Raw genomic sequence first — 52,398 nt, forward strand, 5'->3', positions numbered from 1 at the left:
AACTGTAAGTGAATCACACTGTAATTAGAAAAACAAATTTAAATGAAATCAAGTGAAATTTAAGGTGTTGTTTTTTGTTTTTTTTTTTTAAGCTATTTGGTAACTGGAGTGAAAGGGCAAAGAAACACAATGAAAAGCCAGAGACTGAAACTTATCAACACCAATATTGTAAGGAACTTTTAAGTTTATTTTGAAGAAAAATTTAAACCAGCAAAATGATATATGGCTTTTTTTTTTTTTTTAAAGAAAAGATATGTGAGTATGTATACTATTGGAAGGACAAAGGGGAAAAATACTAAAAGAATATTAGTTTTGTGGTTTAAAGGAACTCTCAACTAAAAAAGACCACATATTAACACTCAGTGTAATTTCACAGACTAGGTAGAGATCTCTAGTAGCATCTGTTTCTGTTCTGTTTATCTGAGCTGTCACACCTTCTGGAAGGTGAAAGTGAGACTTTGCCCTTTGGCAGCCAAGATTGCCCACAGGCTGAATGGACCATAGGCTGGAGGGACTGGCATTCATCACCTGGCCTCAAAGAACTGCTGATGATCTTAGTGTGATTGTCCCAACCTGGCTTCACCCCCCCAGAATAAATTCTATAGACTAAAGTTGACTCCTCTCCCTAGTCATCCTCATAGGAGATTGAAGTATATTAACCAGAAGCTAATATATTCATTTACAAGGGGGTACAGTCCTTTCCAATGACCAGAAAGCTTAGATGACTTACTGAGGGCACATTCTTACTAATTTTGGAATTATTGGGAACCTGGAAGTATAACGGTAAGTTGCGTGATGAATAAGGGATCTGAAAAAAGAGGAGTGTGGTCATTGTTTTTGTTTACTGTTATTTTGGAAGATATTTGAAACTAGCCTATTTTTATAAACTGAGTATGAAATCTGCATTTCATATGGAAAAAAATGAAAAAAATTATGTTAGTTATTATTGCATATGTTTATGGCTCAGTTGCTAGTTGTGTCTGACTCTTTGCAGCCCCATGGATTGTAACCTGTCAGGCTCCTTTGTCCATGGAACTTTCCAGGCAAGAATACTGGGGTGGGTTGCCATTTCCTGCTTCAATGGAACCTGCGTCTCTTAGGTCTCCATTGACAGGTGGGTTCTTTACCATCAGCGCCACCTGGGAAGCCCCTATTAGTGCATATCACCCCCAAATTTGGCAGATTAAAATAAAAGACATTGTTTAATCTCATAACTTCTGTGGGTCAGGAGTCTGGACATAGCTTTGATTCCCAAAGCTGTCGTTTGATTCACAAGGCTGCAATCAGTGTTGGCCAGGGCTAGGGTCTCATCTGAAGGTTCAATGGATGTAGAATCTTGCTTCCAAGCTCATGTGATCTTGGAATTCAGTTCATTAAGGGCCTGAGGTTTGAGAGACATCATTATTTACTTTTCATCATGAACCCTATAGCTTTTGTGAAATAAGTAAGCATGGTCTTTATTCCATTGAAGTGACAAAATCCAGAATTCACTATGGGCTTTTGGCCTGTTGATTCTGCGCACAAGAAGTAGAAATAATCTGAACTATTATCCAAGGCTACCTAGTGGAGGTGCAGGTGTCATCATTTCTAGTCTGCTGACTTGATTGGGTTTAGGGCTGTAAAGCGCTTGACATTATTTTCCTCTCAGGAAAGGGGCACTGAGGCACAGCAGGATTGAACTGGGCTCTGCTGGACCTCAGGAAATTTTCCCTGCTCAAATATTTACCCTCCTGCAGAGTCAAAATAGTGCAAAGCCAGAGCATATTGTCAAACTGCAGCCTAACCCTCAGCCCAGGAGCAGTGTCACAATCGGTAAATTAGTTCTATCACTTTGACCCTAAGGCTTGCTTTAAGAAAGAATTCAGCTGATTTGCCTCCTAGTCATTTCCAGAATCCAGCTGGGTATTTCTCTGCAACCCAGAACAGTTTCTGAGTCACAACCATCATCTATCTGTCTTGTAAGCTGAATCTGATATGGACACCAAGCTGCCTACAGACTTACAGAGTCCTTTAAGCTCCACGTGTCCTCCAGTCATGTAGTTTGGGGGCCTCAAATGTGCCTGCTCTGATCAGGGCCATTCCAGCCTACACCAGGCCTTTTTCAGTGGTGTGCTAAAAACCCACTCTCTGGCCGGGGAGGGAAATGCCTGATTTCTGTGGTGTCGATACTCCCATCATTACTGATTAAAAGCTGCCCATCTGATGTCATTCAGCATGCAGTTAGGTTAGACGCACACCACTGGCTTTCCTCTAGGGCCAGCAGTACGCCAGCTGCAGCACACAGCTGTTCTGCACGTTTTAGAAAAGGTACCCTCCGGGTGAAGAAATTAAGAAAAGCTCCTCTCCAGGCAGACCCACACCACCTGTATGCCCTGGTGAGCAATGGCAGGTACCCTTTCCTGCACACGTGGCTTATCGAAGGGAAGGTGATTTTAGGCCCATCACTTCCTCAACTGTGTGCCCTTGTGCAGTCCACATTCTGTAGCAGTCCTGGCTTCGATTCACGATACTCTGTGATTAAGTAAAGTGGATGGAATAAGGGAAAAATGAACCAGGTTACCTAGCAGCCTGAAAACCTGCTCTATGCAGATGTTACTGCCGGGTGGAACATTAATTGTTCCTTAGTCTAATCAGTTTAGTCGCTCAGTGGTGTCCAACTCTTTGCAACCCCATGGACTGCAGCACTCCATGAAGGCTATTATTGCTAAAAAGAGCCTCCAGCTACACCATTCCAGGGATAGACATAATGATATAACTAAAAAGGCTTCAGAAACATAATACCTACAACACTACATATTTAGATTCTAGTCCATTAAATGTTTATCTTTAACGAATGACATTTTAACAACAGTCAAACCCAGGCACACTTAATGTAGTTCTTTACTAAAGAAGCAGTTTCTCATAACTCTATTTAGCCTATCAAATTAACTCTGGAAAATCATCCTTCCCCTTTTTTACAGATGAGGAAACAGTCTGAGAGATTAAATAATTCAAGGTGACTCAGAAAATGGATTCAAGACCAGTTCTGCCTAAATCTCTTTTTACTCTGCTTATACAGATACACCCCAGTACTATGAAACAGACAACCTGAGATAGCTGTGGTGAAGATATTTTATTTTTCATAAAAATATAATTGTACAATGCTCTTCAGAAAAAGAAGGATTCCTTCAATGCCCCCAAATACCATGTGGTTTAGAATTAAATTTCCTCTCTTTTAAAACTAAAAATGTAATTGATAATATGCAACTGATTTTCTGATATATCACATTTATGTTTTTCATTTTTATTAGCCTTTAACTAAAGGTGAGCCCAGTTTAAATCTATACTTTTTATAATGAGTCAAATCAAGCCTATTACAATTCAAAGATGATAAAATGCTAAATGGTGATGCTCATAAATACTGTCAATTAGCTGGTAAAGAGTGATATGAATTTGCTGCAGCAAGATAAGATTCTGATTCAGATATATTAGAAAGATTTTAGATAAAATAGAAAAAAATTTAAGAATGTCAACTATATGCTAAAATTTGACCTAGTCAAACTTATTCCATGTTATACTCAGTTGCTCTAATACACAGCAAGTCTGTGCTAAATTAATGACAGAATATGACTGGCCTAAATACATAAATATATCTCCCTCCTTACCTTCCTTTGGGAAAAAGGAAAAGTGCTCTGTCTACTCAGAGAGGCCTGAGTTCACTGACTCCCCCCTCTTTTGTTCTCTTTCTGTGTGTCTGTTGTCCTTACAGGTAAGTAAGAGATGCCAGGATTTCAGCTTGCTGCCCCCTAACTGGAATGGGGCGAGAAATGCTCCAGCTGTCTTCATCAGCGACGTTTATTAACGTGCTTCAGGGGGCCCAGGTGTGCAGCCTGCACAGAACCCAAAGCAATTGGAGCTTTCTTATTTAAGACCAATGAACTTTCTCTTGGTTTGATCTACTGCAAGATACCAAATAGACCGGTTTCAGAATAAACTCAAATAAATTATAATTTACTTTCACCCAAAATTACACATCCTCTACCTGAGGACAAAGTCAGTGCTCTTTCTTGTAAAGGGCAGCAGGGGAACAGCTTAAAGGAGCCAGTGATTTAAAATCACAACCAGAGAAGAAACACTTGGAGCACAATGGAGACATTCCATAGAAGAGCCACATTCATTTGGAATGTTTGCTTTGAAAACAACTCTTCTGGGGAATTCAAAAGGTACTGAACAAAGCAACAGAGTTAAATCTTGGGTTGTTTTGCAAAATAAAAATATACATTTGAATAGACCAGATGGCAAAAACATAACCCATTACAATCTGAACACTGTATTTAAAACATTTAAATTCTCAAGTCCTGAATATTAACAATCTATCTATATTTATGATCCAAAAAAGACATTAAATACTCTTAAACCCCTAGTCCTCCAGAACAGAGAGACCCAGCAGACTGGGCTAGTGGTTTATCAGCTGTCACAAAGGACTGGACTTGGGATCTGAGTCTGGGACCTACGCACGAGAGCACTTTAGGAACTCAGGGAGGCACTTAATTCCAACGCATGGCCTCAGAGAAGGGACGGAAGTACCTTGTCACCTGAAACTACGTGGTCCGTCTCATGTTCCGCCTCACAGACAAGCTAGACTAGAATGCCTCCTCCTAAACTAGTTTGTGACAAAACACATTATATTTGGAAACCAAATGTTTGCTTCCTCAGAGCAAAGAACAATTACAATTTAGCAGCAACGGAGACCACAACCTCCTTTTTTAACTACGCGAAAGAAAAGAGAGAGTGTTAAAGTGTCTCAGTGGGGACGTCAAAAGATTCCCAGGTCTGAGTGTATCATATGAGTGTGATTCCTCAACCATCATTCCACTTGGTAGCCAGGAAGAAAGCAAAGGCAGCTGTGATGGGAATTGGAGAAAACGCCTCTGCCCTCGCCCCTCCCACCGGGCCCCCTGACTGGCGGTGCTGGGTAAGACTCTGGCTCCAGTGCTTCACTCCGGAGCGGAGGCAGGGCCAGGGCCCAACCGGAGGCACAGCCGCAGTGTATTTCTCTCTGGCTCAGAATACATTCATAAGGAAACTCAAGTCAGGGAAGAAACTAAGTGTTCTGGTTATAGCTAAAGCCATTTGACCCACCAGCAATGTGTCCCTCATTTGGTTCCGGATCTCCTGAGGCAGAAACTCCCATCTCAGCAGCTAATTTCATCCCACTGTCTTTAGAACAATTCTCCTAATTAGTTGACTACACAACGAAATGTGTGTGAACATTCACTCCTGCCCTCCCCCATATACATACAGAAACACATACAATAGAAACGCACACATACATACATACTCTGGGTTGTCAAGATGATATATGCTGCTGAAATGCCTAACAGGTTATTTCTTATTTCAAAATAAAAAGTTTGACTGATTATTCTCCAAGTATGGATCAGGCCCTAATAAACTTGTATAAATACAGTTTGAAAAGACAGCAATTAAAGTTTTAAATAGAAGCTATCTTAAGGACTTTCTTGATGGATTTTGTTAATGTGTACATTATTTAAAACAGGCATATCATTATGGATTACAAAAATAGAAGTGTATATATTTGTTACTATATATTCACAGCTTATGCTGGAATGGCTCACAGGAGAAATCATGGTTCATGCAGAAAATAAACATGACTCAAGTAAATATAAAGAAATCAGATTAGGTCCATAAAAGGCTGAGGACTTAGTAGTTAGTCATCAGCCCATTTGGTTTCTCTTTGTAGGGCAATCAAGAACATGAAAGGAAATGACACCCAAACACACATACAAATACAATTACATGAAGTACATGGAAAGAATATAAATTAACCAGTAAAGCAATGTGGAGTTGAGGTGCAAAAATACAATCTTCACTCACTCTTTCTTTTCTTGTGCTTTCAAGCATCGCAACATGGCAATACCAACCAGAACAAGTCTGAATGTCTGTAAATTTTCTAAGTGTTGAAAATCAAAGCAAAATTCTTTGAGATCTATGATCACACATTTTGGTAGAAACTGCAGATTTACAGAGATGACTGAGCAGTAGGTAGTAAATGGAGCCAAGAAGCACAATCTTGCCTATTCATCCTCCATAGGGTCAGAATATTGGCTTCAGTCACTGACTCATCATTTTATATGATCTTCACCCTGAAAAGTAAAGTTACTAATGTAAGAATGTTTTTAAAGAGGTTTGGTTAATCTGTTTTAATACGCATTTTTAAAATTTAGTATCTACAGGAAGACTATTTTTAAATATAGACTGAAAGAAAACTGAACTGAGTTGCTTTTTTCCCATTAATTCCATTTAGATTAAGGCAAATATTACTTCATATAATAAAAGTGATCAAAAAGCCAATCCTTCAATTTCATAAAAAATTCTAAAAATAATTTTATTTATGTATTTATTTTTGGCTATGCTGGGTCCGTGTTACTGTGCGGGCTTTTCTCTAGTTGCGGTGAGCAGGGGCTACTGTTTGTTGCAGTGCACAAGAGTCTCGTTATGGTAGCTGCTCCTGGGGAGCATGGGCTCTAGGGAGGTCAGGCTTTAGCAATTGCGGGTCCTGGGCTCCAGTGCACAGGCTCAACAGTTATAGCCCAGAGGCCAAGTTACTCCACAGTATGTGGGATCTTCTCAGATCAGGGATTGAACTTGTGTCTCAGATTCTTTACCAGTGAGCCACCAGAGAGTCTCTTCGTAACAATTTTTTTAAAGGATAAAAAATTTATAACATTTCCTTATAAAAAACAATCACAATGATGAACAAATCAACACATGACACCTTCATTCTAAAATACAGCCTCATCAACAAATGGTGCTGAGACAACTGTTATCTTCACATGCAAAAGAATTAAGCTGGACTTCTATCTTATACCACATAGAAATATTAACTCAATAGATCAATGATATGTAAGACCTAAAAGCATAAAGCTCTTAGAAGAAAACGTTGGGGCAAATTTTCACGACCTTGGATTTCACAGTGAATTGTTAGATAGGGTACCCAAAGCATGAACAACAAAATTAAAAATAGATAAAATGGACTTCCTCAAAATTAAAGTCTTTTGTGCACCAAAGGACACTTATCAAGAAAGTGAAAAGACAACCTATAGTATAGGAGAAATATCTGTAATCATATATCTGATAAAGGTCTAGAATCCAGAATATATAAAGAATTCTTACAACTCAACAACAAAATGAAGAACAACTCAATTAAAACATGGGCAAGGGACATACACAGACGCTTTTTTCAAAGATATACAAATGGCCAGCAAGCACATGAAAAGTTGCTCAGCATCATTAAGGAAAAATGGAAATCAAAACCACAATCAGATGCCACTTCACCAGGAAGGCTACATTTTTCAAAAATGGAAAATAAAAAGTGTTGGCAAGATGCAGAGAAATGGGAAACTTCATATACTGTGGTGGTAATGTAAAACATTTCAGCTGCTGTGGGAAATAATTTGTAGTTCTTCTAAAAAATACATAATTACCATATGACCCGGCAATTCCACTTCTGGTATACACCCAAAACAATTGAAAACCGGCACTCAAATGTATACTTATACACGCATGTTTATAGTAACACTGTTTGCAACAGCCAAAGGTAGAAACAAATATCCATCAATGGATAAATGGATAAATAAATTGTGGTATACATGTATAAGAGAATATTATGCAGTCATAAAATGGAATGAGATACTGATACATGCTACAAAGTGGATGAACCTTGAAAACATTATGCTAGCTCATTCAAGAAGCCAGACACAAAAAAGTCACACACTTATGAGTCCATTTATACAGAATATCCAAGAACAGGTAAATCCACAGAGACAGAATGCAGATTCATAGTTACCAGGACCTGGAGGGAGGGTGATAGAGTAACCACTAATGAGTTTAGAGTTTTCTTTTGCGGTGATACAATGTTTTCTAAATAGACAGAGGTGGTTGCTGTACAACAGTGTGAAAATCCCAAATGCCTCTCAATTGTTACTTTAGAATGATTAATTTTATGTTATGTGAATTTCTCCCTAACTAAAAAAAAATCCTTATGGTGATGGGCTACTGAAATATATAGAGCCTGAGCTAGGTGAGGACAGGTTCTACCTACAGCTGTGTGACCCTGGGCACCTTACCAAGCTCCTGTACTATTTCTTTATCTATAAAGTAAAAAGTACAATTATACTTAACACAGTGATTGGAGGAAATAATTAAGATAAATATAAGTGAAAGTACTTTGTAAATCAAAATCAAAATAAAAGGTATTGTTATTATTAACAATAACTAGGGGATTCCCTGGTGGTCCAGTGGTTCAAACTTGGCATTTTCACTGCTGTGGGCCTGGGTTCAATCTCTGATTGGGGAACTATTATCCCACAAGCTGTGCAGTGAGGCCAATAATAATAATGACAACTACTAGAATGGTACACTCTCATTTATCGACGAACTCTACTTTTTAAAATTGCCATGAATTTATCAGCTGCTCTTTATAGACCCCATGTATAACACATTTCAATATTTAGAATATAATGCAATTTCACTTGGTTACCAGTGTATTACAAATGACATCGCCATTTTATTTTATTTGAAAACACAGCAAGGGAAGCGGTCAACAGAAAGCCTATTTTGAGTCACTCCTCTGAAGATAAACTCTTCCATGTACCGTACTCACAGGAGTTGCTGTTAGCGTCTGTCTTCCCAGCTTTCATGTGCCTGCTTGAGTTCTGCTGAGATTTGCTCTGCTCTTCTCCAGTGAGTAGGGCCTTTATTTCAGAAGGGATTTTACCTTGGTCCATTGCCATGCACCACTGCTTGTACTGAAATATGTAAAATATAATTGAGTAAAATTCTACTAGTCAGGTAGAAAATCCTAGACAGAACAACTCCCATAACTAGAGGTCAAACTGGCTGCTGGCAACCCCACCTTCTACTGTATTCCTATTCATGACCTAGGACATGGATGAGGCCTGCTATCTTCAGAAAGGAGGGTGAAAAACTACCACTGAATTTCCTTGTGATGTGCTGGAGTACTGCTCAGATGTAAAAGGCCCCTCTGGCTAAAATACCACCTCCCTGTGGAGTGCCACGGGAGAAGGCAATGGCATCCCACTCCAGTACTCTTGCCTGGAGAATCCCATGGACGGAGGAGCCTGGTAGGCCGAAGTCCACGGGGTTGCTAAGAGTTGGGCACGACTGAGCGACTTCACTTTCACTTTTCACTTTCATGCATTGGAGAAGGAAATGGCAACCCACTCCAGTATTCTTGCCAAATTTAACTGGAGAATCCCAGGGACAGAGGAACCTCTTGGGCTGCCGTCTATGGGGTTGCACAGAGTCGGACACGACTGATGTGACTTAGCAGCAGCAGCAGCAGTAGAGTGCCACACATCAAAATTCATCTCTTTGTGCTGACTGTCACATTATTATTTCCACTCCTAAAGTAAGTAACTTTGTAATTTCCTTTCTCTAGTTCATAAATATTCACTAAACATCTACTTTCTACCAAAGTGTATACTATAGACTTTGGGGGTATAAAAGATTAATCAATCCAAAGATTAAGTCCTCCAGTGGCTTACACTGCAGGAGGTAAAAAAATAATTTATAAGTTAAATTCAGCATATTAAAAAAAAAGTCTCCTGAATAGTGTGCATCTGGACTCTCGCCATGCCCCAACCTGACCTTCTAAAAAGCTGGGGCAGCCTGTCCCCATGTTAATGATCATGTTAGCTACATCTTTCTCTCTTCCAACCTATCACCTCCTCCCCTGAGCTTACAGTACTATCGAGGTTTCTATTCTCTTGAAATCTGAATGAATGAATAAAAGCAGGCCTAATAGTATCGTACAATGCATATTGTTACATATTGTTATACTGCTTTTTCCACTTAGCAATATGTTGTGTCTTTCCATATCAGTACATACATATGTGCACTGTGATTTTCATGGCTACAAAGTAGTCCAATATATGAATGTAGTATGATTTATTTAACCAATCCCTGACTGTTGAGCATTTGGGTTATTCTCCTTTTTGTCTCATATCGTAAATAATCCCTTAGTGAAATAGTCACTTTCTACTCCCACCAAGAACGTATGAAAAATGAGTATTTCCCTACGTTCTCTCTAACAAATAAATATTCTCTCTCATGTTCATCAACTGTATAGCTGAAAACTCGTATCTTCAGGTTTTAATACAATTTAGGTTGACTGTTTCGTACATTTACTGACAGGCTTTCTTACCATTTCCAGTTCCTCTCTAAGAGCACAAATGGCTCTTTCCCGGCTGGATACCAATTCTTCCAAATACTGATACCGCAGTTTTTTCCTGGCCCGGCATTCTCTTGCACTCTGCCGGCTCCTCTCGAGTTTTGCCTTCAAGTCAATTTTGGCTGGCTTTCGACCACGTTTGCCGGGCTTCTTCACTTTACCTCCAACCACCTTCAGCAAGAGAAAGTAGTAGTCATTTTTTTTCCTTAGTTCTGAGTCTAGGAAAGTGACTGTGGCTGCATATTAGCAAGGAAAACATTTACAAATAAATAAATAGAGCCCACGGAACTAAGAAAGCACGATCCCATCACATGCCTTATGATTCTTTGCTTCATATTTTTTTCTGATACTTTTCACACCAAGAATAGGGAAGAAACAGTGTAAGTGTTCATTATTTCTACTAAACTTTTTTTCATAATAAACTTTACATAGCTTTATAGTCAACTTTGGGTTTCTCTGGTGGCACAGACAGTAAAGAATCCACCAGCAATGTGGGAGATGTGGGTTCGATCTCTGGGTTTGGACGATCCCCTGGAGGAGGGCAAGGCAACCCACTTCAGTATTCTTGCCTGAAGAATTCCCATGGACAGAGGAGCCTGGCAGGCTATAGTCCATGGGGTTGCAAAGAGTCGGACACGACTGAGCAACCAAGAACACACTCATAGTACACTTTATGAACCATAAGCAGCTGGATAACAAGAAACTGCCATTACACATTTTGTTCACAAATTATTTTTATTAAGAAAGTCATAAGTAAATAAAAATCAGTATTGAAAAGTGTAAGTTCAGTATGATCTCAATCTCACAAAACAACACATAGAAGAAAGGATCTTAACCAAAGGTCAGTGAGGACTTTTCCAATAGGTGTGATTAGAAAAAGCTTCTTTCTCATCTGTATTTTTAATTATTTTCAGTATTTATAATTAGAAAAATATAAAATTTCTATTTAAAATTGGGTGTATATATAAATAAGTACGTATCCTAAGCAATTTGGCTCTCAATTCCCTCTTCAAATTTGTTGAGCCCAAAGGAACACACGGGAAGACCCTGACATTTTCGGGATAATTCTCTCCTGCCCCTGGGACTGTCTCAGGAGATTCTGCCTGCTCCCACTGGTGTCACAGACATCCTCTCAATACCCCTGCTGTTCAGTTACCTGCACAGGCATGGTTTTTTGGTGACTGGCAAAGTAATCTAATCTTCTTCATTGTTTAGCTTTGGAGTTTCCCCAAGTTCTTACACAAGATATAACTATGAGATAAAGGTAATGAATTTTAAAATACATGAACCTGAACTTATACATCAAATGAATTTCCTTTAAAGGAGTCACTTTGAAAGGGGTACATTTACTCCAATGAATAACCTTTCTTGAAAGCTGCTTTTGGAGCCAGTTTCTTATAGGCCACAACACAATACACCATATTACTTTCAAGTAATACATTATTCTTTAAATCCCCAAGCAATCTGATTGTCCACTTTGTTCATCCAATGAGGTTACAAATGATGTCTAGTTCTTTCTGAAGATTACCCTCAAAGAATAAAAATGTTACAACTTCAGTATACTGAAAGGGATATTACTGAGGCTTTAAAAGTTAAAGTTAAGTCGCTCAGTTGTGTCCAACTCTTTGCGACCCCATGCACTGTAGCCCACCAGGCTCCTCCATCCATGGGATTCTCCAGGCAAGAATACTGGAGTGGGTTGCCATTGCCTTCTCCAGGGGATCTTCCTGACCCAGGGATCGAAACCAGGTCTCCCGCAATTGCAGGCAGACGCTTTAAAGGCAATTTTAAAAGAGAAGATGAAAAACTCAAACACTGGCAAATCATTGAACTAAATGTAGAAGTCTTAACTAGGTAACAAAACTTAAAGGATCAATCTTCATTTGGATATTAAAACTCTGATTTGTTTGTATGCTTGAAATCACCATTAATACTATACACCAACAATGCCCAGTACCTTGTAAAGATCAGATCATTGCTTAGTATCATGGTGAGATCAGGAAAACCAAATTTCATATGTGAGTCGGCTACATTTACCAAATCCTGTGTCACAATATGACAGCTAACCATTGCATCCAGCATTTTATAGAGTGGCTCTGAAATGAGACTGAATACTCCGAGGCTCTTGGAAAAAAAATCTTTCCTTTCTACCACCATCTTCAAAGCTAACTGCTTCAGTGCTACTCCCAAATTAGTTTGAACTTTTCAAAAACTGGTCTTTTAAAGCTTTCCTATTCTGTATCATCACGTTTTTTAAATTTCAGTATAATAATATACACGCCTGGGAACTTTTCTTCACAGTTAAGTATACAATTAGCAATTGCTGGGTAACTAGCTGATCCAAGTATTACTATGGGCTAAATTTTAAATTATGCTTATCAACTGTGCAATTTTAATGAAGTATTTTGAAATCACCCTTCAATAAAACATAGTATATTTGCTATTGATAGTTTTTAAAAAGCAATATGCTGCTAAGTTACTTCAGTTGTGTCCAACTCTGTGCGACCTCAGAGACGGCAGCCCACCAGGCTCCCCCGTCCCTGGGATTCTCCAGGCAAGAACACTGGAGTGGGTTGCCATTTCCTTCTCCAGTGCATTAAAGTGAAAAGTGAACGTGAATTTGCTCAGTCGTGTCCAACTCTTAGCGGCCCCATGGACTGCAGCCCACCAGGCTCCTCCGTCCATGGGATTTTCTAGGCAAGAGTACTGGAGTGGGTCGCCATTGCCTTCTCCCAAAAAGCAATATATTTATAGCCTAAACCCATGTCCTTAGTGAAATAAACGGTAATCACATCTATTCTTTATATAGTAAAATGAGTCATCAATCACACACCATTACAAACCAGTATCTTCATATATTGCTGTTTTTAATTAATTAATTCAGGAATGGAATTCAGGAATGGCGCCTTTGAGAAGTCAGAAGGACATAGTGTACTGCACAAACTTCACTGATTTTTTTTACACAAACTTAGTGTAGTCATAAAAATCAAACAAAAGGTATAACCCTTTGTTTAGTTTTCACGGAAGTAAAATATTTACATTGCAACTATTTCCTTTTTTTTTTTAATTAGAAAGGCAGAGTAAATAAATCTAGGGTTCCTGTACTTTACATCATCTGTAAAATTACATTTAAGACCACATAACCACCACTTCTCTAGCTTAATTTTTCCTCAGTCAGTAATAAACTGAAATTTTGGCTTTTGGTGCCAGCTAAAATCTGATTAATGTACCAGTTTTCAAGAGAGTCAAGCACATCACAGGATTATTGTAAATCTTAAGTAAAATAATGTATGAAAGCACTTTGTTTAAAAAAGGAGGGGATTATCATCATACAAACGCAGGTTAGTATAATAGTTGCCTTAACAACTGAACTTTACGTATTTCATACGCCATAAACCTTGGGGGATGGATAAGGGAAGTTAATTAGAAATGAGGAACCAGGAACTAAAACTGAAATCAACCCCACGAATTCCTTAAATATGTCTGAAACAAAAGTTATTCTTATTAATGCTTCTTAAAATTTTCATAAATTCAAAGGCAACCACATACTCTCATTCTCTGAGGAAGCACATTAATGTGGCTAAATAAAAGTACTAATTTGTGCACAACACCGACTCCAAAGAAAACTATTAAAATAACTCTCCAATTTAACTTTTTTTCCTGTTCTAATTTTACTTCTACTAACACAGGACCACACAAAAGTTTAAACAGCTGTTTTTAAAACAGTGTACTTTATCCACCATCCATTTTACCTCCTTTTCCTCCCCAAGACATATTTGTTAGCTCAGGACAGAAGGTCCTAGGGGAAACACTCACAAGGCCTGTGTCCCTAACACCCAGCATTAAGAAAAGCAACCTGCTAGCCAATGCTTTTTCTTGCTCTGCACAGCAAACTTATTTAACAAAGGCAGGATATTAGGGATGTTAGATTTCAGTTTTGTGTTGCATGCGCTCAGTCATGTCTGACTCTTTGCAACCTCACAGACTGTACCGCCAGGCTCCTCTGTCCATGGAATTTTCCAGGCAAGGATACTGGAGTGGGTTGCCATTCCCTTCTCCAGGGGATCTTCCTGGCTCAGAGACTGAACCCACATCTCTTGTGTTGCCTGCACTGGCAGGCGGATTCTTTACCACTGAGCATTCTTTACCACCTAGGGTTTCACAATGAGTTCACAATAAATGTTTAATAAATATGACAGATAAAACACAAAAGACAGACTTCCCTGGCGGTCCAGTGGTTAAGACTTCACATTTACAATGCAGGGCGTGCAGGTCTGATCCCTGATTAGGGAACTAACATCCCACATGCCACGCAGCCAAAAAAATATATTAAAAAATAAATAAAAATTTTAAAAAACCCACAGAAGACATTCCTAAGTAACCAATGAGTCATAGAAGAGATCACAAGGGAAATCAGAAAAATACTTTGAGATGAATGAACAGGAAAATACAACATACCAAAACTTTTAAGATACAGCTAAAGCAGTGCTCAGAAGTAGCTACAAACACCTAAATTAAGAAAGATTTTAAAGGCAATAACCTAACTTTTTACCCTAAGAAACTAGAAAAAAAGAGCAAATTAAACTGAAAACAAGTTGATGGAAAGAAATAATAAAATCAGAGTAGATATAAATAAAACAGAGAATGAAAAAACAATCAAACCAAAAGCTGGTGCTTCAAAAAGACCAACAAAATTGACAAACCTTTAGCTAGACTGATCGAACAAGAGAAAATGTTCAAAACCCTAAACTCAAAACTGAAAGAAAAGACATCACTATTACCTTTACCAAAGTAAAAATGATTACAAGAGAGGACTATGAAAAATTGTATGCCAAAAAACCAGATAACCTAGTTGAAATGGACAAATTTCTAGAAAGATAAAAAGTAGCAAGAGTGACTCAAGAAGGAATAAAAAAATCTAAAAAGACTTATGACAAATAAAGAGACTGAAAGAGTAATCAAAAAATTTCCCATAAAGAAAAGTCCAGGTCCAGGTGACTTCATTGGTAAATTAACCAAGCATTTTAAAGAATTAACACTAATTCTTTACAAACCCTTCCAAAAAAACAAGAGGAAAGAACATACCAAGTTCATTCAATGAGCCAAAATTAGCCTGATAACAAAAAACCAAGATATAAGAAAACTATAGACCAACATGTCTTAAGAATATAGATGGAAAAATCTTCAATAAAATACTAGCAAACTAAATCTAACAGCATATAAAGAGGATTATATACCATAACTGGATGATTTATCCCAGGAATAAAGGTTGGTTTAACAACCAAAAATCAATTAGTGTAATATACCATATCAATAGGAGAAAAGACAAAAATTACATGTTCATCTCAACAGACTCAGTAAAAGCACTTGACAAATACAACACCCTTATATTATTTAAAAAAGCAAACCTTCAAAAAACTAGGAATAGAAGGGAACTTCAACCTGGTAAAGAGCATCTATGAAACAAACACCCACAGCCAACATCATGTAGAGGTGAAAGACTGAAATCTTTCTCCAAAGATCAGAAACAAAATAAGGATTCTGTCCTCTCCAGTCATGTCTATTCAACATTGTGTTGGAGGTTCTAGCCACAGCAATCAAGAAAAAGAAAGAAGGCATTCAGATTATAAAGGAAATTTTCTATTTGAGGATGATATGATCTTATATACAGAAAATTCTAAGGAATCTGCAAAAAAACTATTAGAACTCATGAGTTGAACAAAGTTGCAAGATACAAGATCAAGATAAAAATATCAGTTGTGTTTCTATACACAATGAACAAGCTGAAAATGAAATTATGGAAACATTCCATTTAGAATAGTATCAAAAATAATAAAATATTTAGGAATAAATTTAATGAAAGAACTGCAAAACTTGTATACAAAAATCACTGTAAGAAATTAAATAAGATATAATAAAAAGACATTCCCTGTTAATGGGTTGGTAGACTTAATACTGTTAAGATGAGTACTCCCCAAACTGAGCTACAGATTCAACACAATTTCTATCAAAATTCCAGATGACTTTTTGCATAAATTGACAAGATAATCCTAAAATTCATATGGAAATACAATGGACCCAAAATAGCCAAAGCAATCTTTTAAAAGAACAAAGGCAGAGGACTCCCACTTTCTGATTTCAAAACTTATTAGAAAGCAATAGGAATAAAGATAGTGTGGTACTGGCACAAGGACAGACATAGAGATCAATGGAAAAGAACTGTAAATCACATAAGAGACATACCCAGAATATAACACTCACACTCAACAGTAAAAAGATAAATAATCCAATTAGAATGTGGGCAGAATATTTGAACAGACAGTTCTCCAAAGACATATGCCAATAAACATATGAAAAAATGCTTAACGTCATTAGGGAAATGTGAATCAAAATCATGAGATACCTCTTTAAACCCACTAGGATGGCTGCTGCTGCTGTGTAATCAAAAAGACAGCCCAGAACAAGTATTGGTACAGATGTGGAGGAATGGAAGCTTCATACATGGTTGATGGGAATGGAAAATGGCGGCCACTTTGGAAAACAGTTTGCCAGTTCCTCCAAAATATTAAACACAGAATTACCATATGACTCAGAAATTCTATGTCTTGTTTTATCTCCAAAAGAAATGAAAACATACATCCACATAAGAAATTGTACGCAGATGTTCAGGGCACCATTCATTATTCATGATGGGTAAAAAATGGAAACCAACCAAATGTGCAAAGGTTGATGAATGGGTAACAAAATATGGTGGATCCAAACAGTGGAACATTGTTCAGCCATACAAGGGAATGAAGTGCTGATACACGGTAAAACATGACTGAACCTTGAAAACATGCCAAGAGAAAGAAGTGGAAATACAAAAGGGTGTATGATTCCATTTATACAGACTGTCTAGAGCAGGCAATGTACAGCAACAGAAAGCATATCAGTGGTTGCTTAGGGCTGAGAAGGGGAGGGAGAGAATAGGGAGTGACTGCTAAAGGGCTTGTTGTTTGTTTTTTAAATGAATAGATTGTTTTTAAGATCTGTTTTAGGTTTACAAGAAAATTCAGCAGAAAGTACAGAGAGTTCCATATATCCTCTCTCTCTGCCCACACAGTCTCCTCTATTAACATCCTGCATTAGCATGGTACATTTGTTACAACTGATGAGCCTCATGTTGGTATTAATAAGTAAAGACCATAGTTTACTTGAGAGTTCACTCTCTGTTGTATAATTCTGTGGGTTCTGACAAACCCATCTGCCACTGCAGTATCATACAGAGTATTTCCACTGTCCGAAAACCTCCTGCACTCTACCTATTCCTCCCCCCTCACCCTGAAACCTTGGCAAGCACTGACTTTTATTACTATCTCTATAGCTTCGCCTTTTCCAGAATGTCATGTAGTGGAGTCGTACAGTTTGTAGTATGTAACCTTACTCAAACTGGCTTCTTTCACTTAGCAATATGCATTTAAGTTCCTTCACACCTTTTTGGAGCTTAATAATGTGCTTCTTTTTAATCACTAAATAATATGAGTAACTTCCTCCATTATATGGATATACCTCAGTTTATTTATAAGGGATTCTTTTGGGGGTGATGAAAATGTTCTAGAATTATCAATAGACAGTGGTGATCACTGCAAACTCTGAATAAATACACTAAAAAAAAATCACAAAATTGTATATTTGTAAAGGATGAATTTTATAGTATGGGCTATTTTTAAAAATGACATGAACCTTAGAGAACAGAAAACAGCAGCAAAGGAAAAATGAAGGTGCCACAGAGACACAAGCAGATGAGGAGGAAAAAAACATGACGGGGGTGGAAGGTTTGAGCATGCTGCTGCTGCTGTTGCTGCTACTAAGTCACTTCAGTCGTGTCTGACTCTGTGAGACCCCAGAGACGGCAGCCCACCAGGCTTCCCTGTCCCTGGGATTCTCCAGGCAAGAACACTGGAGTGGGTTGCCATTTCCTTCTCCAATGCATGAAAATGAAAAGTGAAAGTGGAGTCACTCAGTCGTGTCCGACTCCTAGTGACGCCATGGACCGTAGCCTACTGGGCTCTTCCGTCCATGGGATTTTCCAGGCAAGAGTACTGGAGTGGGGTGCCACTGCCTTCTCCGACCGGCTCCCCAGTCAGTGGGTTTAATTTCCGTGGAAAGAGGAGGCATGATTTAGGTTTAAGTCCTTCAGGGGCTTCTTCAAAAAAGAAAGACTCCAGTGTCCAGAGGAAGTCCTATTCCAAAGATTTTTGTATCATTTTACTTTCAGTGTTTTCAGAACAAACACAAAAACAAATTCAGAGCCAACTCAGGGTGTGCAGGGAGACAGCACTCATTCTCTCTGCCGACAAGCCCTAACCCTAACCCTCCACATGGCAGCTCACATTATTTCACACCACTGGAGGGGAAAACTGTTATCCTCACCTTTTTCAGTTAAGGTGGGGAAAATTCATTTATTTATTCAACAACCATTTATTGAACACTCACTTTGCCCCAAACACTGTCAAACTCTAGAAATGTTAATACAAGAAGATAGGGTCCTTACCTTTAATGTATTTTGACTTGTGAAATGCAGCAGACATATAATAACATTATAAAGGGCAAGATATCAGAATACACAGAGATGCTGCTGGTAAGGAGATGCACATGCATGCGTGCATGTGTGAGCGCATGCAGGCACACACACAACACACACGGTGATCTATTTCATGGATGACCCAATGTTTTTATTTTTTATTGAAGGATAATTGCTTTACAGAACTTTGTTTTCTGTCAAACCTCAACCTGATCAGCCATAGGTATACATATATCCCCTCCCTTTGAACTTCCCTACCATCTCCCTCCCCATCCCACCCCTCTAGGTTGATACAGAGCCCCTGTTGAGTTCCTGAGCCACACAGCAAATTCCCGTTGGCTATTTGTATTACACATGGTAATCTAAGTTTCCATGTTACTCTTTCCACACATCTCACCCTCTCCTCCCCTCTCTCCGTGTCTGTAAGTCTGTTCTCTATGTCTGCTTCTCCACTGCTGCCCTGTAAGTAAATTCTTCAGTACCACTTTTCTAGATTCCATATATATGCATTAGAATACAACATTTAACTTTCTCTTTCTGACTCACTTACTCTGTATGATAGGTTCTAAGTTCATCCACCTCATTAGAACTGACTCAAAGGTGTTCCCTTTTATGGCTGAGTAATGTTCCCTTGTGTATATGTACCACAACTCCTTTATCCATTCATCTGTCGATGGACATCTAGGTTGCTTCCGTGTTCTAGCTATCGTAAACAGTGCTTCAGTGAACACTGGGTACATGTGTCTTTTTCAATTTTGGTTTCCTCAGGGTATATGCCTAGGAGTGGGATTGCTGGGTCATATGGTAGTTTTATTCCTAGTTTTTTAAGGAATCTCCATACCGTCTTTCATAGTGGCTGTATCAATTTACATTCCCACCAACAGGGCAAGAGCGTTCCCTTTTCTCCACACCCTCTCCAGCATTTATTGTTTGTAGACTTTTTGATGATGGCCATTCTGACCAGTGTGAGGTGATATCTCATTGTAGTTTTGATTTGCGTTTTTCTAATAATGAGCAATATTGAGCATCTTTTCATGTGTTCGTTAGCCATCTGTATGTCTTCTTTGGAGAAATGTCTGTTAGGTCTTTTCCCCACTTTTTGATTGGGCTGTTTGTTTTTCTGGTATTGAGTTGTAAGAGCTGCTTGTATATTTTGGAAATCAATCCGTTGTCAGTTGTTTCATTTGCTATTATTTTCTCCCACTCTGAGGGTTGTCCTTTCACCTTGCCTATAGTTTCCTTTGCTGTGGAAAAGCTTTTAAGTTTAATCAGGTCCCACTTGTTTACTTTTGTTTTTATTTCCATTACTCTAGGAGGTGGGTCATAGAGGATCTTGCTTTGGTTTATGTCATCTAGTGTTCTGCCTGTTTTCTTCTAAGAGTTCTATAGTTTCTGGTCTTACATTTAGGTCTTTAATCCATTTTGAGTTTATCTTTCGGTGTGGTGTTAGGAAGTGCTCTAAACATGTAGCAGTCCAGTTTTCCCAGCACCATTTATTGAAGAGGTTGTCTTTGCCCCATTGTATATTCTTCCCTCCTTTGTCAAAAATAAGGTACCCATAGGTGCATGGGTTTATTTCTGGGCTTTCTATCTTGTTCCATCGCATGGATGACCTAATTTTAGTTCAAAGATTTTCAACATCAGAGCAAAGCCTAGAACCCAAGTCCCCTGATTAGCATCATAGCAGCTTGTCACAAGATGACTATCATCAAGCATGACTATTTCCCTTCTAGATTCCCAGGTAGGACTCATTAACCTGAACACCTAATTCCCTGAAGAGACTAAAACTGACAGATGCTTTATACGCACTGCTATATTAATGCTAAATAGTCACTCATTTAATGACTAGATTCATTTACTCCAACTCACTAGTCACTTGATGGGGGGAGTGGTGAGGAGATTAAGTAACAAATGTTTTCACTTTATAAAGCTTCTTTGAAATTTCCCTCAACTCTCCATGCCCACTCACTGAAGTCATGCCAATTTACTCCTTTACAAAATCCCTGATTTAGTTCTTCTTTTCTATTCCTCCTACATCACTACCCTACTTACAGACTATTACCACAGGTTCCTGGCAGGTCTCTCTTCCATGTCTCCATGTCTGTCCTTAACTTCCTTGGTTAATCTATCTTACAAAGAACATCCAAATTAACTTTTCTTTTCCACTTATTAAAATAACTTTAGTGTGTTTTTCTTTATTGTGAAAAAGTAATACCTAATCATTACAGAAATGAATAAACTTTAAGGGCCCCTAGATATTCACGACCCAAATAATCATGATGGTGTGATCACTCACCTAGAGCCAGACATCCTGGAATGCGAAGTCAAGTGGGCCTTAGGAAGTATCACTACAAACAAAGCTAGTGGAGGTGATGGAATTCCAGTTGAGCGATTTCAAATCCTGAAAGATGATGCTGTGAAAGTGCTGCACTTAATATGTCAGCAAATTTGGAAAACTCAGCAGTGGCCACAGGACTGGAAAAGGTCAGTTTTCATTCCAATCCCAAAGAAAGGCAATGCCAAAGAATGCTCAAACTACTGCACAATTGCACTCATCTCACACGCTAGTAAAGTAATGCTCAAAATTCTCCAAGCCAGGCTTCAGCAATACATGAACTGTGAACTTCCTGATGTTCAAGCTGGTTTTAGAAAACGCAAAGGAATCAGAGATCAAATTGCCAACATTCCCTGGATCATCGAAAAAGCAAGAGAGTTCCAGAAAAACATCTATTTCTGCTTTATTGACTATACCAAAGCCTTTGACTGTGTGGATCACAATAAACTGTGGAAAATTCTGAAAGAGATGGGAATACCAGACCACCTGACCTGCCTCTTGAGAAACCTGTATGCAGGTCAGGAAGCAACAGTTAGAACTGGATATGGAACAACAGACTGGTCCCAAATAGGAAAAGGAGTACATCAAGACTGTATATTGTCACTCTGCTTATTTAACTTATATGCAGAGTACATTGGAGAAGGCAATGGCACCCCACTCTAGTACTCTTCCCTGGAAAATCCCATGGACGGAGGAGCCTGGTAGGCTGCAGTCCATGGGGTCGATAAGAGTCGGACACCACTGAGCGACTTCACTTTCACTTTTCACTTTCATGCATTGGAGAAGGAAATGGCAACCCGCTCCAGTGTTCTTGCCTGGAGAATCCCAGGGACGGGGGAGCCTAGTGGGCTGCCGTCTATGGGGTCTCACAGAGTCAGACACGACTGAAGTGACTTAGCAGCAGCAGCAGCAGCAGAGTACATCATGAGAAACACTGGGCTGGAAGAAGCACAGCTGGAATCAAGACTGCTGGGAGAAATATCAATAACCTCGAGTATGCAGATGACACCACCCTTATGGCAGAAAGTGAAGAGGAACTAAAGAGCCTCTTGATGAAAGTGAAAGAGGAGAGCGAAAAAGTTGGCTTAAAGCTCAACATTCAGAAAAATTAAGATCATGGCATCCGGTCCCATCACTTCATGGCAAATAGATGGGGAAACGGTGGAAACAGTGTCAGACTTTATTTTTGGGGGCTCCAATATCACTGCAGATGGTGACTGCAGCCATGAAATTAAAAGACGCTTACTCCTTGGAAGGAAAGTTATGACCAACCTAGACAGCATATTAAAAAGCAGAGACATTACTTTGTCAACAAAAATCCGTCTAGTCAAGGCTATAGTTTTTCCAGTAGTAATGTATGGATGTGAGAGTTGGACTATAAAGAAATCTGAGCGCCGAAGAATCGATGCTTTTGAACTGTGGTGTTGGAGAAGACTCTTGAGAGTCCCTTGGACTGCAAGGAGATCCAACCAGTCCATCCTAAAGGAAATCAGTCCTGGGTGTTCATTGGAAGGACTGATGTGAACCTAAAACTCCAATATTTTGGCCACCTGATGCAAAGAGCTGACTCATCTGAAGAGACCCTGATGCTGGGAAAGATTGAAGGCAGGAGGAGAAGTGGACGACAGGATGAGATGGTTAGATAACATCACCGACTCAATGGACGTGGGTTTAGATGGACTCCGGCAGTTGGTGATGGACAGGAAGGCCTGGTGTGCTGCTGTTCATGGGGTCACAAAGAGTTGGACACGACTGAGAGACTGAACTCAACTGAGGCTGTGTCTCTTTGCAGCTCAAGAAAAGACCTCTGGCTCAGCTCTGCTTACTAGGTCACCAAATCCAGTTTCCTGTGGCTGCTGTAACAATTACCACAAACTTGGTGGCTGAAAACAACAGACATGTATTCTCTCTGTTCTTGGCAGGACTGCACTCCCTCTAGAGGCTCTAGGGGAGAAGTCATCCTTTGCCGCTTGCAGGAGCCGCTGGTGGCCATGAGCATTCCTTCATCTGTGGCCACATCAGTCCAATCACTGCCTCTGAGGTCACATTGCCTCCACATCTGTTTCTCAAATAGCCCTTGGCCTCACTCTTAGGAGGACATTTATCACTGGATTTACAGCTCATTCAGAGAATCCAAGGTACACTCATCCTCTCAAATCCTTACCTAAATCACATTTGGGGCCATCTAGTATTCCCTCTTTATCCATATAAGGTGATATCCACAGGTTCCAGGGGCTAGCACGTGGATATATCTTTCTAGAGGCCATTCTTCAACATGCTACATCCAGGCTCCCACTCACCAAGCCATTTTTCTCTTTCATTTACCCCAGCAAGTCATGCCAGTGTCCTTAGGGACCTCACCCTGCCCCCTGAATTCCTACTTGTCCTCACCAATTCTCTAAATGTTCCCTCTTCACACCGCCCACCCCCATCCCACCATCCAAACCCGCAAATACTAAGCTTTCTTTGGTTACAGTCAGCCCTGGCCCTCATTCTGCAAAGCTCTTGCTGACAATCACTTCTGTCCACATGTTACTTTTCTTCTCCATATTTCTGGAACATACAGTCAATATCACACTGAACTGTATGTTATAGTGGCCTCACAGATTTAAGTTCTGTTGCCTTCAGGCGATGTGAGCACCTCGGGCACAGAAGCTGTGCTATTTCTTCTCCAGTCCCCATTGCATCTGGCCCAGAGACAGACATTTATTCAAAGACTGATGACTGAATGAATAAATGCAAAGAAAAATTAACAATATTTCGCAATTTAATTTAAATTGGTATTACTATGACCACCACTACCACCAGCCTATAAAAGTTGTAATTTTTTTTAAAAAAAGAGAAAAAAGAAAACGAAACCTCTCTCATAAGGGATATAAAATCTGAAAAACCAATCAATAACTCTTATTATTTTACCACCCCTCTTGCACTTATTTCCATCCTAATGCTCTAATTCTTAAGGCAACTCATCAAAGTTTCAAGTTGTTAAGTGTACAAGAACTACTGTATTTACATGAAGTGGTAGCATCAACCCCAGCTAAGAAGGAAAATAGCAGGAAAGCCTGTTTCACTTTTCTTTTGAAAACATAAAGTGAAACCTTATCTGCCATCAATTAAAGAAAAATAAGACACATATGACTGTGGCCAGACACTGCGCTTTACCACTTTAAAGAAAAAAAACAAGCAGCTACACTTTCATTTGGGGTTAAGGCTCCTTTAACTTCCTTCACAGCTGTTGTTCAGGCTTTTTCTCTTTTATTTACCAGCTCTTCCGAAAGAGAGAAAGTCTAATCCCATCTTCCTGCTGCTAACCTCTCTGCCAGGTTTTCTAGTCAACAGAGGAGAAACAAGATAAAGCAGGCATTTCTGACTGAGTGTTCACCCCTGCCTCTCCTCTCCTAACCCTTAATCCTCCCCTCCCCTTGCTGTTAACTGTTTGAAGCTAAATGTAATACGATTATACATATATTTTAGCAATCCCCAAAACTATTATAGACTGACTCAGTAACAGTGGTCTGCAGACATATCTCATTTCATTGTGCTTCACTTTACTGCGTTTTTTTTTTTTTTTTTTTTCACAAATTGAAGGTTTATGGCAACTCGGCATTGTCAGATGATGGTTAGCATTTTTTAGCAATGATGTACTTTTTTTTTTTTTTAAAGAGATCATGCTATTGTATACTTAAATAGCATACTTTAATAACATACTGTCATACTACTACTAGCATACTTAAATAGCATACTTTAATAGCATACTTTAATAACATTATACTGTTATACTACACAGACTACCGTCTAGTGTAGACATAACTTTTATACTCATTGGGAAACAAAAAAATTTACGAGGCTTGCTGTATTGTGGTATTCGCTTTACTGCAATAGTCTGTAAGTGAACCTACAGTATATCTGAGTCGGCCTGCACACTGTATTCAACTCTCTTTGCTTCCTTCCCACCCACTTTCCCTCAACCACTACATTTCGGCTTCAGCACCATCACTCTGTTGAAGCTTCTCTTGCTAGGTTCACAAACCACCTCCTATTTTTGAAATTCAGTGGATACTTTTTCCCTACTTCCTTTAGATGGAATACTAATCCTTTTTGTGTGTGTGTGTGTGTGGATCTCCTATATCACTAACCTCTTCTTTTCAGTTTGTTGAATCCTATTCCTCCACCTCTTCTGATCATTTTATAGTCTGCCAGGGTTCTGTCTCTAGCTCTCTCTCCTGTCCACCTTCTTCATCCTTCAAGGATTTTATGCATGCTGCATACACCTATATTCTAACAGTCTCCAGCATCGTCTTCAGCTCAGGTCTTTCTTGTGAGCAGTGTAACCAAGCTGGTGAGGAGGAGTCACACAGAACAAGCATTTATTTTGAACCCCTTATGCACTATGTTTTTTTTTTTCTAATACATGTAACATTTCATTCTTAACTCTTACACTAACTCAATAAAGTTAACCCATCTATTTTATAGGTAATGAAATACAGTTCTGATAATCTGTTCAACATAAATCATAGCAATATTTTCATTGATCAGTCTCCCAAGGCAAAAGTGTCCCAAAATAAAAGCAAAAATAAACAAATGGCACTAATCAAACTTTAGAGCTTTTGCACAGCAAAGGAAACCAAAAAAAAAAAAAAAAGACAACCTTGAGAATGGTAGATAATACTTATTAACAATGCAAATGACAAGGGGTTACTATCCAAAACATAGGAACAGTTCACATAACTCAGTATCAAAAGGTAAACAATAAATGGGCTGAAGACCTAAAGGACACACAGATAGCCAACAGGCACATGAAAAGATGCTCAATGTTGCTTATTGTTAGAGCAATGCAAGTCAAAACCACAATGAGGTGCTTACCTCACACCTGGCAGAATGGCTATCATCAAAAAGTCTACAAGTAACAAATACTGGAGAGGGTGTAGGAAAAAAGGGAACCCTCTGACACTGTTGGTGGGAAGGTAAATTGGTACAGTTACTATGGAAAATACTATGGTGGTTCCTTAAAAACAAAAGTAGAGCTACCATATGATCCGGCAACCCCATTCCTGGGTATATATTCAGAAAAGAAGAAAACTCTAACTCAAAAAGATACATGCATCCCAATGATCATAGCAGCACTATGAAAGTCCATAACCAAGACATGGACATAACTCAAGTGCCCCTCAGCAGACTATTGGTTTAAGAAGATATAGTGTGTGTGTGTTTGTGTGTGTATGTGTGTATAATGAATATATGTGTGTGTTATATATATATATATATATATAGTATATATATATATATATAATGGAATATTAGTTATAAAAAATAAAAGAAATATTGCCATTTGCAGCAACATGGATGGACCTAGAGAATATTATACTTAGTGAAGTAAGTCAGAGAAAAACAAGTATTATATTACTTAATGTAGAATCTAAAAAATAATACCAATTAGCCTATATACAAAAAAAAAAAAGACACACTGACAGAAAACAAATTTATGATTACTAAAGGGAAAAGGGAGGTGGGTAGGGATAAACTAGGACTATGGGATTAATAGATACACACTGTGTTTAGTTGTTCAGTCATGTCCAACTCTCTGTGACCCCATGGACTGTAGCCTACCAGGCTCCTCTGTCCATGGGGATTCTCCAAGCAAGAATACTAGAGCGCGTTGCCATGCCCTCCTTCAGAGGATCTTCCCAACCCAGGGATCAAACCCAGGTCTCCCACATTGCGGGCCATCTGATTCTTTACTATCTGAGCCACCAGGGAAGCCCAGGAATACTGGAGTGGGTAGCCTATTCCTTCTCCAGTGGATCTTCTCGACCTAGTAATGGAAATGGGGTCTCCTGCATTACAGATAGATTAAAATAGATAAGCAACAAGGCTTTACTGTATAGCACAGGGAACCATATGCAATATCTTATAATAACCTATAATGGAAAATACTCTGAAAATATATATATATAACTGAATCACTTTGCTGTATACCTGAAACTAATGCACTATTGTAAATCAACTATACTTCAATTTAAAAAATAATCTGTCCAAAATCATAATAGCTTGAAAGTGGTAGAAATCAGATTTCCCAAATTTCTTAGCTTAACTTGCCAAGCAAATCCTGATCGGGCACCTGGTTATCTTTCCATCCTTGTCTCTGCCCACATCTCTACTTGTGCCTTATGCTCAGCTCAGGGATCAGCAAACTTCAGCCCACCTGGCCGACTAAAGTCAGCCAGCTGCCTGTTTTGGGAAATAAAGTTTTATCAGAATACAGCCACACCCATTCATTACGTTCTGCCTATGGCTGCTTTCACGTTTCAATGGCAGAGTTGAGTAATTACAACAGAGATCACATGGCCCACAGATATTTACTATCTGGTCCTTTACAGAAAATCTCCCAACTCCTGCTCCAGCTTGTACCAAAATACTTATTTTCCAGTGCAATATGCTTTAGTATAGGATGTTCCCTCTTTCCCATTTTCTGGGGCACTTCTATTCTTCCTGACAGATTCATGCCTACTGTGTGAACCCATGTCTGACAGACCCAGACAGGCATCCATTCTGGGTGCCCTCGAAGCACTTTGCTGTCACTGCCCTCGTTTCTCACCTCACCACGCAGTAGTTATTTTTCTGTATGTTTATCTAGTCCACTGAAACATCAGTTCCTGAGAATATTATAAACTCTTACTCATCTCTGAATCTCTACTGTCTAGCACAATGTCTCGTACATATTAGGTGTCCAACAAATGTTTGATGAAGAATGGAGAAATGAATAAATGAACAAACTTTTGTGAAAATCTTAAAGCACAAAACATTCTGAATAAGGTTATTTAAACTTCAATTTCAACTGATATCTGCAGAGGTACCCCAATGTACACGGGACCTAGACAGGAAAAGGGGGCACATTTAAAATGTTAACAAGCTGTCTAGTTTGGCAAAGGAGCTGGCTCTTCTGCCTTGGTCTTGTTGAAAGCATGGATGGATCAGGAGGACAGAAAAGGTAGAAAGTGTCTGAGCTCTGTCACTGCCCAAAGAGGGCAGTTCCAGCTGTAGCAAAGGATGGCTAAGGGGCCAAGAGGAGGGACTTTAGGGGCCAAAGGACAGCTCTGGTTTGGTTTATTCACTACGTCGTATCTGACTCTTGTGACCCCATGGACTGCAGCCTACCAGTCTCCTCTATCCATGGGATTTTCCAGGCAAGAATACTGGAGCAGGTTGCCATTTACTTCTCCAGGGTACCTTGCTGACCCAGGGATCGAAACTGGGTTTCCTGCATTGCAGGCAGATTCCTTACCAACTGAGTTCTGGGAATGTCAAAGAGATTTTTTGGCCAAGTAAAAATTTTTGTGAGAACCAGCACTACTCAGAACAACTGAATGGAACAAAGACATAAGGGGTAAGGAAGGTATAAGGCATTTTAAGATAATTGTGCGGAGCTCAGGTGGAAAGGAAGTATGCAGAAGAACAGCAGCTCATATCAGTATTCTGAGGCCAGAGAGGGACTTTCTCACCAGTCCCTCAAGTGGAAATCGATGCCCTAAACATATCGGAGAAGACAATGGCACCCCACTCCAGTACTCTTGCCTGGAAAATCCCATGGACGGAGGAGCCTGGTAGGCTGCAGTCCATGGGGTCGCTGAGGGTCGGACACGACTGAGCGACTTCACTTTCACGCATTGGAGAAGGCAATGGCAACCCGCTCCAGTGTTCTTGCCTGGAGAATCCCAGGGACGGTGGAGCCTGGTGGGCTGCCATCTATGGGGTCTCACAGAGTCGGACACGACTGAAGCGACTTAGCAGTAGCAGCAGTAGCAGCAAATGTCATATAGGGCATTATATATTATACATTATATATTATAGTTAGGCTATACAGAAATGTCATCTTTTATCAGCTTTGTCTGTGGCAGGAACGCAGCTATCTAGGGTATTTCAAGTCACTCATTCATTCATTTGATAAACATGAAAGTCAAATATAAAATTGGAAATAAGAACTCTCTATGATCAAAGCCCCTGAAAATGACTCCTTTCAATTTTCTTTATAATTGAATGCAGCAGGTTAGGGAGAAAAGGCTTTCATAAAAAGAAACACTTTTCTCCAGTGGAGGACACATAGGTGGGCTCAAGAGACTACCATTCTCACACAATCTGACAGGGAAGGGCCATTTCACGTCCCATTCCATTGTTCCTGTCCCATTTGGGGGCATCATTAAGAAAGGAGGGTAGTATGGGGGAAACACAGCTGCAAATATCACGAAAGAGCACACACCTAATAATGACTACAGTGAGCATCTCGGGTGCCTGCTGCACTGTGCAGAAGACCAAGGACATCGCTGCCAGGTAATGTAACAATGGTAACATTTCTGGGTGCCTAATATGTGTTTACTCTGTACTTGATGCTTCCTATGCATGATCTCTGATCCTCAACAAAGCCTGGGAAAAAGGCAGTGACCATTTAACATAAAACAGAAGCTCAAAAAGGTTAACTCAACCAAGATTTTTTTTTTTCCTTCCTAACTAGGTTAAGTAGAGATCTGCTCAATCAGAATTTGAGATCTGCTACTCAGCACTTCCCCAAGCCCTCAGTCTTAGATACCCACTCTGTCTCTTGCGTTCTTTTTCCCGTTTGCTGTAGTCTGTATACTCTGGCTCAGCAGAGCACATTGATGAATATTAATAAATCCCAGCTACACCTCGAGCAGTCTCCTTAATGCCTCTCTGTTCCAATCCAGCTTAGTCTTTGTGAACCAGTACTCTATGATGTAATGTACCAGGCACATTGCTAGACACTTGGGAGGCAAAGCTGCACCAGCCATTCCAATCTGTCCTGCTCTGACTCCAGGAAACCAGACAGCAGAACATGCAGCGCTCTTGCAGACTCACTCATCACCACTGATGAAAACAACTCAGAATACAGAATCTTTATAAAGAGAGGTCGTCACAGTGTCATTCTATTTCCTGACCTGTTCATTCAAACACTGCTTCTCTCTGACTGCTGACCCTGCCCACTCTGTCCTCGTCCTGTTGCCCTGGCCTTTCTGTCAGTCGGTCTGTCATCTTTTATGCTCTCACCGGCACAACCACACTTCCAAGCCCCAACCCTCGGCTTCCCTACTGTAGCTTCCCTCAGAACCTGAGACTCCATCACCCATACATAATGGGAGGGAAAATGTGTTGTGTGTGTGAGCCTGGATGGATATACTGGGAGAACAATACAACTTCGCAGGACTGTAACAATTAGAGCACAGGGAAAGGCAGGATTGGGAGCCTTTTAAAAAGGCCGTTTCATACCGCCTGACTCCTCACAGAGTAGTCCAATCTTGCAGTACATGGCATTTAAATATTACTCATCCATGGCTTCGACATGTATTCAAAGTGAAAGTAGTATATTCACAGAAGCAATATCCATCCACATACATCTGAAATGGATTTCCTTTTCCAAAATCATTAAAGAATAAAGAAACTGCTGGTTTCTGCCACAAAAACAATGAATTAGTAAAGAATGAGAACTCAATTCATTTTGCTTACCTATGAACCATCTAAGAAGTTACTTGTGAATCGTTATGAATAGTCTACTTGCAAATTTTAACCTCACTCTTTTAGGCAAAACCGTAACACCATACCCTCCACTACAGCTTGCTTGTTTTAGAAATAAGTTCTATGTGATTTATAGGCAGGTAAAATAACTCAAAATCCTGTGTTTTTTTTTTTCTTGAATTTATTTGAGATTACTGAAGACTTTGAGAAAGTTATTAAATATTTCAAAAGTTTGAAAAAGAAACAACCAAAAATTCTGTAGAATATACCATGAGAGTCTCCAACCACGGAGACTAAAGACTATGTTAATTTGGCATCCTTTCCCAGCCAGCCGTATCTAGGAAAGACAGTGGATACAGTATTCGGATTTAATTTCAAAATTAACACTGAAAGATCAAGCTGGCAAAGACTGTTATGGAAAATTACCTTCTGATTTTTCTAGAAAAGTTTTAGAACTCCCTGTTTCTGACTTGGAAATCCCACTTCCTATTAGGAGGGCTTTACCCCTTTCCAAGTAAAGGTTCCTAGAGGTGAGTCCTACTTCCAGAGCAGTGCCCTGGGCTGTCCCTGCTGTCACTTTTCTCAGAGCCTCCCACGGGAATAGGAAGAGGAGATGATGGAGAGTAACACAAGCAGCACAGAGAAGATGGAGATTTTTTTCAGCCTCTCTGAGGATGTGTCAAACAAAAACTTAATAGCAGCAAAGTGTTACTGATTAGGTGGAGGGGGAAAGGGTACCCAAACGAAGGAAAAAGCTCTCAAAAGCAGCATGCCAGAGACAGTGGAAAGTAAAGCAGAGGGAAGGAGTATCTGCTTTGAAAACTGGCAAATTCTAGGGTCTGATGCCTTAAAGAAAAAAAAGGCGAACTTTCTAAACATTCTAAAACATCAATAAGCTGATGATCAATTAACTGGGCATCACTATCTTCATGACACATAACTAGATGACACTAACGAGTAAAGACAGGAAGGTTATAAACAAACTATATGAATTAACCAATAATGAATATTGTCTGTTATCTTAACGTCGCAGGGATAAGTGACCAGCATAAGCGAAGAGGGAGTGGGCATAGATTAACAAGAAGGAATTCACTTCTTTTCTTGAAGAAGGCTTTCTAGAGGTTAGATTCCAGGCTTTGGACGAATAGCAACAGGAGATTAGCAGAGTGTTCCAACCAACCACAGGAAAATAGCTCAGAGGGGGAGTGAACAGATTATATGAATGGGGCATTGAGTAAAGGAGCCTGAGAGAAGAAAAGGGGACGGTCTAGGGGAACAGGGCCGGTTCAGGGTGCCCTAGTTTAGGTCTCCGATGTGGAAAAAGGCTGGTTGGGGGCAACGGAAGGCAAAAAGAAAAAGCACAGTAGCTTCTTCACTTATCTCGGGAGCACTAGGGTCTGCACCACCTGGAAAAGCTGACCAACAAGCTTGCCCTGAGTGTGATTTTTCCGGAGTGGGCCCTTGTTGGAAGAACGCAGCCCGCTGTTCCCTCAATTCTTGTCTGGGTACCTGGGGTCATAGCTGGAGTCGCAGGGGTGTCTAAGGCAGACGTCTATTGGGTGCTGGGTGGACGGGGCTGAGGCTCAGCGGCGGGACGGGCACTTAGCGACAAGCAGGCGGCGGCGGCAGGGGAGCGTGCAAACCCCAGGACTTACCTTACTGTCATCCATCTCGGCAGACAGGCCGGCCCTCCCCCGGCTCAGCCGGCCTGGTCCGGCCCGGCCCCGCCCCGGGGGAAGAAGGGGATATGGTTCTGACCGCCTCCTCTCGCCTAACAGTTCGGTTCCCTGATGCCACAGTCACGGGGACGAGGGACCAGTTCAGGAATGGCAGAGCGGACCCTGGAGGCGGCCCAGAACGCCTCCCTTCGCTGCCGCCGCCGCCTCCTCCTCCCCCTCCATGACAGGCTCTGGCTGTGTTTACAGACGCCCTGGAGAGCAGCCCAGACCGGAGGGTGGGCTGGAGCGCGTCGCGCGGATTGGCCCGCTCGGCTGCCGTAGCACCGTAGCATTCTGGGGATTGTAGTTTCCCTCCCCGCGGTCTCTGCGCGGTGGACTGGAAAGGAAACTACAATGTCCACAGAGCCTCAGCGAGGCGGCGTCCGTTTTTCTGCCGAGGAGCGCCGAGGGGGCGGAGCTGAAGCTAGGTTTCCCACAGTGCGCGCTCATAAATGTTTGGGTCGGTGGTTTCCAGCGGCCTGGGGACTAGGAGGGGATCGTTGGGACCTAGCAGAGGCAACCCTGAAGGACGGTCCCTGGGAGCAGGCAATCCTCACGGACCCCGAGAAAACCATGAAGATTGTTTATTTTAAAAATTAAGAAACAACACCCCACCCCCACCCCCTAAAAACAACAAAGAATGTGAAATCGTAGATGCTTCTAGAAACCATTTGACAGTTCCTCCCAGTGTTAGACCATATGGCCAAAAACTCCACCGGAAACTACAGTTTGTCCCTTCTGTCCTAGAAGCGTTATTCAAAGTAGTCAACGAATGGAAACAACCCAAATGTTCAACAGTAGATGAACTGATAGGCCCATCCTGGTATTTATATAAAAAAGAATATTATTCATGATGAATGAGGTTCTGATACCTGCTGCAATGTGGATGAGCCTTGAAAATACACTTAAGAGTAAAAGATGCAGGACACAAAAGGTCGCATATGGTGGATTCCATTTAAATGAACTGTTCAGAATGGGTAAAGAAAAAGTTGGTGAGTGGTTGTCAGGGGCTGGGGTTGGGGAATATAGTGGATGGGGTTGGGGAATATAGTGGATGGGGTTGGGAAATATAGTGGAGGTGGAGGGTGGGGGACCAGGAATGGGGCGTATTGATGGGTATTGGGTTTCTTTTGAGGTGGTGAAACTGTTCTAAAATTGAGTTAGTGATAGCTGCACAACTCGGAGAAAGCAATGGCAACCCGTTCCAGTACTCTTGCCTGGAAACTCCCATGGATGGAGGAGCCTGGTAGGCTGCAGTCCATGGGGTCGCGAACAGTCTGACACGACTGAGAGACTTCACTTTCACTTTTCACTTTCATGCATTGGAGAAGGAAATGGCAACCCAGTCCAGTATTCTTGCCTGGAAACTCCCAGGGATGGAGGAGCCTGGTAGGCTGCCGTCTATGGGGTCGCACAGAGTCTGACACGACTGAAGCAACTTAGCAGCAGCAACAGCAGCACAACTCTGACTATACTAAAAACTACTGAATTGTATACTTTAAGTGAATATCATGATATGAGAATTTCATCTCAATAATAAATAAGGAAGAATGTTTTGGCGTTGTCCACTTTTAGTAAAGTCAGTGGGCTTGTTTTGAACGGTGTTAGGCCATTGAGAGGAGAAGGCAATGGCACCCCACTCCAGTACTCTTGCCTGGAAAATCCCATGGATGGAGGAGCCTGGTAGGCTGCAGTTTATGGGGTCGCTGCTCAACGTTCAGAAAACGAAGATCATGGCATCCGGTCCCACCACTTCATGGGAAATAGATGGGGAAACAGTGGAAACAGTGTCAGACTTTATTTTTTTGGGCTCCAAAATCACTGCAGATGGTGACTGCAGCCATGAAATTAAAAGACCCTTACTCCTTGGAAGGAAAGTTATGACCAACCTAGATAGCATATTCAAAAGCAGAGACATTACTTTGCCAACAAAGGTCCATCTGGTCAAGGCTATGGTTTTCCCTGTGGTCATGTATGGATGTGAGAGTTGGACTGTGAAGAAGGCTGAGCGCCGAAGAATTGATGCTTTTGAACTGTGGTGTTGGAGAAGACTCTTGAGAGTCCCTTGGACTGCAAGGAGATCCAACCAGTCCATTGTGAAGGAGATCAGCCCTGGGATTTCTTTGGAAGGAATGATGCTGAAGCTGAAACTCCAGTACTTTAGCCACCTCAGGTGAAGAGTTGACTCATTGGAAAAGACTCTTGATGCTGGGAGGGATTGGGGGCAGGAGGAGAAGGGGACGACAGAGGATGAGATAGCTGGATGGCATCACTGACTCAATGGACGTGAGTCTGAGTGAACTCCGGGAGTTGGTGATGGACAGGGAGGCCTGGCGTGCTGCGATTCATGGGGTCACAAAGAGTTGGATACGACTGAGTGACTGATCTGATCTGATCTGATGAGTTGGACATGACTGAGCGACTTCACTTTCACTTTTCACTTTCATGCATTGCAGAAGGAAATGGCAACCCACTCCAGTGTTCTTGCCTGGAGAATCCCAGGGGCGGGGGAGCCTGGTGGGCTGCCGTCTATGGGGTCGCACAGAGTCGGACACGACTGAAGCGACTTAGCAGCAGCAGCAGCAGGCCATTGAGAACTTGACAAAGATGGTGTCTTCATTAATGTTCTGAAGAATCCTTTGACTCTCTCTTCAGACTCGTACTAAGTGCTTTGCCAAGTCTTTCCTATATTCAAATTGAGGTAGAGTTACCAAATTTAGCAATAAATATATAGGACACTCACATCTGAATTTCAGATAAATACCTGTTTAGTATAAGTATGACCATGCAATATTTGAGACACACTTTTACTTTAAAAAAGTATTCTTTGCTTATCTGAAAGTCAGACTCAACTGGGTGTCTTTTTTTTTTTTTTTTAACTTTTTCTTTTGTGTTGGAGTATAGCTGATTAACAGTGATGTGAACTAGTTTCAGATGCACAGCAAAGGGACTCAGCCGTACATATACATGTGTCCATTCTCTTCCAAACTCCCCTCCCATCCAGGCTGCCACATAACATTGAGCAGAGTTCCCTGTGTTCTACAGTAGGTCTTTGTTGTTATCCACTGTAAATAAAGCAGTGTGTACATGTCCACCCCCAACTCCCTAACTATCCCCCCCGTCCCCACCCACCGTAACCATAAGTTCTTTCTCTAAGTCTGTGAGAAAGTGTCTTCTATTTTATCCGACAACTTCAAATTGAGGAAGAATAAAAATAGAAAAGCAGAATCATCTCCATCAAATCTGTGTAACACTTCAGAGGAACTAAAGCAGGTCAGTTCCTCCAAAGTAAATGCCACCTAACAGGTCATGACGTGGGGTTGCCTGGCGTGCTGCAGTCCATGGGCTTATGAGGTGAGGTCTGCCCAGCCGGGACTGTATTCCAGGTAGTCGTAGAGACTCCAGCCACATCCTCTCTGACAGTTAGGGGAGCGCAAGTCTGTGCTCCTGCAGGTTCTCCTCTTCCCTCACCTACTACCCCTTTGGTCTGAGTCCCTTTGCACCTCCTTCTAGCCTCCTCTTCAGCACCCAGTAAAGCCTCAGTCCTCGTCCCCAGCTACCCCCTTGCCCTGCTAAGCCCCCTTTTTGGAGTGGAGCTGCCATTCTTCCAGATTAGTCCTTTGTCACTCTCCCTGCATCCCGGCTGACAATTGCCAGCCCCTCAGGAAGGAGGACTAAAGACCTTTTGAGCCAGGTAGTGAAAATTTGAACACTCCCAGGGAAGTAGTGTGTACACCAGATTCAGGAGAGTGATTTTCTATAGGGAGGGAGAGAGGAACTAGATGGAGAAGGTCTTGGGGTGGTTAGTTGCATATTTAACTTTTTTTTTTTTCGGCCGTTCCAGGTCTTAGTTGCAGTATGTGGGATATAGTTCCCCAACCAGGGATCGAACCTGGGCCCCCTGCATTGAGAGCGTGGAGTCTTAGCCATTGGACCACCAGGGAAGTCCCCAGATACAACTTTTAAAGAGATGGAGCAAATATATGAAATCTCTTGGTGGAGGTACAGTGTATTGTTTCCTTCATATTTCTGTATGTTTGAAATATTACACAGTTAGAATAGGACTTTAAATTTAAAAAAACTATAAACACTTTAGAAAGTGTGGAAATATGTTAAATTATTTACTAAAAACTTAATTTATAAAAACAAACCTCAGGAGACTTCCCTAGAAGTCCAGTGGTTAAGACCGCACCTTCCAATGCAGGGGATGTGGTCCGATCCCTGGTTGGGAAGCTAGGATCACACATGTCTTGAGGCCCAAAACACCAGAACTTAAAACAGGAGCAATATTGGAACAAATTCAGTAACAGTGGTCCACATCTGGAATTTGCTGTATGACTCAGGGAACTCATGGAGAAGGAAATGGCAGCCCACTCCAGTATTATTGGCTGGAGAATTCCGTGGACAGAGTCTGTAGCCTGGTGGGCTGCAGTTCATGGGGTCGCAAAGAGTTGAACACGACTGAGGCAACTTAGCACACAGGGAACTCAAACTGGGGCTCTGTAACACCTAGAAGCATGGGATAGGGTTGGCGGTGGGAGGAGGCTCAAGAGAGAGCAGACGTGTATATCTATGGCCGATGCGTATTCGTGTATGGCAGAAACCAACACAATACTGTAATTATCCTTCAGTTTACAATAAATTTTTTTAAAAAAAGAATAAAGATGAAAAAAAGGTCCACATCAAAAAAATCTTTTTAAAAAACTCTGAATTGTATCATAAGATAAGACTTGGTAAAGAGAATAATACTTTGGCCACCTAATGTGAGTAGCCAACTCATTTCGAAGAGACCCTGCCTGATGCTAGGAAAGACTGAAGGCAGAAGAGGGCGACAGAGGATGAGATGGTTAGATGGCATCACTGATTCAGTGGACATGAACGTGGGCAAACTCTGGGAGATGGTAAGGGACAGGGAAGCCTGGCATGCTGCAGTCCATGGGGTCGCAAAGAGTTGGACATGACTGAGCGACTGAACAATAAAGGGAATAAAATCTTACGAAGGAGTGCTGTGTTAAAATATGTTAATCATTTGCTGAGAAATACCCAGAATTGGTAACAAAGAGGTGAGAAAGGACAAAAGAAGGTATTTGCTTCTGTACATTTTAATCCTCAAGGAGTCTATAATCCAGGAAGGAGAAAGTCACACACACACAGGAGACTAGGAACAACCACTGAATGGTACAGTCCGAGTTTAATGTCTCTGTGTTAAGTGGTTCAGAGTGGGTAGGGAGAGCCAAGCATCAGGCTGATTCAGAGGAAAGGAAAAGTGAACCGAACACTTTTTTTTTTTTAAGGAGTGGGAGGAAGCTTAGATGAAGACTCATATCTCAGGGTCCTGCATATTTTATATCCATGCTTTGCAGTCTTTTTGTCCTATATTGCCTTCTCAAAGAGAACCTGTTTAAGCATGCAATTCCTTTAAAACATGCATATAATTTTCTCCTCCCTGCCCTCCCCATCCCTCCCTCCCCAGCACACACACACACTGCCAGGCTTTTCATGTACTCTCAGAAAAGTGAAAGTGAAAGTCACTCAGTCATGTCCGACTCTTTGTGACTCCATGGACAGTCCATGGAATTCTCCAGGCCAGAATACAGGAGTGGGTTCTCCAGGGGATCTTCCCAACCCAGGGATCAAACCTAGGTCTCCTGCATTGCAAGCAGATTCTTTACCATGTGAGCCATCAGGGAGGCCCATCAGACAATCCACATAGAGGCACTGATGGCCTGTGGTGTATTTTCTCTGTTGCTGCTGGGGAGTTCCTTGTAGTGAATTCCTAAGCACCATGGCACACACCCACTCCCACTCGATCTGCATGCCTTCCATGCCCTCATCTCTCTCTTTCTCCTGTTCCCATTACTGCTTGGCTAAAAGAGCACAGGTGTCCAAACAGAGTCAAGATGATCTTGTTACTCTCTGGGCCACATGGGCCTGCTTGGCACATAGCCCCTGGGGAACGTCAGAGAGAAAGGAAGCTCATTAAAATAGCTTGTTGGCCTCCAACTGGCTTTCGATTAAGTTTGACACATGAGTCTAAGAATTTAAAAATTCTCCAGCCCTTTCCTAACGTTCAGTGGAAATAAAAATTGGTTGATTCAATTCTGGCATGCAAATTGGTGCTAGACCCATTTCCAATCTAGAAATAGTAATAATGAACAAGAAAACCTGCCAAGAAAGAAGGAAAGGTGTTTGTGAAATCTACCATGGTAACCTCTGACCCACCTTAAGACACACCATACATTTGGGGAAGTAGGTATCCTGGAGTCACCCCAGAAGTGACCCGTCATTACTTCTCTGTCCCTGGCCTTTCTTTTCAAAGAGTTGTTTGTCTGTGGCTGAGTGATCAAGATTTTCAAAATGCAGCAGAGTTATATGGTGAATTTGTGGATAGTCGCAAATATGACACAGAGACCCAGAAAGAAAAGGAGGAAAACTATTCAAAGAAAAAACAAAACAAAACCACTGATTGAAGAGAGGCAGGGGGTGGCATGAGATTAAGTGAGGAGGGTAAAGGAACAAAAATTAACCTCATTTAGAAACCACAAACAAGGGTAACAGTACGATATTCTGCACTCAGGAATGCCATGGCTACGTGGATATGTAAATATGGCACTAGAACAACAGAGCGTTATTGCCGCTGATATGGTACTCTTCAGAGGTACAGAGAAAAAGTGGGTGGGTCATGTGAAATTCATGAAATGCTTGAGGTGAACTCACTGTTGAAGTATTAGTCCTCTGTTTTGTTTGGTGTGTGGTTTTCTTTTTCCCCAATGTATTTTATAGATAAGTATTCCTCTGTGCTTTTTGTTTCTGAAAAGTTTGACTTTATTGTCATGAAGCTATAAAATATTCCATCTCAAAAGTTTGGTTTTGTTCTAAAGGCATTTTGCGAAATGCCCCTCCCCCTTTTGCCCACACGGACAAATATGCCTACATTTGCATACAGCACAGTACCTACTTACTCTCTGCACTGGTTAGAAAGTCCAGAAGTAAGAGCCTAAAGGAACATTTTCAGAATGAGTACATAATTCAGCTTCTAGCTTGTTAGCAGGAGCAAAAGAAATAAGGCCAAGAAGGACTAAAAAGTCTGTTGATGAGGAAGGAAAAAAAGCTCTGATCAGCATAAAAATAAGGAAGAGAAAATGAAGCTCAAGGAACCAAAACCTTCCCTGCTCAAACTTTCCCTTACCTCTTCCCCTTCACCAACGTACTGAAACTGTCACCTCCAACTCAACAACTTTTCTCAGTGTCATCCCAACTACCGTTTCTACTGAAAATAACTAAGTCTTATAAAACTCTCAGGCGGGAAAGAATAAAGTGTACCCATGTTTGCAGAAAAAAATGGAAAATATACTTATTTGGCCAGTAAGCAGCTCTTTAAGACTAAGCTACCCCTTCTAAGAGATGACTTGCTAAGCATCGCTATTAGTCATTGACACTTTAGTATGAATGTGGTGGTGCTTTTTTTTTTTGGCCTCATACTTGCCACCTAAAGATTAGGTTTAGGTTTGGGAGTAAAGAGGAGTATATATACAGTTCTGAAGGATAGGCGTTCTAAGAAGGGGAGAGATCTGGGTAGACCTGATTGCTATGCTATGGCTTTGAGCTTTTAAAGAGCAGCCAAGTAGACCCTGGATGCCTGTGGAGGTTAGGACAGAGACAGATGAAGAGCCAACAGTTAATGACCAGGTACCTTCTTTCACAAATCTCCTGAGGATTTACCCAACAGACACACATAAGACAAGCACATTTTATTCTACCGACTCAAACCTGAAGATGCTTAAACTTACCATGGCACTTGTGATAGAGTAAGTAAAAAACAAAACAAAAGAAACTCAGCCTGCGTTTTTGCTTAGAAACTTAAAACAAAAAAAACCCACCTTCCATCAAAGTTCACTTTTGAGGTTGTTTCCAGTATAAGTTTTAGTAAACCCCGAGTTGTTTGCTGAATGGAAATCTGACAGGGCTCCTCTTCCAGGTCTTGCATTTTTAAGGAAAAAAAGATTGGAATCCTGGTTAATCCAGGAGGAAGCTTGGTTTTAGTACCTGTGACTTCAGAAGGTCAGCAGGGGACCCATTTCTTATTTTACGAAGTGACTTCTCCAAATTTTGCTTCAGTTTTCTCCATTTCTAAGAGAGAGGAAAAAAAAAAAAAAGCAGTCAAATTTACCCCGGGGCCCTATCAGACTTACTTTAAAAAAATATAGAATTTCAAAATAGTTTATTTCTTTTTGGCTGTGCTGGATCGTCATTGCTGCGTGCGGGCTTTCTCTAGCAAGCAGGGGTTACTCGGTAGTGTGTGAGCTTCTCGTTTCGCTGGCTTCTCTCGTAGAGCACAGGCTCTGTAGCGCAAGCTCAGTAGTTGTGGCACGCAAGCTCAGTTGCCCCGCAGCATGTGGGATCTTCCCCGACAAGTGATCAACCCAGCGTCCCTTGTATTGCACGCTGGACCATGAGGGAAGCCTCCAGACTTATGGCCCGCCAGATGTTTTTAAAAGCCACGAACTATTTATGAGGACTTAAGTATTAATATTTCCTATCTCTCAGTATTATCTACTGCTGGAAGTAAATACCTTTGACTCTTTCTGTCATTACTTCTAACATTACAGATATTGTAATTTTTCTATTTGGTATCACATATCTTCCTTTGGGCTTCCCAGGTGGCACTAGTGGTAAAGAACCCGCCTGCCAATGCAGGAGACACAAGAGATGTGGGTTTGATCCCTGGGTCAGGAAGATCCCCTGGAGGAGGGCATGGCAACCCACTCCAGTGTTCTTGCCTGAGAATCCCCTGGACAGAGGAGTCTGGTGGGCTACAGTCCATGGGGTCCCAAAGAGTCAGACAGGACTGAAGCAACTTAGCATCATGCATCTTCATTTATTTTTGACTCGTTTACATGTTTAAGAATTTTTTACAGCATATTTTCAATTCCTTTAAAGCCTTCCTTATCTACACAAGAAGTCTTCCATTCCAGGATATATCTTTAAACCTTTTCACTTGTGATAGGGTTGTTTCCAAAAACATTTTAGCCTGAATATGGTTAATGTCAATCTTCTTTGGTCAATACAGTGTTACTTGAATGGGACAGCACCTAATTTTGTGAGAATATTAGGGGACTTTCCTGGTGGTCCAGTGGCTAAGACTCCGAGCTCCCAATGCAAGGGACACAGGTTCGATCCCTGTTCCGGGAACCAAGGTCCAGCATGCCACATGGCACAGCCAAAACAAAACGAAAAACCACAAACACAAAATGAAGGTAGCGTGCAATGTAGGCATGTAAGAGTCTTAAAAGGGTTTGGCGCTGTCCCTCTCCTGACACTCCTGCTGTTCTCACAGTGATGAGAGTCAAGGCATGAACAGCAGCCCCCCTCCTTCCACTTGTTACCAGCAGTCCATATGTGTCATTTCAGATTTTACAGATTTACTTTACATTTCGGCTCTCGCCTCTAGCTGTTTCTCTACAGGAGAAGAGAAAGTACTTTTGTCCTAAGTGACGCTGCCTTAGACCAGCCTGCCACGCTGTAGCGAGGCCAGCAAGATGGCCTCGCCCGGGCAGGCGCACACGCCGTCGGGGGCTGTGCACGGAATGCCCGTCGTCTGCCGCAGTGTCCGGCGCCTCTGGCCTCAGCGTGGACTCTGACCCTCTCCTCTGTGCCTCACCCTTGCCCCTTTCTCACACGGTTCCTGCCTGGTGTTCTGTTGTTCTTGCTGTTTCATGTTTTCAGACAGCGAGTCCTGAGAAGGAGTTATCCGTTCCCTACACCTGTAGGATTGTCTCAGGTTTGTTTTGTCTTGGAAAACTCCAGGCCTTCTGCTGTGTTGCCCTCCGATTGCCTCCTTTCCCGCTCAGCTCGGAAGGTGTCTGTTGATCAGCTCTGTTCTGGCTGCTGCAGGTAAGACTCAAATACAGGTGGCTCTGTTCCTGCCCGGTCACAGCTTCCAGACAGGGTCACACCTCCTTCATAGTAACCGCTACCCTCCCAACCCTCCCAACCCTCCCATATATCCACCTCAGAGGCCTGGAGGTAAGATGGGAGTGGTCCTGGCTGCTCTGCCCAACAGTTGCATTTCCTCCCCACCTCCCATCCCTTCGCTCATTCACACTTCTTTTCTCCCTAGTTTCTACCCCTACATCAAGATCCACTTCTGTCCTGGCCACCGAAGCAGCCCTTGACACCCAGTCCAGCTCTGCCTTCCTTCAGGTTGGGGAAGAGCTAACTGGGCATCTCTCCAGGTGCCGGCAGAGCAGCTCAGGCAATCAAAGTGCTAAGGTACCCGAGTTGCCAAGCTTTGAAGAGGCAGTTTGTTGGGGGCAGGGTTGGGGGGTGGGGATGGGGGATGAAGCTGGTGATGGAACTTCTCAAGGGAGCTGCCTGCCCAGATTTCCCTCTTGAATGTTTCTAGCTAACAGGTGGTCCCTCCACTGGAAGTAAATTCCTGGGTATTTTTACCCAACACCTCATAAACAAAATGGCAATGCTATTGGCTATGTCATACAACCAGGCGTATTGAATCATGTCCCCATTCATCAATTTGCCAAACAAAGCAGGTTGCTATCTGAGCTTGTTTGGAGAGAGGCTAACTATGGGAAGGAAGAAAAACTCAGGCATCTGCCTACACGTACACTGTCAAGATTTAAATGATAGATGTGCTCAGTGGTATCCAACTCTTTGTGACCCCATGAACTACAGCCCACCAAGTTCCTCTGTCCATGGGATTTTCCAGGCAAGAATACTGGAGTGGGTTGCCATTTCCTTCTCTAGGGAAATGATACATACAGGATGACTTGGTGCATTTTTAAGTGACCCTTTCCCTACATAAGACTGCACTGGCAGCATGGTTGACACTCTAGTCATTGTTATGAGAACCGCACTATAATGCCTCGGGGAGGCCTGTTGCACTGGAACTGAGGTAGGGAGGAGATGGAACCCAAGAGAGATGCAGAATGTATCCAGAGGATAACTGATTTATTTTTTTTTAAAGGCATTTTATTTTTTAAAGTCTTTATTGAATTTGTTAAAATACTGCTTCTGTTTTATATTTCAGTGTTTCTTTTGGCATGTGGAATCTTAGCTCCCTGACCAGGGATCGCACTCGTATCCCCTGCATTGGAAGGTTAAAGTTTTAACCACTGGACCATCCATGTTTTATAAATCCATCCATTCATTTAAAAACACATTGAGCAGCTCTCATTAGGCCTTGTGCTGTATGCTAGACACACCAAGATTCACGAGGCTTACACGCTGATGGGGGATTCTCTATGTATGTGCAGGATAGTGTGTTAAGTGTGATAATAAAGGTACACATAAAATATAGAGGGGATCTAGGGGGTGTCTTTCCTGAAGAGCTCATTTCTGAGCCAGGTCTCAAAGGATGAGTATAAAGCAAGAAAAGATACATTTTCAAAGGCATCCTGGTGTGAAATTTACAATGGGGAACCCACACATAATTTGGTTTGAGTGTAATTCAGGCTTCTCAGGAGCTGGGAAGAGCAGTGTCAAGAGCTCGGGCCAAATGTATACAGGAGCTAGATGATGAAGCACATTGAATGTCTAGCTTGGGAGTAGGGACTTAATTTGAAGGTGCTTGGGAGCCACTGGACTTCCCAGGTGGCGCTAGTGGTAAAGAAAGTGAAGTTGCTCAGTCGTGTCTGACTCTGTGACCCCATGGACTGTAGCCCACCAGACTCCTCCGTCCATGGGATCTTCCAGGCAAGAATACTCGAGTGGGTTGCCATTTCCTTTTCCAGGAGACCTTCCTGACCCAGGGATTGAACTCAGGTCCCCCACATTGCAGGCAGATGCTTTACCGTCTGAGCCACCAAGGAAGTCCTAGTGGTAAAGGAGCTGCCTACCAATACCAGAGACATAAGAGACTCTGGTGGGGAAGATCCCCTGGAGGAGAATATGGCAACCCACTCCAGTATTCTTGCCTGGAGAATCCCATGGACAAAGGAGCCTGGCAGGCTACAGTCCATGAAGTCACAAAGGCTAAAGCAGTTTAGCACAGGAGCCACTGAGAGTTTAAGCAGGAGAGTGACAAATCTGGGGGAAATTGACTGTTTCACATGCAGTTGGCAGCTCCTCAGTATCTGTTATTTTATGATATTAAAAAAAGTAATTTTATTTACTTTTGGCTGTGCTGGGTCTTTGTTGCTGTGCAGGCTTCTCTCTAGCTATAGTGAGTGGGGACTATTCTTCATTGTAGTACACGGGCTCTTCATTCCAGTGGCTTCTCTTGTGGAGCACGGGCTCTAGGCATGTGGGCTTCAGTAGTTGCGGTTCCTGGGCTCTAGAGCACAGGCTCAGTAGTTGTGGTTCGTGGGCTTAGTTGCTCCGAAGCCTGTGGGATCTTCCCAGATCAGAAATCTGACTCATGTCTCCTGCATTGGCAGGCGGATTCTTTACCACTGAGCCACCAGAGAAGCCCCCGTACTTTTTTTTTAATATTGATTTATTTGGCTGCACCAGGTTTTACTTGCTGCACACAAGATCTTTGATTTTTGTTGTGGCATGAGGGGTATTTAGTTGCGGCTTGCAAACTCTTAGTTGTGGCAGGTGGGATCTAGTTCCCTTCCCAGTTAGATCAAATTTGGGGTCCCCTGCATTGTTGTAATATATGTATTACAGCAGATGTATATCACCAGGAAGAAATGGATGGGCAGATAGAATGCTAGACAGAGAAACTGAATTTAGAATCTTTCATTTATTCAATAGAGTTGAAAATATATTATTTAAGAGAGGTGGAAAACTAAAACTCTGTGTTTTCCACAGAAACTTTCCTTAAACAGATGATATTTCTCTTTTTCATTTGTAAAAGTAAAAAAAAAAAAAAAGTAGCTTTTTATTTCAAAGTTAGTATTTGCCCATGGTTAAAATATCCCAATAGCAAAGAAGATTATAAGGTAAAAAGTAAAATTTCCAGACACACTTTCTAGAGTTAACCATTGTCTAGCCTTCCAGAAATGTTGAACACACTACAAAGAGTAGAAGTACCTCCCTCTCATTTTTACATGCTGCTGCTGCTGCTGCTAAGTCTCTTCAGTCGTGTCTGACTCTGTGCGACCCCATAGACGGCAGCCCACCAGGCTCCTCCGTCCCTGGGATTCTCCAGGCAAGAACACTGGAGTGGGTTGCCATTTCCTTCTCCAATGCATGAAATTGAAAAGTGAAATCGAAGTCACTCAGTCATGTCCGACTCCTAGCGACCCCATGAACTGCAGCCTATTAGGCTCCTCCATCCATGGGATTTTCCAGGCAAGAGTACTGGAGTGGGGTGCCATTACCTTCTCTGTCATTTTTACATAGATGGTATTAAATTACACTGTTGTGCACATTTTTCAATTAACAATATGTACTGGACATGACTCCATTGTCATTGAATGTGGAACTCTCTCCTTCCTTCAGTCTTGGTTTTCTTTCCTTTCTTTCAGAATGTACTTTTTGTTTTCCTCTTTATTTTTACTGCTGCTGCTGCTGCTAAGTCACTTCAGTCATGTCTGACTCTGTGCGACCCCATAGGCGTCAGCCCACCAGGCTCCCCCATCCCTGGGATTCTCAAGGCAAGAACACTGGAGTGGCTTGCCATTTCCCTCTCCAATGCATGAAAGTGAAAAGTGAAAGTGAAGTCACTCAGTCGTGTGCAACTAAACAATAAAAAAATACACAACTTTGATTATACATCTTTCTGTTCCTGTGTGACTGTTATCTGTAGGACAGATTCCTAGAAGAAGAACCTCTAGGTTAAGTATTTAAACCCTTGAATTTTGGCAGGTTACTGCCAAGGTTTCCTCAGAAAGAGTTACAAAGTATTTATTTCCACCAGAAATTTCCATTTCGTGTATGTTTCCTCACCAGACAACATGGTTTGTTATCACACTTTTAAAGCTTTGCCAACTCAATATATTAAAAATTGGTATCTTGCTGATACCTTAATTTGCACTTACTGAATTAGCAATGAGATTGGATATTCTTTGTGTATGTGGTGGGGCTTTCATATTTTGTTTTTTGAACTACCAGTTCATATTCTTTTATAGGTGGTTGGTCTTTTTCTTCAGATTTCTAAAAACTCCATATGTATATTCAAGAAATTATTGCTGATATCACATATGCTAATCATTTTTTTTTGCCCAGATTGTTGTCTCTGACTTTGTTGGTTGTATTTTTAATTCCATTTTTCAGTAGTCATATTTATTAATCATTTCTTTATGACTTCTGGATTTTATGTCATAGTTAGGAAAGGCTTTGACAAGCCTTTCCTTGTCAAGAAAGGCTTGTCATGACATGATTATACAGAAATTCATTGTTTTATTCTAGTACTTTTTACAATTTCATTTTTATATTTAAACCTTTTCTCCACCTTGGATTTATTTTTTATGTACAGAGAAAAATGGAGTCTGCTTTTATTATTTTTCTAAAAGACTGACCATTTATCCCAATGGTGATTATTGAATATTTTCCCTACTCATTTGGAATGCTCCCTTTATCATAAAGTTATTTCATTTGCACTTGGGTTCGTATCTGGACCGTCTACCTTTTTCCATTGACCTGCCTATTTCAGCACTGTACTGTTCACTGATGTGGTTTAGAATGCATTTTTAAAATGTCTAGTGGCTTTAAGGCAGTAAAAGCATTTTATATGATAATATTATTATGGCTGTGTGTCATTATATATTTGTCCAAACTTGTATGATGTGCACCACCAAGAGTGAACCCTAAGGTAAAGTATGGATGTTGAGTGATTATGGTGTGTCAAGGTAGGTTCATTCCTGGTTAAAAAAAAAGAGAAAGAACCATTACAGTGAGCAATGTGGATAATGGGGGAGGCTATGCATGTGTGGGGTGGTAATAAATGGTAAGTCTGCATCTCCCTTCAAGTTATACACTTAAAGTTGCTCTAGAAAAACAAAGTCTTCTAAAAAATAAAATCAAAGAATTTAAAAACGAACAGCACTAACTTCCTTTCATTACTCTAGTCTCATCCTTTTAAAAAAATTTTTTTGTTGAAGTACAGTTTTACAATATTGTGTTAATTTCTTCTGTACTATGTATTCTTTTTCCTGTTCTTTTCCATTTTGATTCGTCACAGGACATTGAAGACAGTTCCCTGTGTTATAGAGCAGGGCCTTGTTGTTTTTCATCCTGTATATAGTAGTTTGCCTCTGCTAATCCCGAACTGCCAATCCTTCCCTCCCCTCCTCCGCTCCTCTTCGGTGACCACAAGTCTATTCTCTATATCTGTGAATCTGTTTTTGTTTCACAATATGTTGATTTGTATTGTGTTTTAGACTTCACATTTAAGTGGTACCATGGGGTATTTGTGGAAACTTCTAAAAGAGATGGGAATACCAGACCACCTGACCTGCCTCTTGAGAAACCTATATGCAGGTCAGGAAGCAACAGTTAGAACTGGACATGGAAAAACAAACTGGTTCCAAATAGGAAAAGGAGTACATCAAGACTGTATATTGTCACCCGGCTTATTTAACTTATATGAAGAGTACAGCATGAGAAACTCTGGGCTGGAAGAAGCACAAGCTGGAATCAAGATTGCCGGGAGAAATATCAGTAACCTCAGGTATGCAGATGACACCACCCTTATGGCAGAAAGTGAAGAGGAACTCAAAAGCCTCTTGATGAAAGTGAAAGAGAAGAGTGAAAAAGTTGGCTTAAAGCTCAACATTCAGAAAATGAAGATCATGGCATCTGGTCCCATCACTTCATGGGAAATAGATGGGGAAACAGTGGAAATAGTGTCAGACTTCATTTTTTTGGGCTCCAAAATCACTGCAGATGGTGACTGCAGCCATGAAATTAAGAGATGCTTAATCCTTGGAAGGAAAGTTATGACCAACCTAGATAGCATATTCAAAAGCAGAGACATTACTTTGCCAACGAAGGTCCGTCTAGTCAAGGCTATGGTTTTTCCTGTGGTCATGTATGGATGTGAGAGTTGGACTGTGAAGAAGGCTGAGTGCTGAAGAATTGACGCTTTTGAACTGTGGTGTTGGAGAAGACTCTTGAGTGTCCCTTGGTCTGCAAGGAGATCCAACCAGTCCATTCTAAAGGAGATCAGCCCTGGGTGTTCTTTGGAAGGAATGATGCTAAAGCTGAAACTCCAGTACTTTGGCCACCTCATGGGAAGAGTTGACTCATTGGAAAAGACTCTGATACTGGGAGGGATTGGGGGCAGAAGGAGAAGGGGACGACAGAGGATGAGGTGGCTGGATGGCTACACCGACTCGATGGATGTGAGTGTGAGTGAACTCCGGGAGATGGTGATGGACAGGGAGGCCTGGCGTGCTGCGATTGATTCATGGGATCGCAAAGAGTCAGACACGACTGAGCGACTGAACTGAACTGAACTGATGGGGTATTTGTCTCTCTTTTTTTGACATACTTCACTTAGTATGATAAGTGCTAGGACCATCCGTATTGCTGCAAATGGCATTATTTCATTCTTTTTGATGGGTGAGTGATATTTCATTGTATATGCACCACATCTTCTTTATCCATTCATCTGTCAATGGACATTTAGGTTGCTTCCATGTCTTGGCCATTGTAAACAGTGCTGTGATGAACATACGGGTACATTTTCAAATGTATCTTTTTGAATTATAGTTTTGTTTGGCTGTATGCCCAGGAATGGGATTGCTGGATCATATAGCAACTCTACTTTTAATTTTTTGAGGAACCTCCACCCTGTTCTCCACAGTGGCTGTACCAATTTACATTCCCACCAACAGTGTAGGAGGGTTCCCTTTTCTCTGTACCCTCTCCAGCACTTGTTATTTGTAGACTTCTTAATGATGGTCATTCTGACTCATATGAAGTGGTACCTCACTGTGGTTTTGATTTGCATTTCTCTAATAAGTAGCAAAGTTGAGCATCTTTCACATGCTTTTTGACCATCTGTATATCTTCTTTGGAGAAATGTCTGTTTAAGTCTCCTGCCCATTTTTCGATTGGGCTGTTTGTTTTTTTGGTGTGTGAGCTGCTTGTATATTTTGTAAATTAAGCCCTTGTTGGTTGTATCGTTTATTAATACAAATATTTTCTCCCATCCCATAGGTTGTCTTTTTGTTTTGTTTATGGTTTCCTTTGCTGTGCAAACACTTGTTAGTTTGATTAGGTCCTGTTTGTTTATTTTTGTTTTTATTTCTACTGCCTTGGGAGACTGACCTAAGAAAACATTGGTATGATTTATGTTAGAGAATGTTTTGTGTCTGTTCTCATTCTTATATTTCCAGATGTTCTATTCTCAAGTGCCAATAAAAGATGTAATTGTATGCTCTGTTTGTGTACAGTAACAATGGATGGTAAGATAATTTAATGAGTCAATAACCACTATGATTTTTTATTGTTGTTTTCATTTCCAGTATTGCAGTGTGAACAACATTGATTTCATATCTGATGTGTTTGTATGTACTATAATTTCTTCTCATGCTTCCCCAAATAAACTTTTGGCTCGAGACTGTTTACCAATGTCCCGGTGTTCACTCAGTCACTATGCTGAACTTTTTTAAATGCACAAAAACAAGCAGTGCCTGTTGAAAGGTGAAAACCCAAGGCGTGTGCTAGAATGTGGGTAAAGAAAGCTCATGGCCATCCTGCCTCTCTGCCCACAGCCCCAAGTGAATGTGGGGTCCCAGAATTAGCCTTTGCTATCTTTTGCTCCAAGCCAGGTATCTCCCATCTGTGTAATATTTAAAGATGTATCATTTCATTCTTAGAAAAAAGAGAGTTACCAAGATCATTAAGGAAACCTTTGGAATCTTAGTAGCTGTAGCCATGGTAGCTGAATTCTAACTCTTGTGTGGTTTACCGGCCCATCCTCTCTCTCCCCATGCCTTTCCCTTCTTGAAGTCCTTCAGCACTCAGAAGGTCTCTTAAAACCTCTATGAATCACAGGTGGAGGGTTTATAAGTGAAAAGCCAGAAAATTCAGAAATTACAGGCAGAGGCAAATGACACAGTGGCTTATTGGCAAGCTCTGTCCTTCCCCATCATCATTTTCACCACCACCCCCTCTCCCCGACAGGATTTGAAAGTTCAGTGCTAGACATCCCCTTTATAGGGACCTGCCAAGGAATTTCTCAGTTAGGCTCCCAACTTGTAACTCTCCATCTTGAAGTTGCAGGTGAGTACTAGAAAACCTGGGGAAACAGGAACTGATAGACTCCCTCATAAAACATAATGAGAAGAGGTTTTGACTGGTTTACATGATCATAGTCCAGTGGTGCAGTGGTAAAGAATCCGCCTGCAATGCAGGAGACTCAAGAGACACAGGTTTGAACCCTGGATGGAGAAGATTCCCTAGAGAAGGAAATGGCAACTCACTCCAGTATTCTGGCCTGAAAAATTCCATGAACAGAGAAGCCTGCCAGGCTACAGTCCATGGGGTTGCAAAGAGTCTGACACGACTGAGTGATTGAGCATGCACGCACGCAAGAGAACAGTCCAGAGCCCATTACCCTATGAAGACTTAGACTCTTCCTTTGATGACCTTCTACGTGGTGACCTCAGATAGACCTCCTGTATAGGGGTAGAGATTGAATTAAATGATCTTCGAGTTGGGCTGTGTACGAGTCATGGAAAGCTTCCCCGAGAAAGCTGAGCCAAATCTAAAATGAGATGCAGTGAGGCACAACAGCGAGAGGAGAAGAGAAAACGGCATTCCAGGTGGAGGGAAGTGTATAAGCAAAGGCATGGTGATATGACGATACTGCGTAGCAGGAGCTACAGATAATTTAGTACCATATTTTCACAGTATCAAATGCCAGGTAAGACATAGGAGGGGTGATGTTGGGAAAGAAGTAGGGACTAGCCAAATTCTAGAGGTCCTGGTGTACCATGATCAGAAGCTTAGGTTTTAGCTTACAAATGTTTGAAGGGCTTTTAAACAAATGAATGACCTATAGTAACTGGGATAACTCTCTATATAAATATACTGATGAGCTTAGCAAAAAAGTATACAATGCAATTTTGTACTTGGCCTAATTAGTGAATGCTGGTGAGATTGTTGTCATTTATATGCTATGAGATCATCATATTTATTCTTTCTTAAAATTTGTATTTATTCATGGATGTCCTGGGTCTTTGTTGCTGTGCAAGGGGTTTCTCTAGCTGTAGTGCGTGGGATCCTCATTGCGGTGGCTTCTTGTTGCAGGACATGGACTCTAAGGTGTGTGGGCTCAGTGGTTGTGACACATAGGCTTAATTGCCCCGAGGTATGTGGAATCTTTCCAGACCAGGGATTGAACCCTTGTCCCCTGCACTGCCAGGCAGATTCTTTACCACTGGACCACCAAGGAAGTCCCATACCTATTCTTAGATTGACAAAATGTAGTCTCCACCTTAGCTTCTTAACCTGGATTATGACATAATTGGACTTATGTTTTGGAAAGATCTTCCTGCTAGTGTTGCAAGAGATCGTTTTAGGAATGTCGAGACTGAAAGGAGAGAAATAAGTTAAAGTACTGTTGGAATTGTCTAGGTAAGCCATGTCTAGGCTTAAACTAGGGCTGTAGTTAGAGACAACTATTGACAGAATCAACAGATGTGCTGAAAAAGTTGTTTTCTATAATGTGACAGGGCTTCTCTAGTGGTTCAGACAGTAAAAGCGTCTGCCTGCAATGAAAGGAGACTCGGGTTCAATCCCTGGGTCGGGAAGATCCCTGGAGAAGGGATTGGCAACCCACTCCAGTAGTCTTCCCTGGAGAATCCCATGGAAATGGAGCCTGGCGGGCCACAGTCCAGGGGATTGCAAGAGTCAGACACGACTTAGCAACTAACACACATACAATGTGGCAGCAATGAAAAATGTATTTCTCACGAACAGTCACAATTGACTGATAACCTCAGCTTCTCTGCTCTGAAATCCATGTCTGCTTCTTACTGAGGTCATGCTTCTCAAAGGCTGCTTCACGACTGAATGTGGTGGGGCCGGGAGGTGGGTGCAGGGGGTGGCAATGCTGAGAAAGACCCATTCCTGGGAAATGTGGGACTTC

At 41.4% G+C, this 52,398-nt stretch overlaps 1 protein-coding gene across 1 annotated transcript; it reads right to left on the minus strand.

Annotated features, from left to right (window-relative positions):
- Positions 1 to 3,093: 3,093 nt before the first annotated feature.
- CREBL2 (cAMP responsive element binding protein like 2) lies at positions 3,094 to 32,627 on the minus strand. The gene is made up of 4 exons (XM_019961535.2): positions 32,328 to 32,627; positions 10,226 to 10,423; positions 8,663 to 8,807; positions 3,094 to 6,143 (listed from the first exon to the last, which is right to left on the minus strand). The coding sequence occupies exons 1-4, from the start codon at positions 32,340 to 32,342 to the stop codon at positions 6,139 to 6,141; spliced, it is 363 nt and encodes a 120-aa protein (XP_019817094.1). The 5' UTR covers positions 32,343 to 32,627; the 3' UTR covers positions 3,094 to 6,138.
- Between the last annotated feature and the right edge of the window lie 19,771 nt (positions 32,628 to 52,398).

This window comes from Bos indicus, chromosome 5 (assembly GCF_029378745.1).
Source record: "Bos indicus isolate NIAB-ARS_2022 breed Sahiwal x Tharparkar chromosome 5, NIAB-ARS_B.indTharparkar_mat_pri_1.0, whole genome shotgun sequence".
In the NCBI taxonomy this organism is placed as follows: domain Eukaryota; kingdom Metazoa; phylum Chordata; class Mammalia; order Artiodactyla; family Bovidae; genus Bos; species Bos indicus.

What these genes read in the sequence shown, in the direction of transcription:
- CREBL2 (XM_019961535.2), bottom strand. An exon ending in TTAGAGAGGAACTGGAAATG is followed by an intron (nt 8,808 to 10,225) that starts GTAAGAAAGCCT and finishes TACATATTTCAG; the next exon opens with TACAAGCAGTGGTGCATGGC.